The sequence below is a fragment of the Oncorhynchus mykiss genome, chromosome 27, assembly GCF_013265735.2.
Source record: "Oncorhynchus mykiss isolate Arlee chromosome 27, USDA_OmykA_1.1, whole genome shotgun sequence".
NCBI lineage: Eukaryota > Metazoa > Chordata > Actinopteri > Salmoniformes > Salmonidae > Oncorhynchus > Oncorhynchus mykiss.
In genome coordinates this window covers 6,362,555-6,434,643 of record NC_048591.1, presented here as the reverse complement: position 1 = coordinate 6,434,643, position 72,089 = coordinate 6,362,555, and the positions used below count along the sequence as shown (strand labels likewise).

Below are 72,089 nucleotides of genomic sequence, written 5' to 3'. Positions count from 1 at the left end.
ATAATCACCTGGTCTGTCTATGTCATGGAAAGAGCAGGTGTTCCTACTGTTTTGTGCACTCAGTGTGCATATACAGGTACTGACATAGGTACAGTACACTGGATGTGCAAAACATTATGCTCTTTCCATGGCATAGACTGACCAGGTGAATCCAGATGAAACCTATGATCCCGTATTGGTGTCACTTGTTAAATCCACTTCAATCAGCGTAGATGGAGGGGAGGAGACAGGTTATAAAATGAGATGTGGAGTGTGTATGTGTGCAACTCAATATTAGGAAAGTGTTCCTAGTGTTTGGTATACTCAGTGTACAGTGCATTCTGAAAGTATTCAGACCCCTTCCCCTTTTCCACATTTTGTTACAGCCTTATTCTAAAATCGATTAATTCATTGTTTTCCCTCAGGAACCTACAGACAATACCCCATAATAACAAAGTGAAAAATATTTTTGGAAATGTTTGCAAATGTATTAAAAATAAAAACTGAAATGCCTTATTTACATAAGTATTCAGACTCTTTGCTATGAGATTCGAAATTGAGCTCAGGTTCATCCTGTTTCCATTGATCATCTCTACCTGTGGTAAATTCAATTAATTGGACATGATTTGGAAAGGCACACATCTGTCTATATAAGGGTCCATAGATGACCGTGCATGTCAGAGCAAAAACCAAGTCATGAGGTCAAAGGAATTGTCCGTACAGCTCAGAGACAGGATTGTGTCGAGGCACAGATCTGGGGAAGGGTACCAAAAAATGTCTGCACCACTAAAGGTCCCCAAGAACACAGTGTCCTCCATCATTCTTAAATGGAAGAAGTTTGGAAACACCAAGAGCCTTCCTAGAGCTGGCCGCCCGGCCAAACTGAGCAATCGGGGAGAAGGTCCTTGGTCTGGGAGGTGACCAAGAACCCGATGGTCACTCTGACAGAGCTCCAGAGTTCCTCTGTGTAGATGGGATAACCTTCCAGAAGGACAACCATCTCTGCAGCACTACACCAATCAGGCCTTTATGGTAGAGTGGCCAGATGGACTCTCAGACCATGAGAAACAAGATTCTCTGGTTTGTTTAAACAAGATTGAAGTCTTTGGCCTGAATGCCAAGCGTCACATCTGGAGGAAACCAGGCACCATCACTACAGTAAAGCATGGTGGTGGCAGTATCATTCCTTAGGGATGTTTTTCAGCGGCAGGGACTGGGAGACTAGTCAGAATCGAGGGAACAATGAACGTAGCAAGGTACAGAGCGATCCATCATGAAAACCTGCTCCAGAGCACTCTGGACCTCAGGCCTGAGTGCTTCCAACAGGAAAATGACCCAAAGCAGACAGCCAAGGCAACACATGAGTGGCTTCAGGACAAGTCTGTGAAAGTCCTTGAGTGGCCAAGCCAGAGCCAGGCCGTGAACCCGGTCGAACATCTCTGGAGAGACCTGAAAATAGCTGTGCAGAGACGCTCCTCATCCCACCTGACAGAGCTTGAGAGGATCTGCAGAGAAGAACGGGAGAAACTCCCCAAACACAGGTGTGCCAAGCTTGTAGCGTCATACCCAAGAAGACTCGAGGCTGTAATCGCTGGCAAAGGCGCTTCAACAAAGTACTGAGCAAAGGGTCAGAATACTTATGTCTGAATACTTTTTTGTTTTATGTTTTTTGTGTGGACCCCAGGATGAATAGCTGCTGCTTCGGGAAAAAGCTAATGGGGATCTGAATAAACCTGTTTCGGTCTGCTTGGAGGAAAATGCACGACTACTCCAATATGGTTTGCATGAGTATTCTTGTTACTCCTGACCTTTTGAACTTTCCAAATGTGAGATCAGACTCTTTCACTCTACGTCCCCTCGTCTCTTCTCCATCTTCTCTCCTCACTCGTCACGCAGGTCACTGTGACCAGCTACTGTCACTAATAAATAGACCAGCTACTGTCACTAATAAATACAGAGAGCCTTCTGCCCTTATCCTGAGGATGACTGTCACAAGATGCAGACAAAACAAATGGCTGGTCCCAACCATGACATCTCAAATGATGAAAACCTAGATGGTGTGCAAATAAATTATGTTGGGATCTTCGCATAGTGTGATGGCTGGCTTCACTTTCCACACGCTCACTCACCTAACAGGAAGACCAGGCGGATCTGTAGCTGGCCACCTGTCTGTGGCAGCTAGTGAGTCCTCCCCTATCTCCCACTTGCCAAAAGAATGAGAGATTGAATAGAACCAGATCAAATCTGTCCAAGGGCAACCTATGGGAAAGTCTGAGGTTAATTTGTCTTCCCGCGGTGCAGCCATTGGCCTAATGCCATGTTTAAAGTGAATCCGAACTTTTACTCAAAACGTCCTCTCTCTCTCTCTCTTTATCTCTCTTTGTCCCTCTCTCTTTCCCCTCTACCTTTTTTATTTTAGAATTTAGGGAAGGGGGAAACGCACAGCGGATACAGTTGGTTTTCCTCAAACTGGGCAACCAGGAGATTGGCAGTGACAAAGCAAGCCATTAATGACTGCAGAGGAAATAGAGAAAGTCCAGAAATGACTTCAAAAAACAAGCTGCTTCAAGGGCTTCCAATTTGATGTTAAAATATTTACTTTTGTCCACCCGTGGGAGGTCTCGGTTTCCCGTCCTGCTCTGTCTCTGCGCGCCAGCGGTAAATGAAATCCTTGTTTGTTGCATTAATCTGCAATCCCAGACACATTAGAGCAGCCTGGTAACTGTTTTCAGTCCTCATGCAAACGCAGGGGGTCACGCACGTCATGTCAGATGGTGTTTATGTTTCGGAGACAAATCTAGTGAACTGTTCTAATGTGGGGTAATACACTGGCCTGACCATGTGGCCAGACCATGGTGATATTACCATAGCTCTGAAACTCTGTTTTAGACTCATTCATGTATATAGGCCTATTCCTTCAAAGTGAGGCATGCATCCATCACAAAGACAGAGGGATGTCCAATACTCGATATCTTGCATAGTAACAGAAATTAGGCAATAATTCTCAGCACCTCTCCATTAGAGTTGTCTGTGTTGAGTTCAGTGCTTCACACTGGTAATGGTCCAGATGATGTGAGTCAATATGTTAAGCTCTAGGGGGGAGCTTGTGAAAGGCACTTCAGAAATGCATTCCATTATTAATAACCGATAGATGTAGTCCCCTGTCTCTCACTTATAAGTCGATCTGTGGACACCTTAGATCGTAATGGCTTATATTGAGCAATAGCCCTGGTTCCCATGGACACAGTAGTATATTTTTTTGGGTGACACACTGTAGGATGTGAAATCTGAATCCACTTGAAGCTGGGATGTCCCTCCTACCATTTCATTCGCTCTTCCGACTGTCCATCAACTCCTGGCTGAACCCTACTTCACAGCCACTGTCAAAACACATGCCTTCAATCCTTACATCATAACGCAGCAGCTTCATCACTGTAGCACATTCAGAGATCCATTTACAGCCATTAATCTGAAATAATTCATAGATTTGAAACAAAAAACACTTTCTGTTTGTTATAGACGGACAATAATATGAGACGAAAGGCGAGTTCCTAGCGAGTTCAGGAAGCCAAGCTAGAGCTGTGTGACATTCACAGTGATGGGGGCAGATGCTTTGATCAAGAAAGGCCTTTACAAAATATGCACATTTTATAATTTTCTCTAAATACTGTATATTTTACAGTTATAAGGAAGGTGAAATCTTAGTTAGTTGTTTTATAATTTGATTATACTACATTTCATGCATTATTCTTACAGGTTTTTTTTTATAGGAAATTAAAAATATTTGAAATGTTTATATTTGTATCATATTTGTACTGTGTACTTGAGCTTGCAGCATCTGATTTGTGATTACACACACCATGAAAAAGGTCAATAAAGCCATGAGTGGAGTATGTGTCTGTAGTGTCCTAACATATGAATTAATTAGGCTTCATATATCCACTTTCACCATAAAATGTTTCTTTCTTTTTCTTGGCATAAAAGCGCCCTGCTACTTACTGCCCTCTTGTGTGAGGATTGGTTAACACACAATCATTCTGCTGTCAGGGTGGTCAAAATAAAACGACTGGTATAATGTATTGTATTTGAAGATTAAGGAGAAAAGTTGGAACAAAATGTTTCACATACAGTTGTTGGTGTATCTTGACACGGTGTAAATATCTCAAGAATATGCACACCTGTCAATCAGGGTTGGATAGGTTACATTCTGCTGTAAATGTAATCCATTAGTTACTACTTACCTTTCCAAAATTGTAATTAGTAACGTAACTTCTGGATTACCCAAACTGAGTAACGTTATCTGATTCCATTAGTTACTACTTACCTTTCCAGATTGTAATCAGTAACATAACTTTTGGATTACCCAAACTCAGTAACATAATCTGATTACTTTTAGTTACTTTGGGATTACTTTCCCCCGAAGAGGCATGAGAAGACGACAAAGAAGATGCATCAAAGGCATTTGTTGTGTCATCATAGCGCTCAGGTGGAACAAACTTAAACTTGCATATTTTTTTTATGCTGAGTTGAATGTCAATGAGAAACAGAAAGGAGTCATAATGTATTTTTTTCTGCATTATGAAGAACCCTACACTGGGCACACCACGTCATTTCAGTGTGGATAACTGGGTACCATTTGGTTGAGACATTGATCAATGACATTACAACCTATGTTCACCCACTCAAAAAGCAGCTAAAAGTTAGTTGAATTTCCAATGTGTTATCACTCTGCTTTCAACCATCTAAAAGCACAGCCAAATTCCAATGGAAAAACCAATGTCTGATTTTTGGTTAATGCCTTTCAAGATGTTAGGCAGATTATTATATCAATTGTCGAGATTTCCACAAACCTGTTACAACCTATGCATTGCATGCTATCATGAACATGCACTCTTTATAAGATTTACATACTGTAAGAATGCATTTTTAGTTTCAGTAACCTCAATGTGACCTCGATGTGTTACTCATTTTAAGGTTAGATGTTACATTAGTTTGTTTAAAGGTACAAATTCAACCTATTTTTCTACAAGATTTGTCTATTTTACACAAGGTTTGTTATCACGATAACATAATGCTGTGTTTGAAATGTCACTCTCAAAACAACAGTTGATGACTTTTTTCAAATCCAATGTATTTTCTATGTGGATTCCACAGCACAATACACTGACCAATTACATTAAAACAATGCTGATTCAAACAGTTTGTGCCCAGTGGGTTAGAGGCCTTCATGGGTCCACCCGAACCTGAACACCCAAGACCTGAACCGTAGTAGTGGTGCGTGGGTAAAATTACTGGGGAAGCCAAGCCAGAGATAAAAGCCATATTAAAACCTAAGGGTTGCGATAATTGATTTGTTATGCCTTGACACAGTGATATATAGGCCTAAGGCTGAGACAATAAGAAGATTGTGGAAGAATAGATTTAACCACACCTTTGTTTCATCACAAATACGGATTGCAACCTCTGTCCTCTTGTCAAGTCCACAAAGCATTTTGCATGTAACAAACAATTACATGACCTACAGCGTGGTCAAGCAAGTTAACGTTTCTGACATTTTCGGACCACTAAACAACTATTGATTTAGAACCACGGAGAGTTAACACATGTCGGAAAGACAACAACAAGAGCTGCCTCCACTATTCCGACACCATTTCATCTTCAACATCATCAAATCACCTCTGCTTAGTCTAATACAGTGACAAGTAAAAGATGCCAAAAACAATTTAGTCCAATTAACGCAAGCTAAATATGATGTGGCTATCCATGGTTCTGTTTGTGTGTGTGTGTGTGTGTGCCGGCCGTTCATGCATGTAGAAAAACATGTTAACTCACCCTACTTGTAGAGAAATGGGAAAGCCATCCTAATTCATGTTGACAAAACGGTCATACAGTACATGCTTTTATTTTTGTTGTTGTCCTAGGCTGCCTGGCTAAAATGCTTGCTCGCTAGCCTAACTTCCTTTCATGGACAAAATTAACTAACATTAGCCTTCTACATCTAGCTACATATCTAGCTTCCATCCTCTCAGCCCAGGGTCACAACAATGTATGAATTTATGGATAGATCAGAATCATCGTTATAATCATTGACCAGTACAGAAAAATAAGTAAACCTACAAGTCCAAATCCCTATCTCCATCCATGACTAATTTAGGAAAGTGCCAATTGTGGCTAGCTAGCTAGCTACCGGAGGACAACAACACAAAGAGATGCAACAATTTAAGTTGTTTCTGTCAATGATCCAAACTGGCTTCCCTTGACACTTTGTTTTGGTGCGCCAGGACCATTCACCATAGAGCTCACTCAGTTTAGCTAAATGCTGATAGGCTATTATTTGAACTTTTTTTAAATCAAGGGAGCCTAAATGTTCGCTGGCTTCCCTTGCATTAAATGCTATGGGCGGCAACGATGTCATACTCTTTTTGACCAGACTGCATCAGATAGATGGCCTACACATACAGAGACAGAGGAGCGCTGTTTCGTACGCTTTCTCCGGTTAAAGACATCCAGCCTCTTGCGATTTGTAGGAAAATTGTGAAACACAGAGAGACAAAAGATAAGTATGTATATACAGTACCAGTCAAAAGTTTGGACACCTACTCATTTGAAGGGTTTTCATTTATTTTTACTACTTTCTACATTGTAGAATAATAGTGAAGACATCAAAACTATGAAATAACACATATAGGATCATGTAGTAACCAGAAAAGTGTTAAACAAATAAATATATTTAAGATTTTAGATTCTTCAAAGTAGCCACCCTTTGCCTCGATGACAGCTTTGCACACTCTTGGCATTCTCTCAAACAGATTCATGAGGAATGCTTTTCCAACAATCTTGAAGGAGTTTCCACTTATATTGAGCCCTTGGTGGCTGCTTCCTTCACTCTGCAGTCCAACTCATCCCAAACCATCTCAGTTGGGTTGAGGTTGGATGATTGTCGAGGCCAGGTCATCTGAGGCAGCACTCCATCACTCTCCTTCTTGGTCAAATAGCCCTTCCACAGCCTGGAGGTGTGTTTTGGGTCATTGTCCTGACCCCCCCCCCCCCCCCCCCCCCCCACACACCATCACAAGGTAGGAACCACACATGCTGGGGATCATCCGTTCACCTACTCTGCGTCTCACAAAGACACGGCGGTTGGAACCAAAACTCTCAAATTTGGACTCATCAGACCAATGGACAGACTTCCACTGGTGTAATGTCCATTGCTTGTGTTTCTTGGACCAAGCAACTCTATTATTCTTATTGGTGTCCTTTAGTAGTGGTTTCTTTGCAGCAGTTTTACCATGAAGGACTGCTTCACGCAGTCTCCTCTAAACAGTTGATTTTGAGATGTGTCTGTTACTTGAACTCTGTGAAGCATTTATTTGGGCTGCAATATGAGGTGCAGTGAACTCTAATGAACTTATCCTGTGCAGCAGAGGTAACTCTGGGTCTTCCTTTCCTGTGGTGGTCCTCATGAGAGCTAGTTTCATCATAGCGATTGATGGTGTTTGCAACTGCACTTGAAGAAATGTGCAAAGTTCTTGAAATGTTCTGTATTGACTGACCTTCATGTCTTAAAGTAATGATGGACTGTCGTTTCTCTTTGCAAATTTGAACTGTTCTTGCCATAATATGAACTTGGTCTTTTACCAAATAGGGCTATCTTCTGTATACTGTGCCACTCCTACCTTGTCACAACACAACTGATTGGTTCAAACGAACTACGGAGGAAAGAAATTCCATGAATTAACTTTTAACAAGGCACACCTGTTAATTGAAATGCATTCCAGGTGATTACCTCATGAAGCTGGTTGAGAGAATGCCAAGAATGTGCAAAGCTGTCATCAAGGAAAAGGGTGGCTACTAACATCTGAAATATATTTTGATTTGTTTTACACTTTTTTGGTTACTACATGATTCCATATGTGTTATCTAAAATGTAGAAAATAGTAAAGAAAATCCCTTGAATTAGTAGGTGTTTCCAAACTTTTGAATGGTACTGTATATTTTTTCTATTTTCTTGCTAAATTTTTTTGTGGAAGCTTTGCTTCCCCTGGCTTCCCTTGGGATCTATGAATACATGCCAATGCTGACCCGGTAACTGAGCGGGTCCTGGTCCAAAAATCTAACTTTTACATCAGGGTTGGGTCTTGTTTGATTGTCATTGGGTTTAGGGTCTATGTAACTACAGCTGATAGACCTGATTGTCGTCGGGTCCATTCGGAGTTCGGGTCTGATTGTTCTATGGTCAGTTTGACTCTGGGGCCATCTTCTTTTAATGATAGGTCCTTTTGAGTCTGGGTCTGATTGTCCTTGTGTCCATTCGGGTGCGGGTCCAACTTTTAAGACCATGGAGTTTAAGTCATGTTTATTTGCTAGCTATCTGGCCAATGGTATTTGAATGACACATCATTTCACCAGCTTTTTGTTCCACCTGTCCCGGCTCCTGCAGGATGTGGACTGCAGTGTGAGAGGCTCGACTCATTGGAGACTGTTCCAGACTACTTTCAAGGTGTGGTGGTCTTTTCTGGCACTTTTACAGTCGCCGAAGCATCACCCAGCCTACCTGGTAATCCAGCCTACCTACAGTATGGAGGACGAGGAAACCTGCCTGATGAAGAGTGCCAGGCCTGTCTACCCAGCTAACAATTCTAGGGAGACAGAACGTTTTTGTAATGTTACCCATAATGTTCCACAGATGTTTGAATGTCTAGTTTTTTTGTTTGTTAGGGGGACATTCTATATATGTTCGTAAAAACCTCCCAAAAACCTTTTTAGCATGTTTTGGTGTTAGAGTTAACATTCCCTAAATGTCAAAAATAACTTAACCAGAACATGGTTGCCATGTTCTCAGAATATCCACGACAGGTTTCACTGGAAAGTTGAAAGAACATTCCTGTGTCCAGTTTTCTGAGGGTTTGGTATTTTGCTATTTTATTAAAATCCCCCTTAGCTGTTGCGAAAGCAGCAGCTACTCTTCCTGGGGCCCACACAAAACATGAAACATGACATATTACAGAACATTAATAGACAAGAAAAGCTCAAGGACAGAATACATTTAAAAATGGCACACACAGCCTACATATCAATATATACTGTACACACAAAACATCGAGGTCAAATTGGAGAGAGATGTTGTGCCGCGAGGTGCTGCTTTATCTGTTTTTTGAAACCAGGTTTGCGGCTCATTTGAGCAATATGAGATGGAAGGGATATTGCAATATTGGCTTTATATATTACTGTACACTTTCTTTAATTTGTTCTAGATTTGGGGACTGTGAAAAGACCCCTGGTGGCATGTCTGGTGGGGTAAGTATCTGTGTCAGAGCTGTTTGTAAGTTGACTATGTAAACAATTTCGAATTTTCAACACATTAATGTTTCTCATTAGAAGAAGTGATGCAGTCAGTGTCTCCTCAACTCTTAGCCAAGACAGACTGGCATGCATAAGTTTTTTGTGTGTATGGAACATTTTTGGGATATTTTATTTCAGCTCATGAAACCAACACTTTTTTTTGTTCCATGTGTATTTATATTCCCTAACTCTGACATGGCTCATTCTGATATTTCTTAATTTATTTGCTTCCATTCAGACAAGAGCATTAGTGAGGTCAGGCACTGATGTTGGGTGGTTAGGCCTGGCTCACAGTCGGCGTTCCAATTCATCCCAAAGATGTTAGATGGGGTTGAGGTCAGGGCTCTGTGCATGCCAGTCAAGTTCTTCCACACCGATCTCAACAAAACATTTCTGTATGGACCTCAATTTGTGCACGGGTGCATTTTCATGCTGAAACAGGAAAGGGCCCTCCCCAAACTGTTGCCACAAAGATGAAAGCACAGAATCGTCTAAAATGTCATTGTCTGCTGTAGCATTAAGATTTCCCTTTACTGGAACTAAGGGGCCTATTCCGAACCATGAAATACATCCCCAGACCATTATTCCTCTTTCACCAAACTTTACAGTTGGCACTATGCATTGGGGCAGGTAGTGTTTTCCTGGCATCTGCCAAACCAAGACCGAGCACGCCCCCATTCTCATCAACGGAACTGTAGTGGAGAAGGTTGAGAGCTTCAAGGTCCTGGGTGTCGACATCACCAACAAACTATCACGGTCCAAACACACCAAGACAGTGATGAAGAGGGCAAGACAACGCCTATTCCACCTCAGGAGACTTAAAAGATTTGGCATGGGTCCTCAGATCCTCAAAACGTTCTACAGCTGCACCATCGAGAGCATCCTGTGGTTGCATCACTGGTATGGCAACTGCTCGGCCTCCAACCGCAAGGCACAACAGAGGGTAGTGCATACGGCCCAGTCATCACTGGGGCCAATCTTCCTGCCATCCAGGACCTCTACACTAAGCGGTGTTAGAGGAAGGCCCAACAAATTTCCAAGGACTCCAGCCACCCTAGTCATAGACTGTTCTCTCTGCTACTGCACGGCAAGCGGTACCGGAGTACCAAGTCTAGGTCAAAAGGCTTCTTAACAGCTTCTACCCCTCAAGCCATAAGACTCTTGAACAGTTTCTCAAATGGCTACCCGGATTATTTGCATTGTCCCCACCCCACCCCCCATTTGTACACTGCTGCTACTCTCTGTTTATTATCCATGCATAGTCACTTTACCTCTACCTTCATGTACTTATTACCTCAATTACCTCGACTAACCGGTGTTCCCTCACGTTGACTCTGTACCGGAACCCACTGTATATAGCCTCACTACTGTTATTTTATTGTTGCTCCTTAATTATTTGTTAGATTTCTATTTTTCTTTTTTTCTTAGAACTGCATTGTTGGTTAAGGGCTTGTAAGTCAGCATTTCACTGTAAGGTGAAATGTTGTATGTTGTATTCGGCACATGCGACAAATAACATTTGGTTTGATTTGATTTGGTGAAGCGTGATTCATCACTACAGAGAATGCGTTTCCACTGCTCGAGAGTCCAATGGCGGCGAGCTTTACAGCACTCCAGCCAACACTTTGGTATTGCGTATGGTGATTTTAGGATTGTGTGCTGTTGCTTGGCCATGGAAACCTATTTCACGAAGCTCCCAACGAACAGTTATTGTGCTGGCGTTGTTTCAAATCTGGTATTTTTTTCCATAATTGGTCTTTTGACCAATCAGATTAGCTCTGAAAAAGATCTAATATGAAAAGATCTTATGTGATTGGTCAAAATATCAATTAATAGAAAAAAATGCAGAACTGAGCTGCCTGTGTAAACGCAGATGTGTGGATTTTAAGAAGACAGTGTAGAGATGCTCAGCTATTTAAAATGATTAAGTACTAATAATGTACAAGGTAGTGGAAATGTGGTCATAATTCATTGTCAAGGCGCAGCGTGGTGTGCGTACATTCTAATTTATTAAAAGAATGAACATTGAACAAACGAACAAAACGAGCGAACCGTGAAGCTAATATGAATAGTGCAGACAGGCAACTAAACATAGAACAAGAACCCACAAACACCAAAGGGAAATGGCTACCGAAATATGATCCCCAATCAGAGACAACGATAAACAGCTGCCTCTGATTGGGAACCATATCAGGCCACCATAAACATAAACATACAAATACCTAGACAATACAAAACCCCCTAGACAATACAAAAACTAGTGTATCCACCCTAGTCACACCCCGACCTGATATCTCAGGTCAGGGCCTGACAGTACCCCCCCCCCCCCCCCCCCCCCCCCCCCCCCCCCCAAAGGTGCGGACTCCCGGCCGCAAACCTGAACCTATAGGGGAGGGTCTGGGTGGGCATCTACCCTTGGTGGAGGCTCTGGTTCTGGATGCCCCCCCCCCTTTACGCTGATCCCTCCGCCTTTGTAGAACCAGACCGTGGATTATCGCCGGAGGCCCCGGACTGGGGATAGTCGCCGGAGGCCCCGGACTGGGGATAGTCGCCGGAGGCCCTGGACTGGAGATCGTCACCGGAGGCTCCGGACTGGGGATTGTCGCCTGAGGCTCCGGACTGGGGATCGCCGTTGGAGGTTCCGGACTGTGGCCCGTCGTTGGAGGTTCCGGACTATGAAACGTCGCCGGAAGCTCCGGACTGGGAACTGTCACCAGAAGCTCTGGACTGGGAACTGTCGCAGAAAGCTCTGGACTGGGAACTGTCACTGAAAGCTCTGGACTGGGAACTGTCGCCGAAAGCTCTGGACTGTGGAGGCGCACTGGAGACCTGATGCGTGGTGCCAGTACTGGTGGTACCGGGCTGAAGACACGCATCTCAGAGCTAGTGCGGGGAGGAGCTACAGGACGTACGGACTGTGGAGGCACACCGGAAGCCTGATGCGTGGTGTTGGCACTGATGGTACCGGGCTGGTGACACACACCTCAGGGCGAATGCGGGGAGCAGGCACAGGACGTACTGGACTGTGGAGGCGCACTGGAGATCTGGAGCATAGAGCTGGCACAATGCGTCCTGGCTGGATGCTCACTTGAGCTCGGCAAGTGCGGAGCGCTGGCACAGGACGCACTGGGCTGTGCAGACGCACAGGAGACACAGTGCGCACTTGCCGGCACAGGATATCCTGGTCCAGGGAGGTGTACTGGAGATCAGGCGCACTGACCCGGCACCATCCGTCCTGGCTGGATGCCCATTCTAGCCCGGCAAATGCGAGGAGCTGGAATAGAGCGCACCGGGCTATGAATGCAAACTGGAAACACCGTGCGCATCTCTGCATAACACGGTGCCTGACCAGTCACACTCTCCCCACGGTAAGCATGAAGAGTTGGCTCAGGTCTCCAACCTGACTCGGCCAATCTCCTCGTGTGCCCCCCGAAAATAATTATTGGGGCTGCCTCCCGGGCTTCCGTGCTAACCGCGTCCCCTCGTATCGTCACCGTTCCTCCTGCGCTATCTCCACCTGCTTCCATGGCAGGGTCTTGTCCCCTACCATTGCCTCCTCCCAGGTCCAGGATGTCCTCCACTCATCTTTCTCCCGGGCCCAGGATGTCCGCTCCTCATTATCAAGCTGCTTGGTCCTTTTGTGGTGGGTTCTTCTGTCACGTTCGTCCTACGAATGAGACCAAGGCGCAGCGTGGTATGCGTACATTCTTATTTATTAAAAGAATGAACACTGAACAAAATAACAAAACGAACGAAACGTGAAGCTAATATGAATAGTGCAGACAGGCAACTAAACATAGAACAGGAACCCACAAACACCAAAGGGAAATGGCTACCTAAATATGATCCCCTAGTCACACTAGGGTGGATACGCTAGTTTTTGTATTGTCTAGGGGGTTTTGTATTGTCCAGGGGTTTTGTATTGTCTAGGGTTTTTGTATGTCTAGGGGTTTTGTAGGTCTAGGTATTTGTATGTTTATGGTGGCCTGATATGGTTCCCAATCAGAGGCAGCTGTTAATTGTTGTCTCTGATTGGGGATCATATTTAGGTAGCCATTTCCCTTTGGTGTTTGTGGGTTCTTGTTCTATGTTTAGTTGCCTGTCTGCACGATTCATATTAGCTTCATGTTTTGTGTGACTAGGGTGGAAAATATAAAGAAAACAGATATCTCAGGTCAGGGCGTGACATTCCTGCTCAAGGGGTAATCCTACAGATTTACATCTTTCAATGAGAAACTGATTTTAATTTGATCAGTTAGGGGTATTGTACCTTGTTGTCATATAACAACATTAACATATATTGCTTAGAATGTCTGAGTAATGTGAGTACCCTAGCAGGTCTCAAACCCAGGCCACTAGCACCAATAACAGATGACCTAACCACTGTCCCAATAAGGGATATCTCTAGGGAATGTGCTTATCAGGCCAGCATAGTAAGGGCCTGTCCTGAAGCAAACACCAACCCCTTTTCCCTAGGCACTTGTGTAGATCTGAAACAACTGGATAGGTGTAAGCAACAGGGTGAATGCGCATTGAAGTAAATCTCAGCTGTTAAAAGTACTCAAAAATGTTTTATTGATCATGGTGATTCAGGATTAACATTAAAACAGGGTGAAATGCCCCACCAACATTAGACCACCATACAGAAAGCCTTAACATTGCTATAATAAGTGAATCACATTAATGATGAGAGAATAGTCAGATGAACTGCTAACTGATGCAGACATGGTGGCGGAGCAAAAATATTGGAATGCTGTGAACCTAGGAAGTTGTGAGTTCAAATCCCAGGTGAAGACATACTGAATAATAATTACTGTATAAATGAACATTTCCAGTCATTCTTATCCAGAGTAATTTAGGTTTAAGAGCCTTGCTCAAGGGCATATTGACAGAATTTTCACCTAGTCAGCTCAGGGATTTGAACCAACAATCTTTCGGTGACTGGCCCAACACTCTTAACTGCTGGGCTACCTGCCACCCACAATGCAATCATGTATGTTAAGTAAGTCAATTGAAAACACTATGTTAAAAGTGCTGCGTTTGTCCCTAACCTTGGCAACAGACTGAGCACTATGAATTAATCAGGGCCTTGATGGGCTCTGCAACAGTAAGAAGGTGTGATGTGTAATGAAAACATCAGGTGACGTGTTCTGAGAACATTGGCAACCATGTCCTGCATATGTTTGGTGGGAAGTTAATGGAATATTCTCCTAACCCTCAGAAAATGTTATTGTCAGACAGCACATCAGCACACAAATATTTGTAGCATATATTGTGACAGTAAATATCTATGATTCAACTGATTATGTTTTTATGCGAAAGTACTTACATCAAATGACCAGCAAGGGGCATAATAATTTTTGCATTTTATAACGCTGCAAATAGAAATAGAATATAGGCACTAGAAGTGTTCTGTGTCAAACGTATTAGCGATCCTACGACCGTTCTATGTATTACATTTCTATTTGCAGCGTCCTGCGACGTAACGTGTCCTGAACATGCCCCCCCCCCCCCCCCCCCCCCCCCCCCCGGTCGTCACTAGTTACCCTGGCCACAAAGTAATAAAACCTGTCTATTTCTACAATTTGTCTTCTTAAAATCTGATGTTAAACCTAACCCTAACCACACACCTTATGCCTATCCTTAAATTAGAACCAACAATATAATTTTGGTTTCAATGTTTTTGACATAACTTTGTGGCTGTGGTAACTAGTGGAAACACCATGCCCCTGGATATGCGATGACGTATGGACAACAAATAGTTGTTGGACTCGAGTAAGCTAACGTTACGTTAGCTAGCACAAGGACGAGGAGAGAAAACAGCGTCTTTGCATTCAAGCGCTTCTCGGGGAACGTCAATAAGCGGCATGTCTTTGTTTTAAAATAACAACCAAAAAGGAGATTATTGTTCAACAGTTAAATCATTTGGGTACGAGGACGAAACATGCTCCGGACTATGACGCTTGTTTTTCTCCTTGCCTAGTCGAGGATTGTGATGCGAGGTGCTCTGGTGAGACCACGAACGACATTCGGAAATTATTTTTCTTGAACTAGAATGATTGACTCAAAAACAAAGCATTTGGGTTTACCGAAAGGTGCATAAAACTACACCGGTCTAGATGTCATTGTTGGGCAACTACTTTAGCTAGCTTCATGCACATGAAATAGTATTTTGCTAACGTAATGGAGGCACCGTGGGTACAGTTTTAGCTAGCTGGTCACCCAAAATATAGCTATAACGTTAGCTAGCTTCCACATCCACTTTTAGAGTGTGCTGACCAACAAAATACAGAATACTGTAACATAAAACGGCTATCCATGCACTTTGTCGATATCTATCGTGGTTACCTAGCGTTAAATTAGCTAGCCAAACAAGTATAAACTAGATTGAGACTAGCAGCAGAATACATTGTTTCTCGGTTAGGAGGATTTGTCACGGTCGTTTGACACGAGGTGTTGCCTTTATCTCTTGATAATTTCACAACAATTTACCGTTCCTGGACATGTGATATGGTCAATTTATCAAAGGTTTTCTGAAATTACAATTTCAGGCTATAAATATCCTGAACTGCAGGCACGCATCACGTGTCAAACCAGTCAAATTTGCTTGCTTGAAAGTTGTCAATAATGTGCGAAATTATCTCTTGAAATAGCTGTTTTGTCAATCAATTACGTTAACACTCAAAAAACACTTATATTGTCATTGACAAAGTTGTAAACATTCTTGATGAAAGCATTTATTTTACAAATTATGTTAGCTATTGGAGGATCAAAGACCAACATTCAAAGGTTAGACTGACATCTACTCAAAGGTATCACTTTAAATATCTTGTGTCAAGTACAGAGTTCTCGAATCCAGTCAATTGCCAACACTGTCTTCCTGGAAATGAAAATATGAATGTCGAGGAGCAAGCTCTGGATTTGTGCAATGTCAAAAGGAAGAATAATGTTGGTGACAATACTACCAATAACTCGGAAGAGATCATTCCCCGGCTTTCGGAACTGATGGATGGAGATTTGTGTAAACAAGGCATTGGCAACGAAGCCGCCAACACGTCCTCTCTAGCCAAGCTCACAGACAACCCGCGAAGGGAGGACAACCACCGGTCAAAAGAGACACTAGAAATCGACGAAGTGAATGGGAATAAGAACAACAGCGTCCCAGATACCTCTGCAATAGTCAGTTCTGACTTTCACGTTTATCATGACGACCAACGCCAAGATGAGAGTATCAAGGATACAACGCCATTGTCCCTCATGTTTGCTATTGAGGAAGGGGATGATGGTGGGGATATGGACATTGGTGTGGATTTGAGTCTGGATGAAAGTGGCATGTTGGAGTCAGAACCTACAGACCAGGGACCATCCCTAGCAGAGGAGGCATCCTCAAGCAGTACCAATCCAGATTCATCGACTCCAGACGCTGTCACCGACAAGGAACCTGAGAAACCCTCAGAACAGGAGGACTCGCCACCTGTCACTGCCCCAGGAGAGGTCATCTCTCCAGCCCTGGATGAGGGGGATGATAAACACAAAAATGGCAAGAGGGTGACTTTTCCTTCAGATGAGGATATTGTCTCTGGAGCAGTGGAGCCCAAGGACCCTTGGAGACATGGTAATTTCTAACACTGTTTTCTAAGCTATATCTGCTTATGTTACTCATATGTTTAGGCCTTGTATGTGTGGCGTCCTTAGCCTTGCTGTGACCTCAAGCTGGGGATGCCATACAGTGCTCTTGAACTCTGACTGGCAAAGAGGGACACTGTCACGGTGTACCTTTCTGTTGTCCCTGGCCTAATAGAGGGTTTTGACGCTCACTAGACTTTGCACTTTTAGTGTTGGATTGTAGGGTTGGCGTGATACTCTGAAACATGAAGCAGATATAATTCATTGATGAAAACAGTCTTAATGTTAATAACAAACAGCATTATGTCGTCACCTAGAGTTACATTTGTTTATTTTGCAAGCTATAGCACCCACAGTTTGACAAAGTAGGTGTTTATAGGGCCATGGAGTTCAGTCTAATTTGGTGTTTTCTTCTGCCTTCCATAGCAACCATTAGACCCCAATCTGCAGTCACACCATTGTCAATTTCATCCCCAGGCAATACATTTCAATTTGAGTCATTTAGTAGACGCTCTTGTCCAGAGCAACTTACGGTACTGAGTACCTAGGGCCTATACAATACCTAGGATTTATATAAATCTATCAGACTCCCTTGTCAAAATGAAGAATTTAATCATCTTACACAGATGGCTTGACATATGAGAATACAAGGTGGGTAATGGTTCCGCATGGGCTTCTCCACCAGCTCAAAATGAAGTGAGTTCCCTTAGACGTCTCTGTGTCTTCTTCATGAGTCAGACCAGGCACTCCTTAAATACATGCCGTTTTAGTAGTGGGCACTGTTTATTTAGGGAAAACGCCTCAGTATTAGCCTGTGTTGTTGTATGTGGCTTGTAGTGATATTCCTTACATCTGCTATGTGGATAGAGGTGTATTAATTCTGAATGGACAATTTGTCTTTCTGTTTTGCATACAGAACAAGTCAAGTGTTTGTATGGCTGTGGGCTTATTTTTATAAGGATGCTGCAGTTTCTCTTGATTGAACATTTCCTGTAGGCACCCCAAGCACTTGCAGACCAGGTTCTTTAATGTAGGAGGGTCAGGTGTGGGTGGGGAGATTTCAGGGGATGCAAAAAAAGCAGCAAGGTTGACATACATTTTCAATCTCAATGTTCAATTGACTTGAAATGATCTGGATAGCTTCATAGTACTTTAACACCAAAACAAACCTACTCCCACCAAAAACAAACCTACTCAGACAGTTGTGTCCAATGAGGGTCAAGTGGGTGACCTTTACCATGTCACTAACTGAACACAGTTCAGTTTGTTTTACATGAGTTCCCAGATAGGAATAAAAATACCCTAATTCGTGCAATTAGATTTCACATCAAAACAGGAATTATCTCGATGGGTGGGGAAAATCCATGGCGACGTCTCTCCCCCCGTTACATCACGGCAGCTCCTGAGGTTACGGACATGGTCGCCAAGAAGTTATCGGTTTCAAAGGTCCAGTGGCCGGAGAGGGAGGGTGCCAGGGACATCACATGATTCAAGATAACATTCTGCCATCTAGGGTAGATGCATGACTGATATCTTGATTAGTGTGTGCATTCCTATATTTCTGTCAATACAATACCATCAGTCATGTCAGTTACACCGCCAACAGTAAATAGGACAAAATGGTGGTAGGGCTGGGCGACATGGACAAAATATCACACCACGATGTCTTTGACATTTATGATGGTATTTATGTTTTTAATAATAGTTGTAAATATGCTTTATGCGTAGTTCATGACCCTAGGTGGGCCTTTCTCCATTTATAGTGTTCAAGCCTACTCCAAGCAAAAATAATTTATAAATTTCTGCATTTCCTGCACTTTTAATGATAATTTCCACGCTGTGCCACAAAGTATGATATGGGCAAACAATATAGGCCAAGTTAATTGGTGAACTATTGGAATCATGGAAATATAATAATTATTCTGATTCTATAGTGTTAGGCTCTAAATAAGCAGAGTAACACTCACGGACGACGAGTAAAGCTCAGACCAAGTTTATTCACCCACTGGACCATGCAGCTGCATAAGACAGACATATTTACACAAGCACTGGTATTTAAACTTTCCTCCTATGCGGAGTCTCCTCACAAATCTGGACAGCCAATACATATCTGTTGCTAGACAGGACTTTAGCGATGCCTGTTCTTTCTCACTTCATCTGACCTGACCTCTGCCTAAATTCCTCACTCTTCCCAAACTCACGGCTGTCCTGTTGACTTGTACCAGACTGTGGCCCTTCTCCTTTCCATAGGATGTCTAACAATAACGTGCTCTGACAATGTAAGTGTTCTGCATTTCCGTCTCCCACAGTAACATGAATAAGGATATTTCAAGTTTAGAAGTGAGAACCCATCAATAGTTAGAATATAGTGGTCAGCATCTTGAATTAAACCCGGGAGGAATTATTGACAGGGTAAGAACGAATGTCTTGGTCAGTGTTTCCATGTGACCCTAATTAATGTTACATGACATGTTTTCTTACTTTGTGTAGCTAGCTAACATTCATGCTTCGCCTATTCCTCTCTAAGATAAGATACCGTTGTACAACCATGCTTATCTAGGCCTACACCAGCGCTGGTACCAGACAGTATTAGTTAGCTGCGTTTGCTCTGACTCTTGGAACATTTAGCAATCTAGCAAGCCAGCTAACTAGTGATTAGCATTAGTGGCTATCACTATTTTTAGCAACACCTTGCAAAGAAAAGACAAACGAGCAGATAGTTTGCAGACCATAAGATACACAAACGTAATAGTGTATAGCAGTGGTTCCCAAACTTTTTATCGTCCTGTACCCCTTCAAACATTCAACCTCCAGCTGCATACACCCTCTAGCACCATGGTCAGCGCACTCTCAAATGTTGTTTTTTGACAATATTTATTAAACACTAGAATGAGTGTGAGTATTTTTTTTCTCTGGAAAGTTCCTCCGTAATTGCGCACCTAGCTCACTCGGATGCTTCACTATATCACATTTGACATTGTCCGTAAGCTTGAGTTCATTTGCACACAACAAATAATACATTGATGGAAAGACCTGTGTATTGTCCTTGTAAATGCAGGCAGAGAAGAGCTCCAACTTCTTAATCAAAGCCTCAATTTTGTCCCGCACATTGAATATAGTTGCGGAGAGTCCCTGTAATCCTAGATTCTGATCATTCAGGCGAGAAAAAACATCATCCAGATAGGCCAGTCGTGTGAGAAACTCGTTATCATGCAAACAGTCGGACAAGTGAAAATGATGGTCAGTAAAGAGAACTTTAAGCTCGTCTCAATTTTTAAAAAAAATGTGTCAATTTAAAAAAAAAATTTATATTTTGCCCCTTGATAACCAGCGCACTTTTCTGTATGTTGTAAAAGTGTTACATGGTCGCTGCCCATATTATTGCATAATGCAGAAAATACACAAGTTCAGTTTTCTTGCTTTAACAAAGTTAACAATATTTTCACTAGTGTCCAAAATGTCTTTCAAGCCGCCAGGCATTCCCTTGGCAGCAAGAGCCTCTCGGTAGATGCTGCAGTATACCCAAGTGGCGTCGGGAGCAACTGCTTGCACGTGTGTTACCATTCCACTATGTCTCCCTGTCATGGCTTTTGCTCCGTCAGTACAGATACCAACGCATCTTGACCACCAAAGTCCATTTGATGTCACAAAGCTGTCCAGTACTTTAAAAATATATTATATATATCCTTGTTTGCAGAAGAGGATGTCTTCCTTAATTGACTCCACATAAATGTAACGGACATATACCAGGAGTTATGCCAGGCCCCGCCATGTCTGTTGAGTCATCCAGCTGTAACAAATATAATTCACTGGCTTGTATGCGAAGCAGTAATTGTTTCAAAACATTTCCTGCCATGTCACTGATGCGTCGTGAAACAGTGTTGTTTGATGAAGGCATTGCCTCTAGCTTTTTTGGCCTTTCCCCTCCAGCATTGTCCCAGCCTTATCTGCAGCAGCAGGAAGAATTAACTCCTCCACAATAATATGGAGCTTGCCTGTCCTAGCCACTCGGTAGCTCACCATATAAGATGCTTCTAGCCCCTTCTTATTAATGGTATGTTGCTTTTATACATGTCTTACTACTCGAAAGTTGTATTAATTCTCGCTCAAAAAAACTCCTGTGGCGTATTTTTCAAATGGGCATGTTTCCTTTCAAAATGTCGTGAGAGAGTAACGGTCAATGTGATTGGATGTTTATTGTTTGACTAGGCTACCTTACCTGTATTTGACATTGTGTTGTTATTTTGCCTAACACTAAATGGTTTAATTTTATTTTTGGCAGTGAAACGAGGCTAAAAAATCGCACTCAAATGTATAGCCCCGTTGGAAAATCTAAATGGACAGTTTGAAAATGTGAATCACGGTTTTATTTGGTGTACCCGCGACGGCATTGCCTACCCAGCTTGGGAATAGCCGGTGTATAGAACCCTTGTGGAAAGTAGCACGCCACCAACATTGTTGCGTGTTTATTTTTTAATGTAACTTTTTTTTAAAAAACTAGGCAAGTTAGTTAAGAACAAATTCTTATTTACAATGACGGCCAAACCCTGACAACGCTGGGCCAATTGTGTGCCGCCCTGTGGGACTCCCAATCATGGCCGGCCAATCACAGCCTGGATTCGAACCAGGGTGTTTGTAGTCACACCTCTAGCACTGAGACACAGTGCCTTAGACGGCTGTGCCACTCGGGAGCCCGTCGGTCTGACCATGCAGAGGGAACGGCAAGAAAGTGCTCGTTACTCCGTTGTCGAGCAACTGCTCTATCCTCGAGTGACAGTGGCATGCAACAGAGGGGGAGAGATGACTGAAGTAGCAAATAGCGTAAACTATAGAAACTGACATTACACGCCAGAGCTGCGTATCACATTTAACAAACCAAACATTGAAATACCGTTATAGAAGGTAAAGTAAATACTCAAAGCTGTCAGTGCATCAATACCTGTATAGAGTCAAATACGGTATACCACCCAGCCCTAAGTGGTAGATATCTCGGGCCAATGTTAAATGAGTTTTAATCATGATGATAACCCGTCTATTGTAAGTGCTGCAGAAGACTGAGCGATGTTGTCTACTGATGTGTTACTCCCTCAACACGTTCATAATTTCCATTTTCACCATCTGAAACATCCAGATCTAGACATCCCAGGAAGTTTGAGGCATGGGCCTAGTATTCATAACAAGCGTGCAGTGTCCTCGATCCCATCCAGTATCCTTGTCTGCCTTTTGTCTTTCCTTCCTCTTCTTTGATATTGCATGAAGGAGTAGGCCTAGCCTAGATCTCTCTGTCTGTGCGTTTCTTGGTTCAGCTGTCTTTCCCAGGGTCATGTTCACTCATGGAGAAGTGTGTCTTGAGCGGGTGTGATGGGCAGTGACTGATCCAACCGTGGCCCAGGAAATGAAACGTATCTCCATCCCCGCCCCCCCCCCCCCCGAGCCTCTTCATGGTTCATTTGGACTCGATCATCGTCACCATGGCTCCGGCCTGGAGACTTCCTTGTCTCACAGGTCTAGGATCAGCTCTTCACTGCCCAAACATCATCTAAGCAGTCAGGAGGAACAAACTTGGCCTCAAGTGCTTAGTGCTGCTCTCTCCACCTGGTGCAGACCCAGAGACGGGATGCTTCTCCATTTTATTCACACTGTGCTAGACTAGAGGTAGGCATAAGATGAATTCACTAGGTGTGATATTTTGACATCAAAATCAATCAAATCAATCAAACTGTAGGCTCTTATTTCCATAGTGGTTTAGGCCTGTTTGTAGTAGTAGCTACAAGTCATGAAATTGTATAGCCTTTCTTTGTTGTCTCACATGCTGACATGTTCAGAATGGTCATAGTTTATGTGGCTTCTAGGATACAAGATGCCTTACGAGATGGTGTCTGTTTAGTTTCTGCGGCGCTTGTGGATAGATGTAGGTAGATGTCACGATGTAGTTTGCCATTGAAATTAGAGGTCGACCGATTAATCGGAATGGCTGATTGATTAGGGCCGATTTCAAGTTTTCATAACAATTGGAAATTGGTATTTTTGGGTGCCGATTTAAAAAAAAAAAAATATATATATATATATATATATATACTATTTAACTAGGCAAGTCAGTTAAGAACACATTCTTATTTTCAATGACGGCCTAGGAACGGTGGGTTAACTGCAGTGGTGGGCCAGCAAAGCCTTCTCTGCTGGCCTAAACATCATCAGAATATACTTTTAAAAAATATATATTTTCCCACAAATATATATACAATTATTCCCCAGAGAGTACTCTTCATTTCATAGCTTTCCTCTTGGTTGCACTGCTTCCAGCCCCAGGTTGAGATTTGGAGGGCTGGTCTTTATGTTAGATCTTTTATCCAATCATATTCAGCCATCATGTGTTGCCAGGGGTCTAAAATCTGCCCTCAGGCCTTCAGAATCAACAGTGCGGGCGCTTGTAGCTTAAAGTGTTACACAGGAGCCAGCTAGCAGGCGTAGTGCGTGCACGTCTTTTGATTGAATTACCAATATTGAGAGGCAGGTCCTATGGGCAGGTCTATGCAGAACCTCAGAACTAGGAATCTGAATTTGATAAACAAATTAATTTGCGTACTACTAAGCTGTTTTTTCAACCCACAATGGCGGAAGGACGAGAAGATATCGATTTGGTCGAGGATATAATTATAACGCCATTCTCAAGACAAACTTTTCAAGAAAAGTTAGACATTGTAAGGAGAGGTCGGCCGACGCTACAAAGCCTGTCACAGGCGGGAAAGGGGTTTGTTTGCCACTTTCAAAGTTCCAACTACGAGCGCTATCAATGGCTCACAGGCTCCGAGAAGCACTGCAATCTGTACTGCTGGGAATGCCTATTATTACAATTGAGCGAGAGCCTGTCTGTTACGCGAATGCAATAGAAGCCAGGGTAAGTTGCTAGCTAGCATTAAACTTATCTTATAAAAAACAATCAATCAATCATAATAGTTATATAGTTAACTACACATGGTTGATGATATTACTCGTTTATCTACCATGTCCTGCGTTGCATCGATGCAATGCAGGGGGATGATTTAACAAAAGCGCATTTGCGATAAAAGCACAATCGTTGGACGACTGTACCTAACCATAAACACCAATGCCTTCCTTAAAATCATATTAACCTCTTGAAGCTAGGGGGCACTATTTTTATGTTTGGAAAAACATAAAACTGTCAAAATATTGTCTGTGAGTATAACAGAACTGATATTGCAGGCGAAACCCTGAGGAAAATCTAATCAGGAAGTGCCTCTTATTTTGAAACCCTTCTGTTCCTATGCATGCCTATCCTCCATTTAAAGGGATATCAACAAGCATTTCGCTACACTCGCATTAACATCTGCTAACCATGTATGTGACAAATAAAATGTGATTTGATTTGAACCAGATTCCTTTTTCTCTGGCTTCCCTAAGGTGTCAACAGTCTTTAGACATAGTTTCAGGCTTTTATTTTGAAAAATGAGCGTGAAAGATCACGTAAGTGGATAGGTGGGGGCTCTCAGAGGGAGTTTTGCGCTACAGAGTAAAGCCGCCATTGTTCCTCCCGCTGTTATTGAAAAACCTACACACCCGGTTGATATATTATCGAATATATATTTTAAAAACTACCTGAGGAATGATTATAAAAAACGTTTGACATGTTTCTGTGGACATTATGAAGACTATTTGGAATTTCCGTCTGCGTTGTCGTGACCACTCTTTCCTGTGGATTTCTGAACATAATGCGACAAACAAACGTCGGTATTTTGGGTATAAAAATAATCTTTATGGAACAAAAGGAACATTTGTTGTGTAACTGGGAGTCTTGTGAGTGCAAACATCCAAAGATCATCAAAGGTAAACGGTTAATTTGATTGCTTTTCTGATTTTCATGACCAAGCTTCCTGATGCTAAGTGTACATAATGCTATGCTAGGCTATCGATAAACTTACACAAACGCTTGGATTGCTTTCGCTGTAAAGCATAATTTCAAAATCTGAGATGACCGGTGGATTAACAAAAGGCTAGCTGTGTTTTGCAATATTGCACTTGTGATTTCATGAATATGAATATTTTTTAGTAATATTATTTGACTGTTGCGCTATGCTATTCAGCGGTTGCTGACAAATTATCCAGCGACAGGGATGGGTAACGTCAAGAAGTTAATGACCAAAGGCTCGTTATTCTGTGTGTTATTATGTTATAATTAAGTCTATGATGTATTATTATTTTTAGTTTTTTTACCTTTTATTTAACTAGGTAAGTCAGTTAAGAACAAATTCTTATTTTCAATGACGGCCTAGGAACAGTGGGTTAACTGCCTGTTCAGGGGCAGAAGACAGATTTGTACCTTGTCAGCTCGGGGGTTTGAACTTGCAACCTTCTGGTTACTAGTCCTATAAATACTATAACTACAACCTAAAACCTCTTACCCTGGAATATTGAAGTCTCATGTTAAAAGGAACCACCAACTTTCATATGTTCTCATGTTCTGAGCAAGGAACTCAAACGTTAGCTTTCTTTTTTATAAGAAAGCTAACTTTTACTTCCCCAACACTTTGTTTTTGCATTATTTAAACCAAATTGAACATGTTTCATTATTTATTTGAGGCTAAAAATGATTTTTATTGATGCATTATATTAAGTTAAAATAAGTGTTCATTCGGTATTGTTGTAATTGTCATTATTACAAAAAAAATAAAAAATCGGCCGATTTAATTGGGATCGGCTTTAAAAAAAAAAATCATAATCGGTCAACCTCTAATTGAAATACACATCCACTGGGTGTTGTAGAGACTAGCCTCGATAATATTGAAGGGGATTTTTTAATCTGAACAAATTGATAGATGAAACTATTCCCTGCATAGTGTCACCCTGCAGTGAAATTGTACAAGGAGTCCTAGCCTCTTTTGTCCTGGAGCACTTCCCCAGTCCTGGCTGGGGATTGGATGTTGCATAATTTCCTCCAGATTCCTGAACTTCCCATCATGACTCTTAGCAGCTTTGCTTCCTCTCCTCCCTCCTTATTCCCCCTCCCTTTCCCTCTCTCATCCTTCCCCTTTCCCTCTCTCGTCCATCCTTTCTCCTTCTCTCGGGCATTCGTGGGAAAACCATGTGCTGACCCCTTACATCAGTGGTTCGTTCCCAACCTTTTTTGTTTACTGTACCACCAACTGAGTTAGCTCTGCCCGGAGTACCCCTGACGTACACCCTCAAGTGCATTAACATTTTTACTAGTAAGCCTACGGTCTCATTAGTCTTCTCAACTACCCCTGTGGTTAGGCCAAGTACCCCCAGGAATCCCCTGGTTGGGAACCAGTGCCTTACATTATGCTAGAAGCTTGTGGGCTATTGTTGGTTCTTCCATTGACGTATCATACAAATGAGATTAGTTGATAATAGTAAATATTCTGATTCTGTTAGCTACACTGTGTTTTGTTATAAGTGAAAGCAATTTTCCCCTGAAGAAAATAATAAATTGAATGCTGGATCTCATGTCAAAACAAAGAAGGCCCACTTGGAAATTGGCACCAGTAATGAACTGACCCTTGAAGTCTGATTATCCTCTTTAGTGACGTTAGGCTATGTGATGTGCCTCTGGACCAGAGTTGGACCTGACAGGCCTAAACACTTTGTTGTTGAGCCTGGGCCAACGCTTTTACTTGGCTGCAGTTTGCAGTGTGTTTTTTGTACTGTCTGTCCTGCTCTGCCCCTGCAGCTTGAGGTCATGACATGAACCCTGCCCTTTTAACTGTGTATGTCTGAACTTCAGTCATGGATATTGGGACTGTAGCCAGTGTGCTCAGAGGCCACCATTTTGACCAGCGTGTTTACACGGGGTAGCTGCTCTCCTCCACTTATGAAAACAACGTACCTCTAGGTAGAGGTCGACCGATTAATCGGAATGGCCGATTTAATTAGGGCCGATTTCAAGTTTTCACAACAATCGGAAATCGGTATTTTTGGACACACGATTTGGCCCCCCAAAAATTACACCTTTATTTAACTAGGCAAGTCCGTTAAGAACACATTCTTATTTTCAATGATGTCCTAGGAACGGTGGGTTAACTGCCTTGTTCAGGGGCAGAATGACAGATTTTTACCTTGTCAGCTCTGGGATTCAATCTTGCAACTCTACAGTTAACTAGTCCAACGCTCTAACCACCTGCCTCTCATTGCACTCCACGAGGAGCCTGCCTGCCTGTTAAGCGAATGCAATAAGAAGCCAAGGTAAGTTGCTAGCTAGCATTAAACTTATCTTATAAAAACAATCGATCAATCATAATCACTAGTTAACTACACATGGTATTACTAGTTTATCTAGCGTGTCCTGCGTTGCATATCATTTATTATATATGCAACGTAGGGGGATGATTTAACAAAAGCGCATTTGTGAAAAAAGCACAATCGTTGCATGACTGTACCTAACCATAAACACCAATGCCTTTCCTAAAATCAATACACAGAAGTATATATTTTTAAACCTGCATATTTAGCTAAAAGAAATCCAGGTTAGCAGGCAATATTAACCAGGTGAAATTGTGTCACTTCTCTTGCGTTCATTGCACACAGAGTCAGGGTATATGCAACCGTTTGGGCCGCCTGGCTCGTTGCGAACTAATTTGCCAGAATTTTACGTAATTATGACATAACATTGAAGGTTGTGCAATGTAACAGGAATATTTAGACTTAGGGTTGCCACCCGTTAGATAAAATACCGAACGGTTCCGTAGTTCACTGAAATAATAAACATTGTGTTTTCGAAATGATAGTTTCCGGATTTGACCATATTAATGACCAAAGGATCGTACTTCTGTGTGTTATTATGTTATAATTAAGTCTATGATTTGATATTTGATAGAGCAGTCTGACTGAGCGGTGGTGGGCAGCAGCAGGCTCGTAAGCATTCATTCAAACAGCACTTTCGTGCGTTTTGCCAGCAGCTCTTCCCTGTGCTTCAAGCATTGCGCTGTTTATAACTTCAAGCCTATCAACTCCCGATATTAGGCTGGTGTAACAGATGTGAAATGGCTAGCTAGTTAGCGGGGTGCGCTCTAATAGCGTTTCAATTGGTGACGTCACTCGATCTGAGACTTGGAGTAGTTGTTCGATGCTTCGAGGGTGGCTTTTGTGGAGCGATGGGTAATGATGCTTCGAGCGTGGCTGTTGTTGTGTTCCTGGTAAATAAATAAAAAATCGGCAGATTAATAAATTAATCGGCATCGGCTTTTTTGGTCCTCCAATAATCGGTATCGCTGTTGAAAAATCATAATCGGTCAACCTCTACCTCTAGGAGTTTACAGTGTTTAAGCTGACAACCATGTTATTGTCCCAAAAACTGTATTCTTCAGCCACCTCCATTCAGCCACCTCCATTATTTTTACCTATTACATTGGTTGTAGTTGCTGAGGAGGACTAGCTTCCCACCTAAAACACTTATCACCCTTCTTATCTGTTTTAAACGGTGCTGGCCGGCGCTCGTCACAAAATGCCTGCTCACTTATAAATAGACAAGGTCCTGTGGCGAGCCAGTTCAGTTGTACTGTTTTAAGCCCATGATATCACAATCCCTCTGTGCCTGACAATGCCTCAGCTACAGCGTTGAGGCTCTTTGGCATCACAATTACCGTGAAGCCGTCTTTTAAATTGAAATGTCGCTTGTTGTCACCACAATTAATAACAGATCAACAAGTCACTAAGATGGAAGAAAAGGTTTCTCTTGCCTCCTCAGGAGGAGATGGCTCTTTATGACCTGTTATAATGACACATGTTAATTCACTTATAACGGATGTTATGAACTTTAAATTGATGTCAAATGCAACAGTTTGCCTGCGTCTGAAGGTGAAATCGCCCCATATGGGCACTTTCTCACTCAGGCAGTGAGAAAAACAGAAGTTTGTCCATTTCCCTAACATTAGTCTCTCCGTTAAGTGCCCTCTGTTAATTATTGACCAGCAGGCTAGCTCTGAATTAGCACGGAATCGTTTCATAATCACATTCCATGGAGCACTTGATTCCCTGCTATTGCTAGATTCACATCGCTACCAAATCCAGGACTGCTGACTTCTCAGGCCCCCCTCCAACTTTCTCCCTCCTGAGGCGTCATTGTGGTTGTGTTGGTTTCTTCTAGACAGCCTGGCCTGGACATTCTGTTCTTGTTTCTCACAGTCATGTGTCCCTGAGTGAGTGAGTGGGGCCAGACGTGGTCCAGGGGGAAAAGCAGCACTCAGAGATGGTCAGTCAGCTGCTGGCCTTGGATCAGCCCAAGGATGTCAGCCCAGGTGTGTGGGTGGGGGGGGGGGGGTGTTAGAAGCTAATCTTCCTTATTGTTAAGATTGGATTAAAATAACCTAAACAAAATTATGTGTGTGTTGGGTGGGTTCCTACCCCGTATACCGGGGTATTTGGAAATAGCCACAATGGTTTTTTCAATACACGCGATACCGTTAGCTATTTAATCAATTTTTATATTTGTTGCTTCTTTTTAAGTAAATACCTTCAGTTTACTTGTGCAATACGATGAAGCAGATTGTGTTCATTTCACCTGTCACATTATTTTACGTTATGAAGCTTACCGTATTTTGTAAATAGCACAATGGGATAAAGTGGGAGCATGTGAGTCCAGCTGTTTATTGAAGGGTTGCGTTTTATATTGATTCAATTGAGTGATCAGGGACATGCAACTATAGTTTTCTTTCACAGAAAATTACGTAACACATTACGTTACATTACGTAACACATGCGCCAGAAAATAGCTTCGTTTTCATCAGATGACAGCAGAAGTGCAATGAGTTTACAATGGAAAAACAAATATATTTTCCGCAGACCACGCGTAACCACGCCAGCCCAGGACTTCCACATCCGGCTTCTTCACTTGCAGCATTTTCTGAGACCAGCCACCCAGACAGCTGATGAAACTGTGGGTTTGCACAACCAAATAATTTTTGCAGAAACAGTCTCTGGAAAGCTCATCTGTGTGCTCGTCACCCTCACCAGGGTCTTGACCTGACTGCCGTTCGGTGTCGTAACCGCCTTCAGTGGGCAAAAGCTCACCTTTTGTGAGCCACGGGCGAACGGTTTGTTGTGAGCAGACTGCCCCATAGTGGCGGTGGGGTTACTGTATAGGCAGTCATAAGCTACGGCCAACGGTAATTTGAATGCACGGAGATACCATGACGAGATCCTAAGGCCCATTGTCGTGCCACCATCACCTCATGTTTCAGCATAATAATGCACGGCCCCATGTCGCAAGGACCTGTACACAATTCCTGGAAGCTGAACATGTCCCAATTCTTCCATGGCCTGCATACTCACCAGATGTCACCCGTTGAGCATGTTTGGGATGCTCTGGGTCGACGCGTATGACACTGTGTTTCAGTTCCCGCCGCTATCCAGCAACTTTGCACAGCTGTTGAAGAGGAGTGGGACAATATTCCACAGGCCACAATCAACAGCCTGATCAACTCTATGGGAAGGAGATGTGTCTCGCTGCATGAGGCAAATGGGGGTCACACCAGATACTAACTGGTTTTCTTGTCCACTCCCTTACCTTTGTTAAGGTATCTGTGAACAGATGCATATCTGTATTTCCAGTCATGTGAAATCCACAGGGGCATAGTGCATAATTTATTTATTTAAATTGACAGATTTCTTTATATGAACTGTAACTCAATAAAATCTTAGAAATTGTTGCCTGTTGCAGCATTTATATTTTTGTTCAGTGTACAGTTCCTATTGTTTGCCTTAAAGTTAATATTGCATTTTACTGGAGAAATGTATGCTGGCTACACCAAGAAAAGTAGCTACACCGTCAGCTGTCTGCTGATGGAATGCCGTTAGTGAATTCTCATCCGAATGGAGAGGTGCAACTGAAGCACAGAGTTTGTCTGATGTCTAGCAGAAATGACAATATGAAGCATCTTAGATCTGCATAAGATATTTCTTATGAGTTTTGTCTTTAAAAATAATAATAATAATTTTGCTGTGTGAAAAAAAACTGCACAATTCCGCATTAACGTGACCCCTAAAGTTAACTTGATAGTTTTATAAGTAAGTGGCAGAATTTAATAAGGTGACGGGGCATCATTGTGCTATCTTTCTGCAGTGTTTGAGAAGTCAATTCCCTTTTGCATGAGTTATTTGTATCTTGATTTCCTCTGTTCTCAGCCCGTCTGCTCCTCCCCCATCGTCTTCGAGCAGAGCAGACGGGCCCTTTGCCCAATCGACTCCAGACTCCACACAGACACAGCGTGTACACATGCTGCTCCAGAGCCAGTTCCTCCGTCATAAAGCATGAGTCAAAACTTTGTTAATTTGCACGTTCACATTCACTTGTAAATGTCCTAACTCACCAAAAATGACATTCGGTAGCTCCTGCGTTTGGAAAGTATTCAGCCCCCTTTTCCACATTTTCTTACGTTACAGCCTTATTTTTTAAACAGATTTTAAAATAAAAAATCCTCATCAATCTACTCGCAGTACCCCATAATGACAGGTTTTTAGACATTTTTGCAAATTTATAAAATTGAAATACCTTATCTAAATAAGTATTCAGACCCTTTGCTATGAGACTTGAAATTAAGCTCAGGTGCATCTGGTTTCCATTGATCTTCCTTGATGTTTCTACAACTTGATTGGAGTCCATCTGTGGTAAATTCAATTGATTGGACATGATTTGTAAAGGCGCACACCTGCCTATATAAGGTCCCACAGTTGACGGTGCATGTCAGAGCAAAAACCAAGCCGTAAGGTCGAAGGAATTGTCCGTAGAGCTCCGAGACAGGATTGTGTTGAGGAACTGATCTCGGGAAGGGTACCAAAAAATGTCTGCAGCATTGAATGTCTACCTAGAGCTGGCCGCCCGGCCAAACTGAGCAATTGGGGGAGAAAGGCTTTGGTCTGGGAGATGACCAAGAATCTGATGGTTACTCTGAAAGAGTTCCAGAGTTCCTCTGTGGAGATGGGAGAACCTTCCAGAAGGTCTGAGGGAAACCTGGCACCATCCCTACGGTGAAGCATGGTGGTGGCAGCATCATGCTGTGGGGATGTTTTTCAGTGGCAGGGACTGGGTGACTAGTCAGGATTGAGGGAAAGATGAACAGAGCAAAGTACAGAGAGATCCTTGATGAGAACCTGCTCAGGACCTCAGACTGGGGAGGAGATTCACCTTCCAACAGGACAACCACCCTAAGCACACAGCCAAGACAACGCAGTAGTGGCTTCGGGACAAGTCTCTTAATGGACTTGAACCCAATCAAACATCTCTGGAGAGACCTGAAAATAGCTATGCAGCGACGCTCCCCATCCAACCTGACAGAGCTTGAGAGGATCTGCATAGAAGAATGGGAGAATACAGGTGTGCCAAGCTTGTAGCATCATACCCAAGAAGACTCGAGGCTGTAATTGCTGCCAAAGGTGCTTCAACAAAGTACTGAGTAAAGAGTCTGAATACTTATGTAAATGTGATATTTCTGTTTTTTTTTTATACATTTGCAAACAATTCAAAATGTCATTATTTGGTATTGTGTGTAGGTTGAGGGGGGAAAAACAATACATTTTCGAATAAGGCTGTAATGTACATTTTTGGGGGATAAGGTCAAGGGGTCTGAATGCTTTCTGAATGCACTGTATGTATAACTTCATGAGTTTGATTACCTGTCTTTGTAGTTAGTTTTTAGTTTTCACCCGTTAGCATATTTCACTAGCAGCCTCATGGATTTTCGCTCTTACTTGCGTTCATTTTGTTAGCATTCTTGTAGTAGACGTCTAATGGGCTTTTTCCCTGTTTTTATGGCGCCCCCTTCTGTACTAAACGCCCCCGCTAATATCGTAAACCCTACGATGAGAGGACAATATGAAAATCTGGATAAACCCAACCCTAGTTTCTATTATGTAAAATTGCCATAACTACCTCAACAGGTGTTTCAGATGGATTCAGGTATCCATCCACCTATTTTTCCTCCTATGTGGAGCTGTAGGGGGCTCCCTGCTTTGTGAGATGTTTTTTGTCCACCCTGACCCTCCCCCAGCTGTAGGGCTGACCCCATTTAGTCGGTTGTTTGGCTGTTGGGCGACGAAGATTTTATTTTAGACGAGCAGTTGCAACTATATATATTTTGTAATGCACACGAGACCTCTCTTTCATTCCTGTCTGGACTAATCCATTGCGATGACACACCACTATCACCAGTAGTACATTTACCGTTAATTCCTATAATTTCTAATCTACAGTGTTTGTTTGATTACAGTCATTTCTGTTAATGCATTCAATATTATTATTAGTCTTTTATTGTTCTCATTGTTTGAGGACCGCACAACGTAAATTGACGAGTTGTCAATTTATTCGTTGTCTTTTGTTTGTAGCCTCCTGTCAATCTTGAGTAAGGACGACAACTGATTATGCATAGAAGTAAGCCTAGGCTACCTGGCCTGCGCGCAAATCTAGGCCAATAAATGTGCCCATTTGGGGATCTTGATAGTATTTCTGATTGAGAAGCTCCACGGTGGTGGTGAGTTAAGACAAAGTATGTTTTTCTTCACCTCAAACAGCAAGTAAACAAGTCTGTTTTTACATCATTGAGAATGGCAATAGTTCCTCAACATGGCCTATTTAAAAAATATTTCCAGCTCTCTTTTGATAACCACTAGGCGTAAAAGGGGGAATAAATGTCATGCTCTTATTCGGTGGAAACGTAAAGAAATAGGCCTACCTGATTTACGTCTTATCCCTTGCGGAAATAGCCTACAGCTATGTCTGTCCAGAGCTCACTAGCATGGGAAACTGAGGGCTCAGAATATTTCGTACATTGTTTGCTAGCACAAGTTTGCCGGGCCCAAGTAAATAGTTGATAGTGTTTCGGGTTCTTTGCAGACAGGCCATGCGTAGCCAATGTGATTTCTAGGATATATTTATTTTTATCAGGATATTTTCTACCTGTAGTGTTTTGTATTTGTTGGCTTTTATGTAGGCTGTTTTTACATAGTTGCCAATGGCTATAGATGTTAGTTTTAGAATTTTGATTAACCTTAAGGATTTTGAGATACGAAGACTTAATTATAAATTAAATGAAACTGTTCCACGAAAATGTACACATAAAAATCAGAACTGGCATGCAGATCAGTAGAAATGGTAAGATAAATTGGCACTCCAAATGGAAAAGGTTGCCGACCCCTAGCTTAACGGCAGAATCTGGAGGAGGATTGGGAACAGGTTATTTTTATTCTTCTGGTTAGGCTATCTTTATCTCTTGCTCACTCTTGTGTCTTTAAAAAATACATTTAAAAAATACATGTTTAAAAAATGTTAAACAATAGATTGGTCGAAAAAACGGACGACTCTAGGTCGAACAAGATTTTGTTTAGTCGGGAACAGGCCTATCCAGCAGGCATCCATCCAGGCCACTGTCAGTAGAGCTCTGCCCCGTAGCATAGGCCTTTCTCTCTTTCATGGACCATGCGTTCCTTGCCCCCTGTGACCAGTCAGCTGTCATGTGTGAATGACGCTGCTGCCACCCTGTGCAGCATGGTGGTGTGAAATGGCAGGGATGGGGACGGGGGAGCAGGGCGCTATTTAAGACTCTCAACACTCAGTTGTTAAGTAGGCTGTCAGGTCCAGTCCCGGCTCCGCTCGTCCAGAGGGCTCCCCTCATTCCACACAGTCAATGGCCTGTGACTGCTGACTGATTGCTTCACCAGGCCCAGTCCTCCTGTCGCTTCCCTCTGAACCCTACGCCCAGTCCTGGGGACCTCTCAACCCTTCAAAATGGCTGCTTTGCCATTTCTACTCCTCCTTGTCCCCTCATTGCGGGAGCCGATCGATACAGGTCACAGAATGAAATGGAGTGTCTATTGAAGAACCTGTGATGTTGCATGCCGCAGTGTTGCATGGATTTTCTTTGAGTGACAAGTGCAGTTCCTCATCAGGTGTGCATGGCTCTACACTTCCTCTCCTAGTCTCCTTTTCATCTTTTGTCAACCTTGATCATTAAAGACCACCATGCCGGTTGGCATGGCGTAGCATGTCTGTGTCACCATGTCATCAACACCCTGAGTCAGTGACCCTTCAGCCACAAATGATTAGCTCAGCTGACTTTCACTTTCCATCGTGCACTGACTATCAGTTATTCCATGATTTGTCTACCACGCTAATTTATGTCGGTCATTGCAGAACGGTAATATTAATTGACATCCGAGATCAAAGTTATTTTTCAGAAGAGATGATTTACCACAGAACATCAAAAGTAATATGCTGTTATCGTCAAAGCAGCATTCAGTTGTTCCCCCTCGCTTTCTTTCCTCCTCCTCCCTCCCATTTGATTGAAAACAACGCTATCCTCTGAAGTCTCAGTCCTACATGCGGTCCGCAGATGACTCGGATGCTCTTGCTAGTGCAGACTGTGTTCATCTGTGGTAGCTTGGCTGAGTCAGGGACACCTGGACCCAGTCCTAGTCCCTTCACAGACACCGTGCCCAGCATAGAATGAGTAGAAGGGACATGGCTCTAAAAATCTACAGGGGATTTCACTGTCTGCTCAATAGAAAAGCATTGCTCCACGTGCAGAACTCTGAGAATCAGCCCAATTCTTACAGGTGTTTGATCAACTAACATTCAAACATTGACATGGCCGGTCCACCTACCACAGAACATTGCTTTGAATCTACCAAATTTAATTCTATGGCACCCAGAGACTGTCCCTCTCAGCACTGATAAGTGTCTCCACACTCCACTCTACGCTCCTCCCAGCCGCTGTGGTGAAAGGGGGAAAACGCAGAGGAGGAAGGAAGGGAAGGGGTGATTGACACACAGGGAGAAATTTTGGTCAGACTGCACTTGGATTCATTTAGGATGCAGCTAGCTTGCGCAGTAAACCCTTCTGAATGAGTAGTCGCGTAGACGTACTCCAGAAATGCCATTTTCCCCTCTGTAAAAATATTCAGTGGGGAGCTTTAGGCTGTATCTAGAGGTAAAAGGAGGCATTACTGTCAGCTTAAAGGTCAAATTTGTTTACAGCCTGATTTAGATGACCGCTACAGTGCCATCTGAAAGCATTCACACCCTTGATTTTTTTTAAAAGCCGGAATTAAAATAGATTTAAATTGAGGTTTTGTTTCAGTGGTCTACTCACACTACCCCCATAATTTCAAAGTGGAAATATTTTTTTAATGAAATGTTTACAAATTAATTAAAAATGAAAAGTTGAAATGTCTTGAGTCAAAGTATTCAGCCCTTTGTTATGGCAAGCCTAAATATGTTCAGGAGTCAAAATTAGCTTATGTCACATAAGTTGCATGGATTGTTGAATAACTACCTCATCACTGTACCCCACACATACAATTATCTGTAAGGTCCCTCAGTCGAGCAGGGAATTTCAAACACCGGTTCAGCCACAATACAAAGCGTTGTGTTTGGGGAAAATCCAACACATCACTGAGTGCCACTCTTCATATTGTCAAGCATAGTGGTGGCTGCGTCATAATATGGGTATGCTTGTCATTGGCAAAGACTAGGGAATTTTTTCAGAGGATAAAATTAACCGGAATGGAGCCAAACACAGGCAAAAACCTGGTTGTCTGCTTTCCAACAGACACTCTGAGACAAATTCACCTTTCAGCAAGACCGTAACCTAAAACGCCACTGGAGTTCCTGAGTGGCCGAGTAACAGTTTTGACTTAAATCGTCTTGAAAATCAATGGCAAGACTTGAAAATGGCTGTCCAGCAATGATCACCAATCAACTTAAGAGCTTTCATAGAATAATGTACAAATATTGTACAATCCAGGTGTGCAAAGCTCATGGAGGATTACCCAGAAACACTCACAGCTGTAATCCCTGCAAAAGGTGATTCTAACGTGTTGACTAGGGTGTATTTCATGTTCAGTAAATTTGCCAAAAATAAATGAAAACATGTTTACACTTTGTATTTATGCAGTATTGTGTGTAGATGGGTGAGAAATAATTTTGTATTTCTTTATTTTGAATTCCGGCTGTAACACAATGTGGAATAAGTCAAGGGATATGAATACTTTCCGAAGGAACTAGTTTTACTGCAGAATATAAAATGACCACATAGACTCTAATTGTTTGTCCTCTTCATATGTCAAGGATTATCCCTAGCTAAGGTGTGTGCGCGTCAGTGGATTGGCCTACTCATAAGGTAGCCCTTACAGGGCCTCCCGGGTGGCGCAGTGGTTAAGGGCGCTGTACTGCAGCGCCAGCTGTGCCCCTGGGTTCGCGCCCAGGCTCTGTCGTAACCCATCGCGCCCAGGCTCTGACGCACAATTGGCCTAGCGTCGTCCGGGTTAGGGAGGGCTTGGTCGGTAGGGATGTCCTTGTCTCATCGCGCACCAGCTAGCCAAGGTTGCCAGGTGCACGGTGTAGCCTCCGACACATTGGTGCGGCTGGCTTCCGGGTTGGATGCGTGCTGTGTTAATTAAGAAGCAGTGCGGCTGGTTCAACCTTCGTCTCTCCCGAGCCCGTACGGGAGTTGTAGCGATGAGACAAGATAGTAGTAGTAGTAGTAGTAGTAGTAGTAGTAGTAGTAGTACTACAACAATTGGATACCATGAAATTGGGGAGAAAAAAGGGGTAGCCCTTACAATATGATCGGATGGTTATGATTTGATTAGGATCCCCAGTAGCCAACGCCAATGGCGACGGCTTGTCTTACTGGGGTCCGACAAATAAACAGACAAAAATAATTTTCATCCATTTCAAACATGAACAGACATTTAAATATAACATTTAATTTAAAGACGAATGTTGGTTTGACCACTTGGGGTTTTACGTCAGTACAACATGACAAGCTATGTCCCATATTCGACACAGTATATTTGACTTTCAGCTTGACTCTTTGCTGTGTGCTTAATGTCTTCTCTTCAGTTGTGTTCAGAGGCACGTTTTCAAAGCCACGTTTTCCTGTGCTTGTTGAGGCCTAATCGTAAAGTAAAAGAAGAATGTTATGAGACTACTCTCCCTTTTGGCCTGTGCTTTCGTTCTAGTTCTCCCAACCTGGCTAGTTAGTGCAAAGGCAGTGGTGGAAAAAGTACCCAATTTTGTCATACTTGAGTAAAAAAGTGAAAGTAACCCAGTAAACTACTACTTGAGTAAAAGACTAAAAGTATTTGGTTTTAAATGTAAGTATCAAAAGTAAATATTATTGCTAAAATATACTTAAGTGTAAATAATTTCATTGTCCTTATATTCAGCATCATTTTCTTGTTTCAAAAAAGTATTTATGGATAGCCAGGGGCCCGCTCCAACATGGACATTGTTTACATCGTTTTTATTTACAAATGAAATGTGTTTAGGGAGTTTACCAGATCAGAGGCTATAGGGATGACCAGGGATGTTCTTTTGATAATTGTATAAATTAGACCATGTTATTGTCCTGCTAAGCATTTCAAAATGTAGTGAGCACTTTTGTGTGTCAGGGAAAATGTATGGTGTAAACAGTACATACTTTTCTTTAGGAATGTAGTAAAGTCAAAGTCAAAGATATAAATAGTAAATTACAGATACCTCCAAAAACTACTTAAGTAGTACTTTCAAGTATTTTTACTGAATTGCTTTCCACCACGGTGCGATGGGATCAGGGCTAAGTGTCGAACGCTTTCTAGGCTAATTCTATGCCGCACCCTCGGTAGAAATGCCGCCTTCTACCCTCTTTCTCAGTGCCCTGCCTGTATTCCCTCCATTCTTCACCCCTGCCTCACTTCCACATCTGCTTACCCTCTGTTTTCCTCCTTCCCCCTGTTTTTCTCCCCCTGAATTCTGTGTATTGACTCGGGGTTGAAGACTTAACTAATCAAGATACACTATATATACACACAAAAGTATGTGGACACCCCTTCAAATGAGTGGATTCTGCTATTTCAGCCACGCCCGTTGCTGACCGGTGTATAAAATCGAGCACACAGCCATGCTATCTCCAGAGACGAGCATTGGCAGTAGAATGGCCTTACTGAAGAGCTCAGGGACTTTCAACGTGGCACAGTCATAGGATGCCACCTTTTCACCAAGTCCGTTTGTCAAATTTCTGTCCTGCTACAGCTGCCCAGTGTAAGTGCTGTTATTGTGAAGTGGAAACATGTAGGAGAAACAACAGCTCAGATGCGAAGTGGTAGGCCACACAAGCTCACAGAACGGGACCACTGAAGCGCATAGCGTGCTTAAAACGTCTGTCCTCGGTTGCAACACTCACTACTGAGTTGTAGTGATTGCCTCTGGGAGCAACGTCAGCCCAATAACTGTCTGTCAGGAGCTTCATGAAATGCGTTTCCATGGCCAAACAGCCTAAAATCATAATGCGCAATTCCAAATGTCTGATAGAGGGGTGTAAAGCTCGCCGCCATTGGACTCTGAATCTGGGTTTGGCGGATTCCAGGATAACGCTACCTGCCCGAATGCATAGTGCCAACTGTAAAGTTTGGTGTAGGAGGAATAATGGTCAGGGGCTGTTTTTAATGCTTGAGGCTATAGGCCCCTTATTTCCAGTGAAGGGAAATCTTAATGCTACAGCATACAATGACATTCTAAATGATTCTGTGCTTCCAACTTTGTGGCAACAGTTTTGGGAATGACTTTTTCCTGTTTCAGCATGACAATGCCCCCATGCACAAAGCGAGGTCCATACAGAAATGGTTTGTTGAGATCGGTGTGGAAGAACTGACGTCAACCCCATTTGAACGCCTTTGGGATGAATTGGAACGCCGACTGCGAGCCAAACCTAATCGCCCAACATCAGTGTCCTACCTCACTAATGCTCTTGTGGCTGAATGGAAGCAAGTCCCTGCAGCAATGTTCCAACATCTAGTGGAAAGCCTTCCCAGAAGGTAGAGGCTCTTATAGCCGGGGGGGGGGGGGCTCCTTGTTAATACCCTTGATGTTGGAATGAGATGTTCGACGAGCAGATGTCCACTTACTTTTGGTCATGTAGTGTGTTAGTGTTTTTTTGTTTTTTTCAAGATCATTCTTCCATTTTGAGTTGTTTTCGTGTAGATAAAAAATACATCCGTTTTAATCCAAATTCGTAACACGAGCTTCATAAACACAACCAAATTATTATTTTTGCCATAGCATATATGAAATTATTTAGACTGTTTTGAATGTTGACGTCCAAAATATGTCAATGGCTTGAAGGGGTCCCTCAAGGCCTTTCTCGTGTTAATTTACGTGTTGTAGGCCTATTGATTAGAATCAGCAAGCTAAGCTCACGAGCTGGGAGAGGAGGTTTGGCAGCAAAACTTGACGGTTTTATGAAGGCTGGCCAATACCTACAGTAGTGTTGTAATCGCATAGCAGCCCCAGAGACTGACTGTACAGGTTCTCTCATATCTTTTGTTCACGCCTCGCCTGGCCACCTCACCACCGAGGTGAATTCTGTCATTTTTTAAAAACATGTATCCCAATCAGGGGCCGTCTGTTGATGAACAACGTTAGCTTGAGCTCATAAAATATGGTTTAATGGCTGAAATACCTGCATTTGTGGTGAACATTATGGGCTACATTATTCCTGATGGCATACATTTAAATAGGCCTAACTGCGTAACAAAGAAGAATAATGAATAAGAATGCAAATAATTTATCTTTCACAACAGCACCAACAAATCCCACAGGTATTTTCTTTTATGGCCTTTGTGCAAACAGGTTATTAATGCCGGCTATAGGTAATCCTGTTTGGGTTGTGCCTGCTGCCTGCACATTTTTTTTTGTCTTTAAGGAGGGGTAAAATGGTGTATTTGGCACAGTTTGGCTTGTCCTCAGAGCTCAGACAGACAGCATCTCCCTTTTCAAGCTGTATGTTGGTTTTAGAAGTCTTGTTTAGCTCCAGGAATTGTGCAATACAGCTCACCCCCACCTTCTCCATACAGTCGGGTTTGTGCTGTAGGATTGGAGGATAGTACCATCCTAATTGGAAATCAACTGTGTTTGACAGACATCGTTGACTGCAATGAATGGAATCAAGTCCCCGCAGCAATGTTCCAACATCATCTAGTGGTGATGTTAGAACATATCATTTTTTAAATGTTTTTTTTTTTAACACATGATCGTTTAACCTATTTAAACTAGACTGGAACTGCCAGAGTTGGGCAGCAGGCAGCATTTGGCGACATGCCAAATGGCCTACCTATTTATTTTTCTATAAATATGTAGGTAGACTTAGTCTACTATTTAATGAAATAAGTAGGCCTACAATATAGATTGTAGACAGCGGAGAGTGCCAAAAGATGCATTTTCCCTTCTTGTCGCCATTTTATTTGATTGTTGACTTGTTGGTCGAAGCATATCTTTCATGATCAACATTCAAATGAATTTGGACGACCGTAACAGAGTTTTATATCTCAGAAAGTTGTGTTTGTGAATAGGCCAAATAAAAACATGATATGGTAATAATGAGAGAGAACCAACAAAAGTTTAAACAAACGTGACAAGTTTCTGGCCTCCGCCTGACCAATGTTTTAGGAAAATCCTTGCAAACCAAACAGCCAGAATTATAAGACTAGACTACTGTCAATAAAATGTGCAGTTAACGTTACTTGTACAAGTTAAACAGATGTGGATTTATTGTGGAAGTGTTTTATTCATATCCTTCAATTATGCAACCGGCATTACATAAGCTCTCACAGCAGCGCTTATGGGAACAAAAAATAAATGTTGCCTATTAAAAATACAAAATAAAACATTTTAAGCTACAAAATAAATAAAGTTAACAAAATATGTATGACAAACTTATTTTCACTGTAATTTATTTGGTTAAGACACAACAGAATATTCTAGCCTGGCTACATTTATTTTGAATAAGACGCATCTGTGAATAGAGGCTTTGAAAATGAAACCGAAAGTGCAATAAAGAACCATTTGGACTGTTTTTCTTGTCATTTTATATTAACCTACCTAAAGGTTTCTGGCAAGGAACACAAGAATGTTCACCTTTTTCTGTCTTTAATAGACTGCGGAGTGGGGTAACAATATTACCTGCTGTGAGGTCTACTGAAAACAAGTTCAGACGGAACGCTTTTCCCACAGATGTAGATGGTATTTGAGGGCGACGCTGGCCAAGAGCGGAGAGCGACCCTCATTCCCTCACTACCCTGCCAGTGGGTCATCATCTCCTACGATTCCATTTTAGTGTAACTTTGCTTAGCTCTCCCAAAAGACTGCCCAGTTACGTCTTCTATGGTCGACATGCGCGCTCGATCTCAGTTGAAATTGTTCTTAATCACCACTGAAAGGGACTCGTATCACACTGTCGGCTTACAACGTTTGGTACCAAATCATCGTTCAAATTTATCGTTACCACATATCACCATATGATTGGTTTATTTATCTATTTGCCCACAAGAAAATACAATATTGGATAGACGATTTCCACATTGTAGTCTAATTATTTAGATTTTAATCGGTGGTTTGAGTGACAGGCTGCATTACAGATTGTTTACTGCGTTGCTAGGCAAGGACGATCAACCCCCCCCCCCCCCATCAACGATGTTTGGACAGGTAGATGGGGTGACGTGTCATTCCAGGCATCAACCAACCCTATTGTGCTGCTTAAAGGTGAATTAGTGCTCTATGCTGTTTGCAGTAAAACTCTCAGATTACTGGGGGATGGGAGCAGCCCAGACTTTATGACCCTGTAGCTTTTATAGCACATCTTTACCTGCTGCTATTTACCTTGAGCAGTTTCCGGCCAGGGAAGCTGTGTGGTACACAGTGTGGCCCTGGCTCCTGAACAGAACACACACTCCCACTCCTACTCCAGTGCCTTACTTGCTGAGACCTAGTTTTCTAGAGGACTGAGAATAGGTAACGAAGTGATTGTGTGTGAGGCGTGCACTGAGAACCAGGGGAGTTTCTCCACCTCTGGGCTGTTGGAATGTGCTACCTTCCTGCGACTCACGTCTCTTTCCCCCCTCTGGAAAGAGTGTACACTCACTCCTGCTCGACGACAACCCTGCAAGCTAGGCCTAATGCTTTCCCAAGGACACGTTGTACACCTAAGCATGCACGCACACACACACACACACAGAGCGTTGACAGGAGTTGACATGAGCCTCAGGGCTGTTGCAACAGGAGCCACAGGTAGAGCTTAACTGAAAGGGTTTGTGTGCAGGGTGTAATTGGGGTTAACAATTTAACATTAAAAAAAGCAGGTAGCAGTATTAAGTGTACATGAAAATGTTCACTGTCCTGACCATTTGGAGGATGTGTGATATGTCTTTGAATCTGCTGTAACAATGTTGGACACACACACGAGGAGGCTACACTTTGTAGAAGGAAAGCAAGCTACATGTTCTATGGTGAAGTTGAGTGTTTTGGGTGTGTTCTGTTTAAGGAATGGTCTTAATGTGAGAGAGAGGGATGGTGAAGGTGATTTCACAATCAGCTTCTGGATATTTGTTTTTGAAGGGAGATGCTCGATCTCTGTCAGTTTGAGGAGATCTCATAAGAGACACTGTATTGTGTTTTGGAGACGGGCGACTATTGAGCCAGGTGATTCTAATACAATACAGCCCCTCCTGGATCAACAGGTGTGTACACACACAGAGGTAGACAAGGCAAGCACACGCGCGTAGCCTACACTCTTTCTCACTCTGTCACACACACAACGCACACACACTCACTCACCCTCTTTTCAGACGCATTTTGTTTTGACTGCTTTTTAAAGCCTTATCCCTCTGTCGTCTGCTCCGCCGTATCCAGATCAGTCCTGATATAGCACAGCCTGGGCCTAACAGTTGATGCCCTGAGCCTTTTTCTCAGTGTGTGAGTGAGTGGTAGGTGTGTTGCATAAGCAGCGCAGCTGTGGCTCTGTCTGTGTGCTTTCCCGGGCCCTTTTAGAGCAGCCTGCCAGGCTGTTGTTCATTCAGTCTGCGTCTGATGGCAGGCAGAGCAGAGCCTCATGATGCTGATCACTGGTTGGGCCTGTCTGGCCTGCAGGAGAGCTTTAGTTCTGCTTCTATCTGAAATGGACTATCTATTTTGAATGCATGCGTTCGAGGGAAAGCTTAACAACTGCACTACTAGGTGTCGAGAAACGTGCACACACACATAGTTGAAGTCGGACGTTTACTTACACTTAAGTTGGAGTCATTAACTCGTTTTTCAACCACTCCACAAATTTCTTGTTAACAAACTGTAGTTTTGGCAAGTCGTTTAGGATATCTACTTTGCATGACACAAGTCATTTTTCCAACAATTGTTTACAGATTATTTAACTTATAATTCACTGTATCACATTTCCAGTGTGTCAGAAGTTTACATACACTAAGTTGACTGTGCCTTTAAACAGCTTGGAAAATTCCAGAAAATTGTCATGGCTTTATAAGCTTTTGATAGGCTAATTGACATAATTTGAGTCAATTGGAGGTGTACCTGTGGATATATTTCAAGGCCTACCTTCAAACTCACTGCCTCTTTGCTTAACATCATGAGAAAATCAAAAGAAATCAGCCAAGACCTCAGAAAAAAATATTGTAGACCTCCAGAAGTCTGGTTCATCCTTGGGAGCAATTTCCAAATGCCGGAAGGTACCACGTTCATCTGTACAAACAATAGTACGCAAGTATAAACACCATGGCACCATGCAGCCGTCATATCGTTCAGATGTGTTCTGTCTGCTAGAGATGAATGTACTTTGGTGCGAAAAGTGCAAATCAATCCCAGAACAACAGCAAGGAGGCCTACAAACCTGACTCCGTTACACCAGCTCTGTCAGGAGGAATGGGCCAAAATTCACCCAACTTATTGTGGGAAGCTTGTGGAAGGCTACCCGGAATGTTTGACCCAAATGAAACAATTTAAAGGCAATGCTACCAAATACTAATTGAGTGTATGTAAACTTCTGACCCAGTGGGAATGTGATGAAATAAATAAAAGTTGAAATAAATAATTCTCTCTACTATTATTCTGACATTTCACATTCTTAAAATATAGTGGTGATCCTAACTGACCTAAGACAGGACATTTTTACAAGGATTAAATGTCAGGAATTGTGAAACTGAGTTTAAATGTATTTGGCTAAAGTGTATGTGAACTTCCGACTTCATCTGTGTGTATATATATATATATATGTGTATGTATATATATATATATACACACATGCACACTTACCCCAGTGCCTGTGTGTGTATATATATATATATATATATATATATATATATGCACACTTACCCCAGTGCCTGTGTGTGTATATATATATATATATATATATATATATATATATATATATATATATATATATATATATATATATATATATATATATATATATATATATATATATATATATATATATATATGCACACTTACCCCAGTGCCTGTGTGTGTATATATATATATATATATATATATATATGCACACTTACCCCAGTGCCTGTGTGTGTGTATATATATATATATATATATATATATATATATATATATGCACACTTACCCCAGTGCCTGTGTTTCTATCTCTGTAACACACAGCGTTGATGTCTGATGGTGCTCCCTGGTCATGAGTTATTTGGGCTGTGATTTTGAGAATATGGAGACATGCCGAATAACATGTTTGCACACATCCGTGCTCTCTAAGCCTAACTGTGGGATGTCCCCTGGAGACTCATTGCTGTTGTTCGAGTGTCACTTGACCATGGAGGGGTTAGAATGACTGATAAAATCCTCAGGTTTCTTCAAAGCCACTAAGGACAAAGAGTTATCTGTGTGATGTGGATGCGTTTCAGAGGGCTTTGATGGGTGAAGATCCCAAGCTACAAAAATACCACGGCACCGCCCTGAATGTCTATGGTTGAACCATACTGTATGGAGTCGAACCGCACGGAGTCTCTGTGTATTGAATTTCTTTCTTCAACGTTCACCGTCTTCAACAATCCTTAGCCTGGTCCCAGATCTGTTTGTGCTTTTGCGTGATCCATTGTCATTGGCAAGCTGAACATGACAATTCCATTAGGAGTTGGCAGGAGAGCAGAAACAAACTGGCACCTAGGCTAAGAGGATGACCGTCCTGCCACTCGGGAGCGGGACTAGAATGACAATGCAGGATTCAGATGAAGGGTGGGGAAGGAGAGCGGGAGGAAGGCAAGAGAGGGGACATTTTGTCTCACCTTAGCGTAAGTAGCCAAACTGCTGATGGCAGGACAAAATATCAGACCTTTATGTCTTGTGTGTGCACACAGACTCGCAGCATATGCATATACTTGAGACACACACACACACCTGTCTCTTTGTCTGCACATCTCTCATTAGTCTATCTGAGCTGAAACAACGGGGCTGAATCTGCACCTCAGTCGTCTGAGCAGTTAGCCCTGAGAGTGACGGTCTAGGGTGGCAGTGGGTCTCACACACACATACGCGTGCGCGCTGGACTCTGTAGAAAGCTGCAGTACAGAGGCACCTCGGAGGGTCTCCACGGTGTGCCCCTCTCTCCACTGATGAGCCAGATGCAGTCTGACTACTCACCAGCCATTTATAGCGAGGGGATCCGGTTGGCTTCGTTTCCTGTCCATTAGCTAAGCAGATTGCAAATCCCATATACTTACTGTGTCTCAAAATACCACATGCTCTCCTTGTGTATGACTCACTCAGCCACCAAGGGAGATGTTTTTTTTTTATGTGTGATATCGCTGAACGTTTTTGACAGATTTTCACTCGCCAGTTGCATGTGTTTTTTTTGTATTTTGTATATAGAGGTGAGAAGGTAGCCAGGTAAATGTGAAAATGTTATGTCACCATGTTGTCAATCGTGCTGTGCTATAATGTCTGTGACGCAAACTGATGTCGTCAACAGGCCACCTTCTGAGTATCGACGTGTGTGTGTGTGTGTGTAATCATGTTGTCACCTTGTTGGTCTAACTCTCTCTTGTTTTTCAGCCCAGAATGTGACGGTGGATGAGATTCTCTCTGCCTACAGACAGGCCTGCGTGAAACTCAACTGTAAACCCATCCCCAAAGTGCTTAAACAGATGCAGGTAAACTTGAATGAAATACACTTACACACACACACACACACACACACAGAGATATAGAGCTCATATCCAAAGAAGAAACCCACTCAGGTTAGCCTGAACAAAATGTAGGCTTTTAATAGTTTGTGGATCCACAGGAACACACACTGACACATTCTCCATGCCACTATTTCAGTAGCCTAATAACAGCACTGAAACACTAGACTTAATTCAGGCTTTCTTAGCTTTTAGTCTTGTCGTGGAGCTGGATTAAGCCTGTATCTGGACTTTTAAATCCCCAACGCCATCACCACCTCATCAAAATCTGGTACCAGAGGAAACCCTCTCTCACCCTGGCACCCAATCAAACACCACCTGACCTCAAACCACCCTGCTGGGGCAGCTCACTCACACCCACCGTGGGGATTGTCATGGAGCTAGCTGGGCTTTGCTGACAGCAGCAGGGGGATTTATGTGCTGTGTCTGTCTGGTTTGTTGATGTTTGTTGTTTTCCGTTTGCTCGGTCTTGTGCTCTAATCCCTAATAAAAAGTAGCTCCTGGGGTCTGATAGGGAATGCCTCGACTCCGTTTTCTTTTTTAAAATACCGGTGCCGTGTGTGTGTGTGTCCACACATTAACGTGTTAATGCAAGAGTGGGCATTGTTTGTTTTTCTTTCAGTTGAAAGCCTGTTATGTAGACACTTTGTCTTGGCAACAGGTATGAATGGAGAAACCCGTGAAAGGCCTTTTTCACCTCAAGTGTCTGGGCAGAACAAGGGGAGGGCTCATGGCTGTTTGTACTGGGCTTATCGCTGTCGTTCTACGGTCCAGTAGTCTTCCTTTCCGTTCGCGTGAGAGGTCGACCAATGCCGCATTGATACCATGATGTTTGCTTGTGAAGAACGAGAGAGAAAATGGACAAAAATGCAATCACAGATGGAATGGAAGGGCAGATGGAAATGAAGAAGCCAGACCGAGGCACAGCCATAAGTAGCATAAGAGAGTGTGTGTGTGTGTGTGTGTGTCTCCTACTGTAAGTTGCCACGGTTTCCTGTCCAGCGACCACACACTCCAGCATGTCTCTGTCTGCTGTGCCGTGTCATTGGAAAGTTTGAGTGTTTGCGGAAGTGCTTGGTTAAATAAAGGTTCAATTTATTTATATATTTTAAAAAACATATATTTACTCTTCAAGACCCACCCCAGAACTCTTTCCGCCCATCCACCTTCCCTTAACACACTCGCGCATACACTCACACATGCACACAGACATTCTCAAACACACACCTTTGCACAGTACACACACACACATGCATAAGCTAAAGCAGCCTACTGTTAACATTCTATCTGGTCAATAGCCTTCTGTTGGTGGTCAATACACACCCTGTTGCTTGCGTACAGAAGTATGGGCGTGTTTTTTTTATTTTTTAAATACCCACTGTAGCTTCCTGAAGTCTCCTGAGCAGGTTTGTCTTTCTCTGTTATGTGTCTCGTCTTAGGAAGACAATGGGCGTCAGGGTGTGTGCGTGTGGGATGGCGGTTTAAATCTGCAGTTGTGTGAGGATGAGCTCATAGGGAAGAGTCAGAGGGTGAGTGACAGAAGGGGCCGGCAGCGGGATGGCGAGTGCAGCTACACGTGATCAAGTGTTGTCGTATTTGTCACATGCGCCGAATACAGCAGGTGTAGACCTTACCGTGAAATGCTTACTGACAAGCCCTTATCACTGTTGAATGTTTGTGGTTCGCAAACACACACACACGTACTGTGCAAACACACATGTTCTCGTGGAAGAATTGCCTCCCTTTCCTTCTCTCTCAACCCCTTGTACTGTCTGTCGCCTGTCTACCCCTCCTGCACCTCTCTACCTCGCGCATTCCTCGCAAGAAAAACCTTTCTCAATCCGCCTCCTCTCTCTCGTGTGTGTGTGTGTGACGGAGGCTCAGGGAATCTCCCGTCACCCCACTCAGGCGGTGTTTAGTCATTGGTGAGAGAGAGGGTGACATCGCGCACACTTGTGGAAAGACTCATCACTGTGCTAAGCTGGCCTTCTGCTCGTGCCTTAAATAAAGCCCGGGTAACTTTCCACTGTGGGGTTAGCAGCCAGTGAATACAGCGTCGTCAGTGTGTTGGCTGCTGGTCTGCTCTGATCCACGGCCCGGTTTTTCTGCTTAGTCATCCTTGAAAGAAACGGCTGTATAAACATACCCGCCCCCACAAAAAATGGCTGCCAAGAAAGATGTGTTTTGTTTTTTTCCCCCCCTTTTTAAATACACTTTTTATTTAGTGTGTACTGTGCACGTGGTGTCCGGCCAGGGGCCTACAGGTTACCTACATTAAGTGTGTGTGTGTGTGTGTGTGTTTAAGGGGCTCTAGCCTATTTCAGCGTATGTGTGTGGAATACCTGAGCCTCAGTAGCCCCAACCAGAGCCCCTGGGCTTAGACGCTTGGCAGCACTGTGTCACATTTCTGTCTCCGCTGCTCCCCGTCGGCACGAGGACATTCAATCTCCCCCTCTGTCACACATGCACAACTATAGATGTGTACGCCCATGTGCACACACGCACAACTATAGATGTGTACGCACATGTGCACACACGCACATCTATAGATGTGTACGCACATGTGCACACACGCTCAAGAATACGCACACTCATAAGGCCACAGATGTTCACTTTGGCGTGCTCGTGACTCATTCAGGTGTATAGGACTACTCATTATTCAGGGACAGACATACCTGCGGCCACACAGTCCTATTGTATCCTATTGTGGAGGCCTGTGCAGTGCCGTATCGTGTTCCCTTTCCGTAGTTTCTCGCTCGCCCCTCTCAGAGACACACGCGCGCACACACACAATCACCCCAGGTAGAAGAGTGGAGGACCTGCCAATCCCAGAACGCCATGGAGGGTCACACACCATCAGCCCCAGAAAGTCGCTCACTCAGATGAATGTATCTGTACCTGAATGGGTGACACACACACACACACTATGCAGTACCTCAGTGGGTCTTACACGCACTCTCACATACCTGAATAGGTCTGTCTTTCCTCTCACACTGTCACATTCACATCCATCTGCTGTAGGCTTCTGGCAACATGGTATATTGTGCTAATGGCTGTGTATTCTTCATGGCAAGTGACTAAACCAGCTGTAGTTTAAAGTACAATGAGTTTTTAATTTTCTCCAGAAGGGTGTGTTTGCCTGGGCTGAAGTGTCTGTCAGTATCGCCTGCAGACAGTCAAAACCACCTGAAGGCTATAGGGCCAGGGGACTATTTACTTTGGTCTGTTTTTCTGCTGTCTGTAGTTTCTCACACTCTGTCTGGCTGGCTGGGCTGTATTCAGGTCCTAGCAGAGCTTCAGAGCCTTGATCCATTCTTAGCTATCTATCGCTGCTGATCTTGGACAGACTTAGCTGTATTTCTCATCTGCAATTTTTAAGTATTGACCGTAACCTGGCCCTAATGTTGCTCTTGGTTGTGTAGATCACATACCCTGAAAATACACTTCGGTGTACTTTGCTTTTGATATGAGGAATTAGGTCTGTTTAGCTACTGTTATCAGCGGTGACTATCTGACAAGCAGCCCCCCCCCCTTTGAATGCAGCGGCGTTATGACACTAACTGTGAATAGAATAGAATTGGTTGCTGTGGAGTGAGGACACTTGCGTCACGTAAACAGACTTGTGGGTCGTATAGAGATGTGATTGAGGGCAATACCCGCCACGGGCCTCTCTAACACACTGTAATCACAATGTGTCCAGCTCAGGTTTCATGGACCTGCTACATTTTAGATGGCACTATTTCCCTTTGATTTCGTGCATCTTATTGGCACAAAATGGTTGCCGTGCGTCAGCCAGGTGTGTGTGTGTGTGTGTGTGTGTGTGTGTGTGTGTGTGTGTGTAACAACACACACACTGAGTTTGAACGGGAAGAGTCAACCTTTACCTATGTAGGGATCTGGGACGTTCAACAGATAAAATGCTGGATATTATTATTGGCCATCCTACTATGACACTGGTTCAGATAAGAGAAGAAATGCTTTGTCTGCTATTTTCCTGTCTGTTCAGGCAGGTCTTGGCTTGATGTTGTACTCTGCTGACGCAAGAGCGGGCGCACACACACACACACACACACACACTTTAATCCCCATTGAGCAATCGTGTCCTGCCGACCTGTTCTTTGTATCAACGGTTTAGGTCTGTGTACACAGGAGTTGTTTTTTTTTCCCTTTACGTGGGTTCATATTGGTCCACTTTTTATGTGATGAAAGTCAAAGTCTGTCTCTATGGTGACATTGTCCTACTGTGTTGTCTCTCTGAGTGATTGGCTTTGTGTGTCTTACTGAGGGTTGTTCTGTTTCCCTGCGTTTTCTTAGGAGCTGAAAGACCTAACTCACCGAAATGAATGCTTGGACCTTAAAGGTAAGCGTATACTGAATATACACGCACCGCGTACAACAGACACGCGCGCACACAGGTCTGTCTTCAAGGCGTGACCTCTTGTGTCCCTCCAGGTGAGAAGCTGGACTATAAGGCGTGTGAGTCCTTGGAGGAGGTGTTCAAGCGGGTCCAGTTTAAAGTGGTGGACCTGGAGCAGACCAACCTGGATGAAGATGTACGTTTATCCACACCTCTCACTCTCCTTCCCCCTCTTCTCCCTTCCTGGTTTTCCCCTCTCATCTTCCTTTTAAACTTTTTTTACCCTCTTTCCTCTCTTCAACTCCTTTTCCTCGCTCTCATTATTTCCCTCCTCTTATTTCCCTGTCCTCTCGTTCCCCCTGTCTGTTTCCTGTCCCGCTCTCCTCTGGCAGGATGTGCAGTGTCTCCCAGGGTCGCGCGATTACTCTAAGAGCTCTGTGAATGTAAACACCATTAGATGGGGTTGGGTTGAGACGCGGACAGACAGGCGGTCAGACGCAGACAGACCAGGCGGTCAGAACCGGAGCTCTGCTGTAGGCCAGAGGGACACAAACCGACGCTGCCTAGTCTGACCACTTCTTATTTCCTCAAACACACATTTTGTAGGCTTGGCTCCATGTGCTACTCAGTCAAGTGCTGTAAATGCACACACTTTTTGTCCATGCTTGCACAGACTAAACTGTAGACCTATACGTGAGTGCACATTCATGCACGCGGAGAGGACGGTGCATGCCCCCATTTGCTATCCACATAAGCATGTTCATGCATGCAAAGATACACTGACAGTACTAAACAAATACATTGTGTATGAATGCAGGCGCCCCCCCACACTCACTGACTGCCCTGGAAATGTCACGCTGAGCTCCCACACACTCGCTCGTTAAAGACATTCTTTTTTTAGGGGCTCTTTTAGTGGCTCTCTCACGGAGTTTCTCCCCCCACCGCAGGTCATTATAGGGGAGAGAGAGTCGAGTTTAGATGGGGACAGTGGGTTTGTCGGGCTGGCTGTCACTGGCCTGGATGTGGATGACCCTACCTGGGCGACAGAGGGAAAGGGAGCGAAGGAGTGGGTGAATGAGAGGCAGTGGTTGAGACAGAGCCATGGATCAGCCCAGTCTCTCTGTAGTGGGTTGTGTTACCCTTTTCCAGCTGCCTCACTTCATCAGGCTCTCTGTTAATGTGACTTACTGTAGCTACACCAGCCAGCCAGGGGCATCCGTCAGGACTTATTTGTTCAGTTTCTTTACTTTTGGACGGTCGTGGTTCTGGTCGGATAGAACCTGAGGTAACATCGTCTTAGCGCGACTGTTTTGTCTACTTATTTCATTCGAAGACCACGTTTTGTTTGATTTGCGTGAATTAATTCCAAAGGCACGGTATTATTTGCATGAATGATTCCACAGTTTCTAATGATTTCTGGAGGGTTGAGGAAAGGTTCCCTGTGCAGATTGTGCTGTCCTGGCCCCAGTCATGTGCTGATTCCTAGACTGAGGTCAGCATGCAGATTCTGCAGCCAGCCAGATACTTACCCACCGGGCTCATGACTTGACTATTTCTGCTGTTTCAGGCAAATGGGGCCTCTGCCTGTGTGTGTAGATTCCCTTCTACTCACAATGATCACCTGCTCATGAGTATGCTGGGTGTATGTTTCCTGGTTAAAAATCCCAGGCCTTTTGGAGTGTTGATGTCTGAGTAGTAGTGTCAGCTTCTACCATATAGGCCTATTTCTCTATTTTCCTTTGGTCCGTCTCTCGCACCAACCAACCAGTGGTCTCACCCTTGAGGCGGTTGGCCGTTTCCATAGTAGCGGAGGTTGTGCACAACACTGTCGGCCCTTCCTCCCATTTTAAAACGTATGGCAACACTAGTAGGGAATATTTATCTTTCATGATCTTATCTTAGTAGTTGGGATGTAAGGCCAGTGTAAAGTGTGGCCTAACATTTGATCCTCCTCTGTCTCTCCTCTCTTCCTCCCAGGGTGCGTCCGCTCTCTTTGACATGATTGAGTACTATGAGTCGGCCACACACCTCAACATTTCCTTCAACAAGCACATCGGCACCCGCGGCTGGCAGGCCGCAGCCCACATGATGAGAAAGGTGAGAGGTCTTGACCTCTGGGCGGGGGGGGGGGGGGGGGGGGGGTCGTCGAGCGATGAATTTATGGCAAAATAGTACAGGAAGGCACCATTTTATAGTCCAAAATTTAGACTTTTGGGGATTAAGGGTCAGGTGTTTAAATTGTGCAGTATTTAGCCATTAAAATATGCATGTGATGGGCGTTTTTTTTAAAGAACAATGAGTAGAATCCAGCAGCATGTTTAAATTATTGAATGCATTTCGATCGACTGGATTTGCAACGTAGTTTCATTAACACTAAACCCATGTGGGTTTAGAAAGACATCTCCCCTGGGTATGTGTGAGGATGAGACATGCCTGCGGTCTCCACTGAAGCACCCCCTGGGGCTGCAATCGGGCGCTCAGGCATGCAGGAGGTTTAGTGTACGTACACAAGTGTGCTTTTTAGCTTGTGTGTTTGTGTAGCAGATGGGGATATGTGAAACTCAGTCCTCAGCCCCTTGCGCAGTTAAAAGGCCTTTTTCAATAGCGTGACGGGTAGAGACGCTTCAGGAGGACGGTCATGTGTTTACAAGGCAGCGGTCCTGAGTTCCGAGGCCTCTTTGAGCCACATCACAGGGAAGCAGTACTCTCCAAGCAAGCCGCTTGACGTCCTTTGCGTTTGCAGTGGTACTATACATTCCTGGTTGTGTGTATAGGTGTGTCTGGATATGGCTATGCATCATCGCTAGGCTGGGCGTAGCACGTATTTGTTAGAGAATAATGTCTCTTTCCAGTGACAGCAAGGTGTAATGCTCTTAACTGGCGCTGTGACGTGAGTCATCACTATCAGAGCTCCAATTACAGATTACGGGAAGTTCCTGGATTATGGAAGAGAGGTCAGGTCACAGTTAAACCCAGTGGGGGGGGGGGGGGGGTGTTCCCATTCCCAGGGATGCTGGGAGGATTATCCAATATATTTTCCAAAGACATCCTCTGTACAAGTCTGTTTGTGAGCACATAGGTGTTCAGATATAATAATTTGGTGGGCACTTATAATTGTCCTATTTCACAAATGTGTATTATGTGCAAATTAGATTTTTAATTTTTTTTTTGCATATCCCAACTCTCTCTGAGACACCCTTGGAGAATGGGGTCGCGGCCGGGGTCACGGCCAGCGCCACTGGAGGGCACGTTGACATATTTTTTCCCACCATGTCATCTCGGGGAGTCAAACTAGCAACCTTTTGTTTACTGGCCCAATGCGCAAACCGCTAGACTACCTGCCGTCCATATTAGCCACAGCTGACAGTACGTGGGCTGCAGATCGCAGGCCTCCCGAAGGCACAAGCAAAACTGTGTCTGCCGTTATGGGTTAGTATGTCTACACGGAGGAGACCATGTTTTTTTTCTCTCTACCTTTTTGATTGTAAGAAGAATGTGCCAGTGACTCATGATGACGTGGGTATGAGATCTAGAGAATGAGGCTCTTTTCTTTGCGCTCACAATTCATACAAATAAAGTGGTTTTAGGCTGGGTATCTGTAAAGCACTTTGACAACTGCGGATGTGAAAAGGGATTTATAAAATACATTTAACTAGAAATTTTACTGCATGTGTTTTCTGCCCCCAGACGAGCTCTCTGCAGTACCTGGACGCCCGCAACACACCCCTGCTGGATCACTCTGCCCCGTTTGTGGCACGGGCGCTCCGCATCAGCGGCAGTCTTGCTGTGCTGCACCTAGAGAACGCTGGGCTCTCTGGACGACCACTGATGCTGCTGGGTAACGCTGCTGGAAGATGTGTTAACCGAGAAGTTTTTGCCTCCATTTCCTCATCCTTCACTCATTTGCCTCTCCTTCCCTCTCTCTCATCTCTCCCTCTCTCCAGCCACGGCTCTGAAGATGAACATGAACCTACGGGAGCTGTACTTGGCCGATAACAAGCTGAACGGCCTGCAGGACTCTGCCCAGCTGGGCAACCTGCTCAAGTTCAACTGCAACATCCAGATACTGGACCTCCGCAACAACCACATACTGGACTCTGGTAGGGATACAGCTCACTGCTATCATCTCGCTCTCTCTCTCACCTTCTCTATCACGTCATGACAACCTCATAAACCAGTGTTGAGTTTTCCGTCTTGCAGTCCAAAGTACAAAATTAGTGCCTCTCCGTCTCTTGTTTCCTTGTAACAAATCATCTGGACACGTTTTAAAGAACGGAAGAACCGCATTCTCTAACCACAAATGTCATTTGAATCACAAACTAACCCCACGCTCAGCCATTACCCCTAACCTCTTTCTTTCTACCTCTCCCTCTGTGTGGTGCGCAGGTCTGGCCTACGTCTGTGAAGGCCTGAAGGAACAGAGGAAAGGCCTGGTCACTCTGGTGCTCTGGAACAACCAGCTAACACACAACGGCATGGGCTACCTCGCAGCTGCACTGGTAAACACACACGCCACAAAATGAGATGCAGCCATGGGGTTGAGGAAACTGTGGTTTGCGTGTGCTCCCTGGACTCTGCTGATTTAAGCAGTCCTGTGTTTTTGTGTCTGGAGCCGGCCTCACATCTCTCCCACAGAAACGATGTATAAAACAGACAAGGAATCCCTATGGGTTCCCTGTGGAACCATAGACATGCGTTGGCAGTTACATTGGACACCATTCTGTACATGAGGTTCATAACACTGCAAGTTGTACAGTTAATTGAACTCGCTCGGAAGAATCCCACTCGTATGGCTAATGTGACTGATGTCGAGTCAAGTTTTACTTCCAGTGATATCAGCAACTGTGCAATGTAACTCCTTGGTGTGTCCTTTCCCTCCCACTGCTATCGCCCCCTTCCCAGCCTGTCTCTGCTCGTCCTATCAGGACAGAGAAGCTGGGTACAGGCCATTATCACTGATCCGGTTGCCAGGAGAACTGGGCCTAGCTTTGAAGGCCCAGTGCAGTCAACATTCCAAGATCGAAACGGCTGCACTGGGCCTGTCTTTTAGCACTGGGCCTTTTTTAGTTAAGCGTGGTGGTGACGTCTAAATCCGGGCCTGTCGGTCAGTGGGAGGGTGGCTCATGCACATAGTAGTGGTGCTCCCAACAGTCCTTTTATCCTTCACATAGAGAATGATACTGTTTTGACCGCGTGGATGACTTAGTCAGCAGGCCTGAGGGAAAGTGTTTTTAGGGCTGGGTGGATGATATTCTGAATATACTGTATATCACCCAACTAGAATGAAGCCTAGTCGGACCCCCAGGTGGACAGGTTTGGTACGACTGATACTTCCTTGTCATATCAAAATACAGAAATGAAATTGCAGCAGCTGCTCTTTAAGAACTGAGGAACCTAGAATGATGTCCCTTTTTAGATGTCCCTTTGTCGGGACGTTGAGGGGTGTTTGGAATACAGAGGCCTTCTGGGAATGTTGGCACATAGACACGAGATTCCGGGTCTTCAGAGAGGCCTGTCGGCTAGCGTTCCCATCACGGACTGGATCTAGTGGTGCAGAACACACGCTCTGGACATTCATCTAACGCTCATGCACGAGATCCCATGACTGCCTCCGCTACATTCTCATAATGGGATAGACATGTACATATAGGCACCACGTACAATACATTTGTTTTTACTGATATATATTTTTTATATATATATATATATATATATATATATATATATATATATATATTATATACTGTATATTAGTATCAGTCAAAATTTGGACACCTACTCATTCTGGGGTTTTTCTTTTATTTGTACTATTTTCTACATTGTAGAATAATAGTGAAGACATCAAAGCTATGAAATAACACATGGAATCATGTAGTAACCAAAGAAGTGTTAAAAAAAAAATCTAAATATATTTTATGTAACCACCCTTTGCCTTGATGACAGCTTTGCACACTCTTGGCATTCTCTCAACCAGCTTCATGAGGTAGTCACCTGGAATGCATTTCAATTAACAGGTATGCCTTGTTAAACGTACATTTGTGGAATTTCTTTCCTCAATGTGTTTGAGCCAATCAGTTGTGTTGTGACAAGGTAGTGGTGGTATACAGAAGATAGCCCTATTTGGTAAAAGACTAAGTCCATATTATGGCAAGAAAAGCTCAAATAAGCAAAGAGAAATGACAGTCCATCATTATTTTAAGACATGAAGGTCAGTCAATCCGGAATATGTCAAGAACTTCAAGTGTAGCCACAAAAAGCATCAAGCGCTCTCATGAGGACCACTACAGGAAAGGAAGACTCAGACTTACTTCTGCTGCAGAGGATAAGTTCATTAGAGTTACCAGCCTTAGAAATTGCAGCCCATATAAATGTATCACAGGGTTCAAGAAACACACATCTCAACATCAACTGTTGAAATGGAGGCTGCTTGAATCAGGCCTTCATGGTTGAATTGCTGCAAAGAAACCACTACTAAAGGACACCAATAAGAAGAAGAGACTTGCTTGGGCCAAGAAACACGAGCAATGGACATTAGACCGGTGGAAATCTGTCCTTTTGTCTGATGAATCCAAATTTGAGCATTTTGGTTCCAACCGCCGTGTCTTTGTGAGACGCAGAGAGTAGTTGAACGTTCCCACTGTGAAGCATAGAGGAGATGGTGTGGGGGTGCTTTGCTGGTGACACTGTCTGATTTATTTACAGCATTCTGCAGCGATAAGCCATCCTGTCTGGTTTGGGCTTAGTGGGACTACCATTTGTTTTTCAACAGGACAATGACCCAACACACCTTCAGGCTGTGTAAGGGCTATTTGACCAAGATGGAGAGTGATGGAGTGCTGCCTCAGATGACCTGGCCTCCGCAATCACCTGACCTCAACCCAATTGAGATGGTTTGGGATGAGTTGGGCCGCAGAGTGAAGGAAAAGCAGCCAACAAGTGCTCAGCATATGTGGGAACTCCTTCAAGAATGTTGGAAAATAATTGCAGGTGAAGCTGGTTGAGAGAATGGCAAAGCTGTCAAGGCAAAGGGTGGCTACTTTGAAGAATCTAACATTTAAAATATATTTTTATTTGTTTAGCACTTTTTGTGGTTATTCTGTGATTCCGTAATGTTGATGTCTTCACTACTACTATATGAATGAGTAGGTGTCCAAACTTTTGACTGGTACTATATATACACACACACGCACACACGCACACACACACACATACAATGCCTTCGGAAAGTATTCTGACCCCTCAACTTTTTCCACATTTTATTTTGAAATTAAAAAGTTTTTTCCCCCCTCATCAATCTACACGCAATACCCCATAATGACAAAAGGAAAACAGATTTGGTGAAATATTTGCAAATTCATGAAAAATATTAAACTGAAATATTACATTTACGTAAGTATTCAGACCCTTTACTCAGTACTTTGTTAAAGCACCGTTGGAAGCGATTACAGCATCGAGACTTGGGCATGACGCTACAAGCTTGGCACACCTGTATTTGGGGGGTTTCTCCCATTCTTCTCTGCAGATACTCTCAAGCTCTGTCGGGTTGGATGGGGAGCGTTGCTGCACAGATATTTTCAGGTGTCTTCAGAGATGTTTGATCAGGTTAAGTTCGGGCTCTGGCTGGGCCACTCAAGGACATTCAGAGACTTGTCCCGAAGCCACTCCTGTGTTGTCTTGGCTGTGTGCTTAGGGTCGTTGTCCTGTTTGAAGGTGAACCCTCGCCCCAGTCTGATGTCCCGAGCGGTTTGGAGCAGGTTTTCATCAAGGATCTCTGTGCTTTGCTCCGTTCATCTTTCCCTCGGTCCTAACTAGTCTCCCAGTCCCTGCCCCTGAAAAACATTCCCAAAGCATGATGTTGTCACCACCATGCTTCACCGTGGGGATGTTGCCAGGTTTCCTCCAGACGTGACGCTTGGCATTCAGGCAAAAGAGTTCGCTCTTGATTTCATCAGACCAGAGAATCTTGTTTCTCATGGTCTGAGAGTCCTTTAGGTGCCTTTTGGCAAACTCCAATTGGGCTGTCGTGTGCCTTTTACTGAGGAGTGGATTCCGTCTGGCCACTCTACCATAAAGGCCCGATTGGTGAGTGCTACAGAGATGGGAGACTCTTCCAGAAGGACAACCATCTCCACAGAGGAACTCTGGAGCCATGTCAGAGTGACCATTGGGTTCTTGGTCACCTCCCTGACCAAGGCCGTTCTCCCGTGATTGCTCAGTTTGGATGGTCGGGTCTTGGTGGTTCCAAACTTCTTCCATTTAAGAAAGATGAAGGCCACTGTGTTCTTGGGGACCTTAAATGGTGCAAAATGTATTTTGTGGTACCCTTCCCCAGATCTGTGCCTCGACACAATCCTGTCTCGGAGCTCTACGGACAATTCCTTCAACTTCATGACTTGGTTTTTGCTCTGAAATGCACTGTCAACTGTGGGACCTTATATAGACAGATGTGTGCCTTTCCAAATCATGTCCAATCAATTGAATTTACCACAGGTGGACTCCAAGTTGTATAAACATCTCAAGGATGATCAATGGAGAAAGGATGCACCTGAGCTTCATTTTGAGTCTTATGGCAAACGGTCTGAATACTTATGTAAATAAGGTATTTCTGTTCATTTTTTTTAATACATTTGCAAAAAAATAGCTTTATCATTATGGGGTATTGTGTGTAGATATTTGTTTTTATTCAATACATTTTAGAAAATTGGCTGTAACGTAACAAAATGTGGAAACAGGAAGGGTTTTGAATTCTTTCCGACTGCGCTGTGTACACATACATTTTCAAGGGAATGGATACAGCCCTCTGTTTGTAGTGTGTTGTACTTTGCATCATACGTCACAGTATATTTGCTGCCCCCTATCCCATGCTATGTGTAAAATCTGTTCCTCTCTCTCTCCCTCTTTAGCCCTGTACCCAGAGTTTGGAGACCCTAAATCTGGGCCATAACTCTGTGGGGAACGAGGGGGTCCACAAGCTGAAGGACAGTCTGATCGCCAACCGCTCGGTGCTCCGGCTGGGCCTGGCATCCACCAAGCTGTCTTGCGAGGGTGTGTGTGTGTCCTTATTTAGCTATTTACAGCTATTTAAAATAAAAACCCTCATTGTCTATGTAAACGGAGCTGTTAGTGTGTGAAAGGGCATTGAGCTGAGCCCTGTACCACCACCTCTCCTCCTGTACCACCACCTCTCCCCCTGTACCACCACCTCTCCCCCTGTACTGTATGTCAGGTGCCGTGGCGGTGGCTGAGTTCATCGCCGAGAGCCCCCGGCTGCTGCGTCTGGACCTGAGGGAGAACGAGATCAAGACGGGGGGCCTCATGGCCCTCTCCCTGGCCCTCAAAGTCAACACCTCCCTCCTACGCCTCGACCTGGACCGAGAGCCCAAGAAAGAGACTGTGAGAGAGAGGGGGGAAATGGGGAAAGGGAGATGTACAGAGAGAAGTGGGGACTGTATGCAAGTTGTCCTTTGTAATACATTGTCAAGATGAGTTGTGTTGTCCAAGAGGGAAAAAATTGTCAAATTAATTTGTAGGGAAGGGTTGGAGTAGACAGGGAACATCAATATAGAAAGCCCTGATCTCACCTAGTTCTCATTCCTGTTTTCCTTCTGCCTCCCAGGTGAAGAGCTTCATCGATACGCAGCGTTCCCTGCTGGCTGAGATCCAGAACGGCTGCAAGCGGAACTTCATCCTAGCCAAGGAGAAGGAGGAGACCGAGCAGCAGATGCATTCGGCCTCCATGGCCGAGATCGCCACCGAGGACAGAACCATAGAGGAGGATGGAGCTGATTCCGGCGAGCTTGTTGATAACGATGGGAAAGACAGTGAGTGTGAGGGAGGAGAGGAAGGAGTGAAAGACACTGAGCGCCTGACTGAAAGCCAATTGGCAGCGAGCTCTGAGGGAGTGGTGTTGCCTTTGCTTTTGGAGTCCGACTCGGACACGGACGAAGAAGAGGATGAAGAGGTGGTTCTCTCTAAAGCTCCCTCCGTCTCCCCCGCCCCCAAACACACTGGTCCTTCACTCCGGGCCGCGACAACTCAGCACCCCCTCAATGCCTCACAGACACCCCCCGTCCCCTCTGCCTCACCAGCTACGGGGTCTATCATTTCAGGGATCACCGTCACAGAGTCCACGGGGGCCCCCGGTACGCCCCCCTCTCCGGGCCGCTGTATCTCTGTGTCGAGCCCCGGGAGGGGCCACAAGATCTTCATGGTGACCAGAGTAGAGAGCCCATCTGACCAACAGCAGTTCCAGGTCCTGGGGAAGATTGGCCTGACCAAGCCCCAGGTCTCCAAAGAGTCAGTGGTGTCACTAGTGAAGGAAACCACACAGCAACCACATCCTGGTTCACAACCCCCACAGGAGGAGGTGAGAACACAACCCCAGGCCACGCCCACACCACTGACACAGGAGCTGGTCCAGAGTTCAGACGACCCACAGACAGTCAACCCTAAACCGATGGAGCAGAGTCCTGTTGCGCCAGAGCAACCCCCTTCAGAGGAGACCGTAGTAGAGACTCCTAATAACCCGTCGGAGACGCTAGAACTACCATCCAACCTCCTAACCCAGCCCGCTGAGGAGGAAGTGGAGGACGTTCTAGACAGTTCTCAACCTGTACTGGCGGAGCAGAGCTCATTAACAGCAGCCCAGACATCACACTCACCCTCCCTTCCTACAGAAATAGCAGCAGCAACACTAGCATCACCCCAACAGACAGAGCAGATGGTAGAGACAACTACAGAGCCCCGGCTAGAACAGTCTGCTGTTGAGCAGCAGTCCACTGAAGCTGCGCTGGAAGGAGAGGAGGGGGAGGAGGTGGTTGTGGAAAAGGAGGAGAGTCAGGACCCAGTAGAAGAGACACTTTGTGAACAGGCGGAGTCTCAAACCGACACAGAGGAGGAAGATGACATGCAGTCAGAACGGCTTCCACAGCAGGACCAGAGTCCGGAACAGGCTCGTGACACAGTTCAGCAACCGTTAGCGCCACAACCGTTAGCACCTCAGCTAGCTACACAGACTAACACGAAGCCCCTGGGGAGTCTGCTTCTAACAGCACCGCTCCAGTCACAGCCTGAAACAGTGCAGCCAGACTCTGAGCTTCTGCCCCCACAACAGGAACCGGCAGAGACACTTCCACGGGCACAGCAACAGGTGGCGCCAGAGAGTCCGCCGGAGCAGGGAGCAACGGAGAGTGTAGCAGAAGCAGAAACTGAACAAGAACTGTATCTGTGGGAGGAACAGCAGCAACTAGCACAACAGGCACTTCCTGTGCAGGTGGAACTGCAACAACAACATCCTGTTCTAGAGGAACTACAGAAGCAGCAGCTTCAACCAGAGGGGCAATCACAGACCACTCTTCCCGCTGAGCCCTCACCTGTTCCAGCCGAGACAGACACTTCCCTGGAGGTGGAGGGCCGTAGCTCCCCTCAAAAGGGAGAGGAGTCCCCAGACGAGAGCTCCACGGACGAGGGGGAGAGCGTGGAGGAGGTGGTGGGCTCGGCCCTTCCCAACGGCCTGAAGCCAGAGTTCGCCCTTCACCTGCTGGACCCCGAGGGCCCCAAGCCTGGGCCTGGCAGCTGTGTGATGGAGCACGGTGAGTCACAGGCTCTGAGGGAACACCCTGACTGTAGTGGGACAACGGGTGTGACCAACACATGCATACGGTATACACGTGGTACACTTGCAGACACGCACACAGTCTGACAGAATGTGTTGGTGTGTATTTTGCAGTGAGTGTCACAGCAGAGCTGAGCTGTGGTCAGGACCTGGAGGAGCTGTTGCTGGAGGCCAGCCTGGAGACTGGGAGAGACGCACCATAGCTGTGTCATGGTACACCCACACTTACTAAATCTCCTGGATCTCTTTACAATGTACAGTCCACACACGCTAGACACATTTGTGGTAACACACCCCAAAAATAGATTGGCCGATCTATATCAAGTAATGCAATGTGTGCTCTAATGTCGGTCTTATCTGTTTGTTCTGCAGTGGTTCTGTAGGAGAGAGGAACACAGGACTCGTCTCGGTGACTCGCCGTGTTGCTCCTCCGATTTTGTTGTCGTTACCACAAACTCCTCACCACCCCCTCTCTATGAAAACAGAGGACCAGTTGTCATCTAAGTAAAAAGAAAAAAAGACCCAAAACAATAATCATTGAGCTTCGTCACAGCATATAAGGAATTCACTTCAACTGAAACGCGCGCACACTGTATTGTAAAGAGAGTTTAACAAAATAAACAAGAATGGACACTAAGAAAATCACACTAACCTTTTGCCTGTCACTACATTCCGTCAATCAGGAAACCATGCTCATGCTGGGGGGGGGGGGGGGTGAGAAAGAGAGAGAGAGAGAGGGACAGAGGGGGTTTATCACTGCGCTAACCAAAGACACAGGACACACTCTGCTCACCCCCAGCTCCACCCCGACGTGTGTTCTTCATAGGATTGTGGGTTTGCACACTGACACAAAACCATGCTATTGCCCTCTGCTGGACGAAAGTGTGTGCACAGCTGTGTGGGACTCAGACAAGAGGACCCACTGGCTTTGTGTGTCATTCTCTGACAATGACAGCGGGGCACAGATGGTTTTATAACCAAGGAATGTGTGTGTAAGGGATCTCTGCCAAAGTGATCGCTTTCTTTTCTGTTCCTTCCCCTCCGTTGGCTTTGGCCCCCTCAGGAATCGTCCCCTCCAGTGTCTCTCCAGCAACGCCCTGGGAACACCCAAACCATCTGTCATCTGCCAAAAGCACACGGTCTCAGTCACAAATTATGTTGGGTTTCCTTTAAGAATAAGATAGCGGAGTTACTCCAATCTAAAGCTTTCTGGAAACCTCTGTAAATGTTGGAAAACAAAATGTCTGCCTTGACGGAGTAATGCCGTTCATTACGGAGGAAGTCTACCCTTTTTTCTCTTCTCTTTTTTTCTCTCTCGACTGGACAGTTATCAGACGTTCTTTTCCAGACTGATTTTTTTTTTTTTTGGTCTCCGACCAGAGTGGTTTAAATGTAGTGTGACACTCAATAGGAGTATAAATAAAAAGCAGGTCTGACCGTCTCTCTCCTTCAAGTTCTCCCTCTTTCTTTGTATTTTGCGGGTACAACACTGTGCCATCTCATTTCCCAACTCAACACAGGATACATGTTGCCTTCGACCGGACTAGGTTTAATTCCATCTCTTTTTGTTTTGCTGCTTGGAGAAATCAGTCGTTTTTGTATTTATTTTATAGTTGTATGAGCCTTTTCTTTGTGTGATTTATTTTCCTCCCCTTCTCTTCCTCATTTTATTAGTTATTTTCCGTGGGGTTTGCTTTTAAAGATTTCCCCATTTTGGTGTATATTTCAGATTCAAATTAGAGCAATTATTACGTTTAGTTTTTTTTTTTGGGGGGGGGGGTAGATAAGAGTATGCTGGGTGGCGGGATCAACGGATATGGCAATAAGGAAGGGGGGAGAGTGCAGTTATGAAAATGAACGTTTTCCTAAGGAGGAGCTACGTGAGGGATGGTTTACTGAGAGACTTCCTGTGCTGACTGAGAGACTTCCTGTGTTGAAACTTGACATCTTAAACACCACTGTGCTAAGGCCACCTGGGAGCGCTGGGGATATTGGTGTTTTCCTTGTAGGCCAGGAGGACATTGATATGAACACAAACAGGTGGGTAAAAGTTTTGAGTGAACACAGGGGTACCTCTGTCTTATACCATCTTGGGACATATGTGAGCCTGAATGCCCACCACTGTGAACCTATGGGCCAGGTACCAATGGCCCTATTCAACCGGTATCTAGAAGGTTCCAGGGTAAGGCAAAAAAAAAGGTGCTTTCTTACAGTGCAAGAAGAAGACAGGTTTGTCTCAGCTGCGGGATCCTCTGTATATAGGTTTTGGTTGAATAGAGCCCCTTGTCTCAATCCCACTGTTCTGCCTCCCCTGGTCAACCAGGTTGTTTCTCAGCCCGGGTAATCATGTCTGTGCTGCCCCTGCTGTTTGTAAATGCTTTCATTTTTAGTCATTTTTAATTATTTGTTAAATTAATCGAAATGTGCTGGTAATCACATATGTATGGCAAATCACTTTTTGTTCCTCTCTCAAATAAATGCATGTACTGACTAATGAAGTGACGGAGTGTTTCACTGGAAATACTCTTTGGGAACTGCATTTGGATGTTCTGCGTGGAAATGATTTGGAATTTTCTGAAAATATTGCATTTGACGGACCATCATATTTAGGACAAAGTACTGTAGGTCTGTAGGTTTGCACTGCTATTCTGCTGGTTAGTACCATCCCATCAACAAGCAAGTTAAATGCTGCTAGTGTTTCCATGTTTCTCTTCTTTTTTCTTTTGTATGTTTAAGCAAATTAGCCAATGGCCATATTCCAGTTATTCAGATGTAGAGAAGAAGAATTTATTGGTCAAGGTGACATGGACCTAAAATGGCTTTCTATATGAGGAAGGAAATGGTATGGCTTTAACTGACAATGTCACAGCACATCAGTTTTAGAGACTCAAGTTTTTTTTTTAAAGGTCTTTGTAGGAGGCCTTTGGTAGTGTTTCATAAGCCTGCTCCAAGAGTGTTCTAACCCACATTTTAACAAGTTCTGGAGCTTTGAGACATTAGAACCAGACTAGAGCGAGGAAGGAAGGCAGGGATGGATGGAGTGAGAGACTGCCTATGCAAAATGACTATCACCTTTGTTGGTATCAGGTTGGCGTGATGATCTCTGGTGCGTCAGAGATATGGAATAAGAATACTGTGTATCTCAATGGGTGTTGTCCTGTCGTCTTTCGTTCGGATGGGATGTGACCTGGTCTGAGTTGTATTAGGCAAGGTGATACTGCTTTGTATTGAAGGAATTAAGAGGCTTAATGTAAGAGGGTACCATGTTACCTGTCTGAGTTCTAAAAGACAAAAGTAGTAATCCACTTCACACAGAATCCACGGACACAATGTGGAACTACAAATAACAATAGTGGAAATCTGATTCGCATACCAGGTCCAAGGCCCAGTACAAGAGCTGACCGATAGCTTGGCCAGACTAGTGACCCCTCTTTCAAGAGAGGTATTGAGAGAACAGGATCTGTTTGATGCTTGCCATTGTTTTATCTAATTTCAATGTATTCTATGGATTTCTATCATATATTTTCTCCTTTTTTTTGCCAATAGGACATGTGTACTGATATAGAGATGGTTCTTTAAAAAAATAACATTTAGACCACTCGGATCAGCGATCGCGTCCTACTATGACATGGCATACTTGAAGTATGAAGTGGCATCTTGGCCAAGCATTCAGTACTATTCTGGTATGGATGTTATTCCCTACTATGTCTAGACTCAAAAAGGTCTGTCTTTTCTCCAGATTTCTTGGGATGGCATGGCTCAATCTGAACTTTCCAAAAATGTGACCAAACTTTAAGATGTCCCTGAGGCGGTTCACCGCCCCCCTCAGAGACAGGCTCATGGGGCGTGGGGGATTGTGTGTGTGTGGGGGGGTAATTTTTTTTTTTTTTCATTACTAATCTGGTTCTGAAGGAATTCCAGCCAATACTAATCCAACCCCCCCCCCCCCCCCCCCCCCCCAGCTGCTTATATGAATAAAGATCATGAGAAAGAGGAGAGGGGGCTAGAGAAAGCCTTAAACATAGACTTCATAAGCGAAACTCAGCATCTCCAAAGCTCCCTGATTTACAGAGGGTAAAAATACATTTAAGGGCCATTCTCTTTCTGTAACAGTAGACACGCGGGATCTGGATTGGATAGAGAGACTAAGGGCAGGACCTTCTGGAATCGATTTAACTCAACACCCATGCGAACATTAACATGTAATAGCTCTTTTTCCTTCATGTTTCTTCCCTTCCCTACTGTATCTATGCAATTATTTATTTTTGTTCTACTTTTCCCCAGCCCAAACTGCCACCCATGAAAAGGCTTAAATCCACAAGGAAAGCAACACTGAAAACAAATTAAAAGTGACCTTCAGTTCTAAGTCTGCTTTTCTCAGCTTCCTCGTTCACCTTTTACTTTCAGTACATTTAGAAGTAGTGCAGTGGGTTTCTGCTCTCAGTACACCTCACCTGAAATACATTAGTGTTGTCTTTAGAGTACAGGCAGACTTATGAGGTAGAATCATATAAGCAATGATATTGTGCAATATTGTGACCTGTGGTGTTTTTGTAGATTCACCTACATCTCATAATGTGTTCTTCTAAACTATCTATGAAGGTACAATGTCTTGTTTTTGTTTATTTGGGTTCAAGTTTTACTGCATTTATGGATTTTGTGTATAATCTTGGTTGAAATAAAGGGTTTCCTAATTTCTCATGTCTCTTGGTTTCATGTTTGTTGCCTTGCCCTTTGAGCTAGGATCTTATACACGTCTCCAAACTATGGGGGACCGAGCCTCCATGCTGCCTTGCCCCTCGCCTATGGAATGCTCTCCCTGACCATCCGAGAGCCGCTCCATCCATGAGAACTTAAAAGGGCCTTAAAACCTACTTCTACAGACTGTCATTTTCATAGCCTAGATTGCTGGCCCATATGTATATTGCATCTATATTTATTTATTTTCCCTGATTAGAGTTTCTGTAATGAAAAGCGTTATACATATTTCAATGTATTCATTATATGTTCTGTATATGCCCCAGTTGTGTTGAGGAATAGTGTAGCATTTGTAAGACCAAAACCCAATTGACCACCAGCACAGTGTCGACCGTGTCTCTCAGCTGTGTTTAGTACAATTGTGGTTGACGCTGCTGTAGTTTTCTGTCCCAGCACACTAAGTGAAACCGGAGGTCGGACAGAGGAGTGCCATAACAATAAGTCAACAATCTGGTGTCTAGTTGATCAACTAATGTGGTTGTCTTGGAAAGTTAAGGGTCAGCAGTGTTAGCTATTAAACTATTTGAGTGTCAGTGGACAGGCCAAACTCATTCAGTCTCGTGTGTCCCTTCTGGCAAATGTTTCCCTTTGGCAACCAGTGGTGTAAAGTACTTAAGTAGTACTTTAAAGTATTTTTTTTACTTAAGTTGTTTTTTGGGGGGGAGGGGTATCTGTACTTAACTATTTATATTTTTGACAACTTTTACTTCACTACATTCCTGAAGAAAATAATAGATACAGCATGGTTTGTAAATTATGTTGGTGTGCCCCTGGCTATGCTTAAATAAATAAAAACAAGAAAATGGTGTTGTCTGGTTTGCTTAATATAAGGAATTTGAAGTGATTTACACTTATATTTTGATACTTTAGTATATTTGAGCAATTACGTTTACTTTTGATATTTAAGTATATTTAAAAACAAATACTTTTAGACTTAGTCATGTAGTATTTTACTGCGTGACTTTTACTTGTCATTTTCTATTAAAGTATCTTAACCTTTACTTAAGTGTGACAATTGGGTACATTTTCCACCACTGCAGACAACATACCCAAACAGCACTGTCATATCTGTGATGACATGCAGAGTAAGCACAAGACGTTGAAAAGAGGGTAGAGGGAAATTTTGCACATCCACAGATGTCCCATAGAATCGACAGGTGCTGGGAAGGCTATGTGGAGTATTATAGGTTTATTATAGGTTATTAGATGATTATTATAGGTTTATAGATGAACAAATACTCCACGTTGTTCATATTATATATTATGCTATGTCTTGTATTATGTAATATTTTGCAAGTTGTCAGTCAGCCAACCTCTGGACACAGATTCAGTTTGTGTTTTTGCAAAGATTGGATTGAGTGTGACTGCAATGCTGAAAGAGCAGCTGTAACCTGAGAAGGTATGTGAGGGATAACATGCTACCTAATTACCTGCTGCTCTGGCTGTTGCCACGCATACCTTATCTTTTATTAAAGGGTCATAAAATCTGTAGGATCCAACTATTCAACCTTTATAAGGAGTTTATTTTCTAAGGACAGTGGCAAGTGATCAAGTGTTTCCTCGCCAGGCCTTTCCCTGGGCCTGAGGAATGTGCAGGCGTGTTGGTCTAAGAGTGAAAGAGACTTTTCTGTGGTGTCAACCCTCATCTAGCCTGTTGGCTCACTGGACTGCACCAAGCTCCTGGCAGGGAGGAGCTGTCTGAGATGGGGCCCTGGCACCGCTGCATCTACACTGGCATGGATGGAGGGGAAGAAAAGGGCTGTGAGTTCGCACCCAGTTCGGGTTGGAATTCTCACTCTGTTACAGAGGGATAGGTTTGTGTTTTTCAGTACGTGGTGCTCATGTGGGTTAATATGTATCCAGTATCCAGGGGCACTCATGGGATGGTGAGTTGATCTTCTCAATCTAAGGGTTCTCCTTTGTTTGTAATAGCATAATATGTCCAGGGCACGACTAAGCCTCCTATTTGTGTATCATGGGATGATGGCATGTCAGCATGACCATCACAAGACAAACCTGGACAATCCTGTATGAAGTTCATAGGCTGAGACCAAGGCAAGTCCCTAGCTTGCTGAATGTAAGATGTAATCTAACATGTATTTTGAATATTGTATGCTATTCATATGCTTCTCTTGCTGACCGGTTGTCAATAAATCTTGAGTTGGACTCGGGCTCCCGAGTGGCGCAGCAGTCTCAGGCACTGCATCTCAGTGCTAGAGGCGTCACTGCAGACACCCTGGTTCGATTCCAGGCTGTATCACAACCGGCCGTGATTGGGAGTCCCATAGGGCGGCGCACAATTGGCCCAGCATCGTCCGGTGTAGGCCGTCATTGTAAATAAGAATTTGAACGAGCTGTCTGTCGTTCTGCCCCTGAACAGGCAGGTATAACCCACTGTTCCTAGGCTGTCATTGAAAATAAGAATTTGTTCTTAACTGACTTGCCTGGTTAAATAAAGGTCAAATAAAAAAATGTTTGAAGTGTCTATTGTTTATTCTCTGTCTCATCACAACTTGCCATTTGGGTGGCCACAGGAATCCGCTCAGGTCTTGGAGACCAAGATGTGGTCGCTCAAGCATGACAATGAGTTTTTGTCAAGTATGACAATGAGTTTTTATGATGAATATGACATTATTAGGAACTTTCCCCCTGACGTTATGACACAGCTTTATTCTTATTGATACTATATATACTGAACAAAAATATAAACGCAACATGTAAAGTGTTGGTTTCATGAGCTCAAATATAAGATCCCAGAAATGTTCCATGCGCACAAAAAAAGCTTATTTCTCTCAAATTCTGTGCACAAATTTGTTTTCATCCCTGTTAGTGAGCATTTCTCCTTTGCCAAGATAATCCATCCACCTGACAGGTGTGGCATATCAAGAAGCTGATTTAACAGCATGACCATTACACAGGTGCACCTTGTGCTGTAGACAATAAAAGTTCACTCTAAAATGTGCAGTTTTGTCACAGAACGCAATGCCACAGACGGCTCAAGTTTTGAGGGAGTGTGCAATTGGCATGCTGACTACAGGAATGTCCACCGGAGCTGTTGCCAGAGAATGTAATGTTCATTTCTTTACCATAAGCCGCCTGCAACATTGTTTTAGACAATTTGGCAGTACGTTTAACCGGCCTCACAACCATAGACCATGTGTAACCACGCCAGTTCAGGACCTCCACGTCCGGCTTGTTCACCTGCAGGATTGTCTGTGACCAGCCACCCGGACAGCTGATGAAACTGAGGAGTATTTCTCTGTGAAAAAGCCCTTTTGTGGGGAAAAAAATAATTCTGATTTGCTGGGCCTGGCTGCCCTGTGGGTGGGCCTGGCTCCCAAGTGGGAGGGCCTACCCATTGCCAGTCATGTGAAATCCATAGATTAGGGTCGAATTAATTCATTTAAATTGACTGATCTCCTTATATGAACTGTAACTAAACAAAATCGTTGAAATTGTTGCATGTTGCGTTTATATTTTTGTTCACTATAGTATAACCTTTGCTCAGGTTTAAATTACTTTCACTCAGCATGACCTTTTCTTGATGTGTGGGTAGTAACGGGTTAAATGGGTGGGTGGGCTTTCCTCTTAACCCACACAAGGGAACGGGACAGCAGATTGGGGATAATGAAGGATGATGAGAGCGAATCCCCTCACATGACAGCGATTATAACCTGGGAGTTTGGTGGGCGTGGGAGAGAGGAGAGAGAGAGAGGAGAGAGAGAGAGAAAGAGGAGAGAGAGAGATGAGAGATGAGAGAGGAGAGGAGAGGAGAGGAGAGGAGAGAGCAGAACAGAACAGAACACACAAGGAAACATTTTAATTCGGCACGCAGAAGCGCGAATGTGGACGTATTACCTCGCCACCATTTACCAGGTGATTATTTGACGCTTGTGATCTACCGCGCGTCAAAGGTAAAGAAACTCTAAAACAATAATATAAATATTAATTCACACTATTTAAAAGTGATAGTGGCAAACCATTTGTCAGGGATTTTTTTGTCGTCAGACTAGCCTAATTTTAATTGCTCTGATTTAGAAGCACATCATTGCATTAGGCTACCACCGGTAATTGTTTTTCACTTTTTGATTTATGTACTTCAGTCAGAGCACGTGTGTGTGTGTGTGTGTGTGTGTGTGTGTGTGTGTGTGTGTGTGCTCCAAGCAGGTTATTCATGCTGTGAAACTAATTCCTATATGACTTTTTAGGATCAGCTAGGCTAGAGTGTTATTAAGTTTGGTTTGGACCATTGCAAGGTAACACATTCCACTGAACAAGAGACGTGCTAAAGCTCCTTTGAAACATTTCAAATCAAATTTGTCAATTTATAGCACAGGGCAGATTAGCTAGAACTAAAGGTTACAGGATTTGCCTGGTCTGTAACTTTGTTTCTAACAGTACAGTCTTAGATAAAAGGGTGCTATCTAG

General features: G+C 43.8%; 2 protein-coding genes across 7 annotated transcripts in view; both read left to right on the top strand.

Annotated features, from left to right (window-relative positions):
- Positions 1–14,931: 14,931 nt before the first annotated feature.
- On the top strand, positions 14,932–67,601 carry LOC110507413 (protein phosphatase 1 regulatory subunit 37). 3 transcript variants are annotated; one of them, XM_036965561.1, is made up of 14 exons: positions 14,932–15,331; positions 16,166–16,936; positions 46,802–46,899; positions 51,247–51,292; positions 51,385–51,485; positions 53,267–53,386; positions 54,977–55,127; positions 55,234–55,389; positions 55,676–55,788; positions 60,193–60,334; positions 60,516–60,682; positions 60,906–62,880; positions 63,018–63,116; positions 63,276–67,601. In XM_036965561.1, the coding sequence occupies exons 2-13, from the start codon at positions 16,216–16,218 to the stop codon at positions 63,104–63,106; spliced, it is 3,879 nt and encodes a 1,292-aa protein (XP_036821456.1). In that variant the 5' UTR covers positions 14,932–15,331; positions 16,166–16,215; the 3' UTR covers positions 63,107–63,116; positions 63,276–67,601. The 3 variants fall into 3 exon arrangements, with proteins under 3 accessions (XP_036821456.1, XP_036821457.1, XP_036821455.1); XM_036965562.1 differs by having other exon boundaries at positions 16,161–16,936; XM_036965560.1 differs by having other exon boundaries at positions 14,932–16,936.
- A 3,721-nt stretch (positions 67,602–71,322) lies between these two features.
- The window catches only part of LOC110507422 (zinc transporter 1-like), a 5,149-nt gene continuing 4,382 nt past the window's right edge, over positions 71,323–72,089 (top strand). For 2 of the 4 annotated variants that reach the window (XM_036965613.1, XM_036965611.1), the window contains exon 1: positions 71,420–71,575. Coding sequence is in view for 2 of the 4 variants with exons in the window: in XM_036965610.1 (XP_036821505.1) it covers positions 71,414–71,537 (124 nt within the window). In the remaining 2 variants the exon portion in view is untranslated. Of the gene's footprint in view, positions 71,576–72,089 lie in introns of all 4 variants that reach the window. The other 2 variants (XM_036965610.1, XM_036965612.1) reach the window with 2 other exon arrangements.

Excerpts from the sequence above, each read along its gene's own strand:
- LOC110507413 (XM_036965561.1), top strand. The coding sequence starts at position 16,216 with ATGAATGTCGAGGAGCAAGCTCTGGATTTGTGCAATGTCAAAAGGAAG. Across the intron at positions 16,937-46,801 it reads CAAGGACCCTTGGAGACATG|CCCAGAATGTGACGGTGGAT; the intron begins GTAATTTCTAAC and ends CTTGTTTTTCAG. Across the intron at positions 46,900-51,246 it reads AAGTGCTTAAACAGATGCAG|GAGCTGAAAGACCTAACTCA; the intron begins GTAAACTTGAAT and ends GCGTTTTCTTAG.